The sequence below is a fragment of the Toxorhynchites rutilus genome, chromosome 3 (assembly GCF_029784135.1).
Source record: "Toxorhynchites rutilus septentrionalis strain SRP chromosome 3, ASM2978413v1, whole genome shotgun sequence".
Classification (NCBI taxonomy): domain Eukaryota; kingdom Metazoa; phylum Arthropoda; class Insecta; order Diptera; family Culicidae; genus Toxorhynchites; species Toxorhynchites rutilus.
The window spans coordinates 182919309-182991397 of record NC_073746.1 but is presented as its reverse complement, the minus strand read 5'-3'; the positions used below and the strand labels follow the sequence as shown (position 1 = coordinate 182991397).

Here is a 72089-nt window from a genome sequence, read left to right as displayed (position 1 = left end):
CCTGCTAACTGCTTCTTCAAAGTAAATGACCGTCCAGTTGATTGGTCAAAGGAAGTGTCCTACCTGGGTGTCACCATCGACGACAAGCAGCTATATAGGTCCCACACAGACAAATTGGTAGTGAGATGCACAAGGCTTACTCAGGCGCTTTATCCGCTGATATCCCGACGTTCACGACTGTCTTCAAGGCAATTATTGCTCCAGTGATGAGCTACGCGATGCCTGTGTGAGGTGCGTGTGCTTCCACCCACAAGAAAAAGCTGCAGGTGAATCAGAATCGTCTCGTCAGAATGATCCTGGATGTCCCATACGACACCGGGATAAGAGAACTACATGAAGCTGCCAATGGTAAAACAATCGAGGAACCTCATTTGGAAAACTTGTCATAAGGTCTACCATCTCGAAATATTCGCTCATCCGAGCGTGCATAAATTAGGTTTAGTAAAATTTTATGTTAGGTTAAGTAGGATAACCTAAAATATCATTGATATAGAAATATCTAAATCAAAATAACATTGACAAAAAAGAATCAATTCCATGTTTGAAAAATGTGTAAATTTTGTAATGAAGGTTGAAAAATGAAATGTATCACTTAAAAATGTATATGTATCCCAAAACAAATTGACAAATATAATAAACTTAATTAATAATAAATCAATAATTAATAATTTAAAAAAATCATATGTTCAAAAAATGTGTTCCATACCGGTCCCGTCTGGTGTGTTGTAATCATTTCCGAAAATGGTGAGAACTTCCTTCTTCCCAATTGCCACTTGACTAATGTATGGCATAAGATTAGTGAACTGCTTTGTTGGATCCTCTCCGATTTTCCCAGATTTATGCGCCCCTACCGGGTTGAAGTATCGCAGCGCTATTATATTCCATTTGGGATCTGCTCGGACCGCATCTTTCAACATTTCTTCGATGAAGTACTTTGTTCTGCCGTAAACATTAGTAACATCTCCGGTAGGATTCTCCTCCGTTATGGGCAGTGTATCCGGTTCTCCATAGACCGTGCACGAGCTTGAAAAGACCATCTTATAGATACCGTAGCTATCCATCACCTCCAACAAGTTAATCATCCCTATCATATTGTTCTTGTAGTAGAGCAAAGGATTGGACATCGATTCCCCGACGGCTTTCAACGCAGCAAAATGTATCACTGATTCGATCTTGTGCGACTTGAAAATTGCCTCCAGTGCAGCCTTGTCGAGCAGATCACAGCGGAAGAATGTTATCTTCTTGCCGGTGATTTCCTCCACGCGTTTCAACGCTACGGATTCGTTTTTGACCGAGTTCACCGAATTGGTGAAGTTGTCGAGCGCCACAACCCCATAACCAGCCTCGAGAAGGGACACGACTGTGTGCGATCCAATGTAACCTGCTCCGCCGGTCACCAACACTGTGCCTTTGCTCTCGCCCGTCATTATCTTCTACAAGTAAAAAATAAAAACCAAACGTTTATTCCACAAACTATAGCGAGTATTTCATCTAAAGTAGGACAGAAGTTTAAAAATTGCAGAATGTGAGACTGTACGAAATCACTTCGTTTTGGGTTTATTTTGCGGAGCTGAAAAAAGGAATAAAAAGGAATAATACGGTAAACGAACTGTAGAAATACGTAGAATGTCTGATAGATAACAAATGTTAGTGGGTGGACAACAGGTCTTCTGAGTTCAAATGTTTCATGTTTCTTTGTTTTTAAGAGGCTTTAAACTTTGCAGTTCATTCGCCTCCAATAGAGTTCAAATGTTTAGAGACGTCTTGAAAAGATTAAATACTATCTGGGAGAGACTGTGCGATGAATATATTTGTTTATTTGTTTATTCATTACAATCAACAGGCCTGAACATGAGTTCCCTAATGATACCTATTAAATCAATAACTTAAAATACTTAATCTACTTAAAACTATGCCTAACTGGAAAGAGCGGTCAAGAAATCTTAAACTTGCGCGAGATAAGTGGAAGTCATAAGACAAGTAGAAAAGGTTAAATACACGAGACATACTCGATACGGGTTCGTTGTAGCCGTAGTTTGTGTGAGAGTGAGGGAGGCAGAGAAATGTATGTGAACGCAGGTTACGAAGGTGGTATATTAAAATCGATCGGCTGAAGAAGATCAGCACAATAGATTTTCGAGGAAATTAGATCGGATACAAAAGTAGCCTTCGCTACATCTCTACGTAGACTGAGCAAATCGAGTCCGATCAATTTACAACGATTCTCATAGCTGGGTAGATTCGAAGGGCAAGTTATGTAGGGAGAAACGGACGAATTTCCGTTAGATCGCCTCAATTCGCTAGACACTATTTTGATAGTAGGGAGACCATACTGTGCACGCATATTCAAGATGAGAGCGCACTAAAGCAATATTGTACAAACTATCAAGACAAAGTATACACGTTGGACGAGAGAAGTTTCAATAATTCCGGAAAGTATATGTTGAAATTAGATTCGCTTCGAAGTCGACCTGAACGGGGCGTGTCGAGGCTCAAAATGATTTTCTTGTTGAACAGGGATACGATCCGCAAGTCTTCAAAGGAAGTTGCTAAACCAAAGGAACCTTTGTTTTAACGGAGCATCAACGGAATCAAAAATACGCTACGAGCAGAAACCCAACAAACTGGTTTTGAAACATTACAACGCTTGAGTACGTGCTACAAAGCCATTTCAAACTTGGAGCCGCTTAAACGAGAATTCGTGCGTAACCCGCCGCATTCACTTGTTAGTGAAAGAGTTACACCTTCTTTCTCATGATAATGGCAAAAAATTGGTCGATTCGGCAATTGCTTCCAAATAGGTGTCGTTATTCAACGTTAGGTTGGTAAACGACTAGACTAAGGGTACCAACAGTACTTCGTGTATTTGCAGACATTAAATAGACCCCAAACGTGGGCCTTAGCTTCTTGTCCAGTAACTCCTATCCCTACTTCCTCACGGCACCGACTGTGGTAACGAGTAACCGTGGTGAAGATCGGGTAATCAAACCCGGTGGGATCTTGGACGTATGCTGACAAGGAAGGGAACCTATCCAAGCGTCTGTTCACAATGGAAGTGCAACTCAAAACAACGTCTGTTCGCCGTGACAGGGAAGGCTGATCGCTGTTCTCGTGCCATCGTGAGACTCTAAACAATGCTGTGCACGATGGTCATCCGGCGAGACAGCGGGTTGGTGCAGGCCCTGCAAACCATCCGTAAAAATGAAACGCACAGGAAAATTCACAAACAAATTCAAGACAGGACCACCCAAGGAAAACGGACTAGAAATTTGAAACTCGGAACATGGAACTGTAAGTCGACTTTCTTTCGATTACCCGAATTCTTTCGGAAATATTGAGAGCCGGCAATTCCAACATCGTAGCTCTGCGGGAGGGGTGCTGGAAATGTTCGATAGTGCGATCGTTTCAAGCTACCAGAGTTGCGGCAACACACACGAGCTGGGTACAGCTTTCATCGTAATGGGGGAGAAGCCGAAACGGGTGATTGGCTGGTGACCAACCAACGAAAGTATGTGCAGACTGAGAATGCGTGGCCACTTTTTCCACATTACAACCATCAACGTCCACACTCTCTTTCTAGCTAGCACCGATGACGATAAAGAATAATTCTATGCGCAGCCAGAGCGTGCATACGATTAGGGATTGTTAACCGGTAATACCGGGTCGTTTTCCATTACCGAATTACCGATAATTTTACAATCAATAACCGGTAATTTCGGTAATTTTTTCACGCCATAAATAATATTCGCTTTTACGCCGCTTTAAATATTACTCTAGAATCAAATAAGATCTATGACTTCCGACCTACAACCTTCGAACTTCAGTTCAAAAAATTGCTGCTCGATCTGAAAACGAAACACAAGATAAGCTTCAGCGACGAAGGAATTGGTTGATGCCTTTGAACCAGTTCTGGTCGCTGTTGAACTGATCGGAGCAACCATCGGAAATTTCGAAGCAGCTGCTTGAAGTCCTGATTGAAAGGATTGGAGAAAGACGTTTCGTATATGTAGATTCATTCCCGTATATAAATAATAATTCTGCTCGTGATCGTGGCACAATTAATTATGACGTTGGCGTCTTCTATCAAACGTTACGGACTGCATTGATCAAGCAGGCATTTCAAATTGTTCCTGACTTGATCAAATTTGACGATGATGATATTAATTCAGAAGGAGGAAAAAAAACACACACCGGACGAAGCGGAACCTGCAGTTGAGCATTAAGGAAAAATTGAAACGACGATTGCAACTATCAAAGGTATCAACGTCCAGCCCAAGCCCAACGTCTATGAACGAATTGATGAAAACCCTCGGACAAGTGTTTTCGTACAGAGGGCATCAATGGCAAATACATGACAAATGAAATTTTCATTACCGAATAACCGGTTATTGAAATTTTGGCACGGTAATGCAATCCCTATATACGATCGCTGCCCAAAACACGACATCAATATCGTCATCCGTTATAGGTCGACCAATAGGAGCAGTTCAAACCAGTAATTGGTAGGTCAGCACCCATCCGCGAACCAACGAAAACTGCCTGAGATTTATCGACTTCGCTGTCTCCAAGAACATGACCATACGTAGCACTTTCTTAAAGGACAGCCTCTGTGTGAATGGTGAACGTAAGCTCCCTTTTAGATCTAACCTGACCTTTTATACATACCGTGCCTATGCGACGCTGTCCTGTCACGTATAGTTCGCCCTCTTTGAGGTTTGCCCCAGCCCTGTATCATCCAACCCAATCGCGCAGCACCAGTTCTCGACCTCTTCGTATCTGGACTGTGGATAAGGAAATCGTAGTCTCTGCGACTTCTCCAAACATCTCCAAAATGGCTGGGGTCTGAGTGGCGGAAACCGCACAGCCTCCAATACCGTTACAGATCGCTGGAGATCACCTCAACATACGGAAACACAAATTGACCACTTTTTGATCGAAGGTCGGTATTCCTCAGATATCATCGACGTCAGAACTTGCTGATGAAGGTCTAAACTGTTTGTCGTCAATGAAATAAGACATATTTGTCTACCAGATGCTACAAGCATTTCAGTTCAGCCCATCGTCTTCAAACGTCCAATCATCTAGATCCGGCAAGAAAACGCAAGTCGACGTTTCAGTTGATACACCACATATAGCAAGTATTATAGTGCCTTCTATTCCAGCTGATGCTTCATTGAGTATCCCTGCCAGTTGCACAGTTTTGACTAAAGCAGAAATCAATCAATCAATCAATCAATCACAATGCAATCAACACAATCGAATGCTGCATCAACGAGCCCCACTGCACTTTGTCATACACCGTTACCACCGCCTACATCGCTTCCTTTTTTTCTGTATTATAGTGATTTTCAACACTTGGCTGGTTCGTCACTACATCGCTTCCTCTTCTACCACCACCACGTCAAACTGTATCAGTGCAACCACAAACGGTTGCAACAATCCAAGCACTACGAATACTATTGCACCTTTTAACACGTTCGTCGCCCAATGCACCGTTTTTGAGTTTCTCGCGAGGCTCAACTTGCGGATGAATTATGAAATGAAGATCAAACTTAGTTTGTAGACTAATTTTACATGATCTAGTGAAATTTTATTCTATTTGAAGTAGAATTGACAACAATAGCACATGCCAAAGTCATATTATACGATTTTCGCAAAAAAACTCCAGTACAAACCATCCGTACTATAAATTGATAAAAAGTATATATTAATATGGTTATGATTTTATTATTTTTCTACATATCCTGTAGTTACATTTAGGTGCTTATTCTGTCAAATTCCTTTTGAAAATCCTATTCAATTTGAACGAGGAAAGTGTCACCCATATCTGGGTGACGGGGCGTTGAAAGTATTAACGTTTGCATTTAAAAAATGGCCTTTTTTCTGATGGTGATAGAAAAAAACTAAGACAGATAATTGAATTTGATAATTTTCCCATGGAAGGTAATTTTATTAGCTTAATTGCAAAAAAAATCTACGCCCTTGCGAGCAGTCTTCCGGCAGTTAACCGGAACATTCGCCATGAAGGACGAAAACATGCGTGTAGGCATGTTTTTGAGTTCTCTCTTCGTTTTATTTATCAATTCCTCCTCGCTTTTGGCGACAAAATTGTTGGAGTAAATCTTACACTTCAGGTTTGCCCAGAAATTCTCGATGGGTCGCAGCTGTGGGACGTTGGGCAGGTTCGCCGACTTGTGTACCGCATCGATATTCAGCCGCTCCATCTCCTCTAACGATCGCTTCGAGTAGTGGGCCGATGCCAGATCCGGCCAGAACACCGCGTCTTCGCCCTTATGGTATTTCTTGATGAACGACGCAACTTCCGGCAGACACTACGTACTATAAATTTCCCCGTTAACGGCCAGTCCGGAGCTAAAGAAGAGCGGCTTTGCGTCCCCTTCTGGCTGATTTTCAGCCACAGCAGCACCTTCTTGGGGAACTTGATGTGTGAAATAAACTTCACTTCGGAGCTCACTTCCTTCGTGGGGCAAGTAAAATACGAAGTGCCCTGCTAGACGTTGCTATCCAGGGTGAGATAGGTCTTGTCGTCCATCATCACCGCCACGTCGCGATTCGCCGGGAAAATCGACTTGACCATCTTATTCAGCCGCTGTCGCTGCGTCATTGCCTGCAGCTCCGAGACCATTGGACGGGACTTCCGCTTTCTGACATATATGTCCATGTTCGCCGGGTGCTTTTTCACTGTTTGGCCGGTTGCACCGACCTCCATAAAATGCTCTGTGTTACCGTCACCTCGATATAACTCGCATCCGGTTAATAGACCAGTGGGTCCAACGACCGACGAGAACTCAAACGGAAGTGGCTCACGAGTTAATATCTCAACTACTATACCTAGATTAGCGATAGCACCAACACCATCCCCACCAATAACGGTTATTGACGATAGGAGAAACTGGTTCTATTTAACAAAATTTCAACCTCATGAAACTGAAGCCAACATTATCAATTACATTGATTACCATGCGCAATGTGAACCCAGTCAAATAACGTGCCATCGGCTTGCTCGCAATGCTAAAGATAGACCATTAACGTTTCAAACTTTTTCTTTCAAAGTTAATATGCCGTCTAATATCGTCAAAGTTTGCTGTCGGATGGATTTTGGTCGAATGGAATTTCTATTGTTCATTTTTAGATCGGAGATCCAGCAACTTCAAAACGATTCGGAAACAATCACGAATGAACCGTTTCAAACCCACTGTGCAGAATCAAATAACTTCTTCCTCAGAATTCCACAAAGCTGCCCGACTTTCTCAAACTACGTTTGCACTACCCAACAAGGATTCATGCCGAAGAGATCAACAAACACCCAGCTATACGTCTTTCATCATCAGAGCTCTGGATCCATACTCCATAATCAAATGCACGCAATCTACACGGATTTTTCAGCAGCATTCGACAAAATTATTTTTGAATTACTAATAGCAAAACTCGAACGTTTCGGTTTCTCTGGTACGCTACTAAGTTGGCTAAATTATTATCTTGTTGGTCGTTCAATGCCAGTTAAATATTATATCTGATATTATTATCTGAACCTTTCTTCGTTACATCCAGTGTTCCACAGGGTAGACACATTGGACTCTTCTTTTTTCTGCTATATTTGAACGACATCAACTTTACTCTGAAATGTTTCAAACATTCGTACGCAGATGACTTCAAGCTTTATCTTGTGATAATTTGTCAAGAAGACGCGCAATTCCTTCAGCGGGAACTCGATAGCTTTTCCGACTGGTGTGCAATAAACCACATGAGTTTGAATGCTGACAAATACTTCGTCATCTCCTTCGCTCGTAAACGTTCCGTATTCTCGTTCGACTACACTATTGCCGATATAATTCTTAATCTGAAGGATAAGGTTAAGGATTTGGGTGCGCCCTTTGATTCAAGGCTCAATTTTAAAGACCATATAGCTCACATTACTTCCAAACCTTCGAAGTGCTTGGGCTTCATTTCACGAAGTTCTCAGACATATACTGTCTAAAAGTTTTGTATTGTTCATTAGTCCGATCTATTTTGAAGAATGAAGTATGTTGTATGGGTTCCGTACTATCAAAACAACATACACAATATATAAGCAATACAAAGGAAGTTTGTCCGCTTTGCTCTGCGACGGTTGCCTAGGAACGATCCCTTCAACCTTCCCAGCTACAGAGATCGTTGTCGATTGATCGATCTAGAACTTCTCGAAAATAGACGGAACGTAGCGAAGGCTGCTTTCGTCTCAGATGTTGTTCAGTCTCAAATAGACTGCTCTGCTGTGCTAAATTAATTCAACATAAATGTTCCTCGTCGTACTCTGAGAACCCATGACTTCCTCCGAATTCGTACATTTCGTACGAATTATGGCTATAACGAGCCTATTAGTAGAATGTGTCGCGTGTTCAACCATTGTTTTCATGTTTTTGACTATCACTTGTCTCCTTACGTCAATAAGAGTAGGTTCCGTGGCGTGCTTGGACATACTAGCCTGATGTTAAACTAGAATAAGTCGTTTGTTAGGATTAAGATTGTGTCATTTGGACTGTATTTAATGTTGACGCAAGAGGTGAGCAGGTTTTATGCAAATTTTAGAAAAATCTTGAAGCATACTAAAGTGGGCTTTTCTCTGCTCCAAAATAAATCAATATAAATAACTGGTTTTTTTTATAAGTAGTCCAGGAACCAGTGTGCTCCCGTGGCCGAGTGGTTAGCGTCATAACTAACATGCCGGGTATTCGGGTTCGATTCCCGTTCTGGTCGGGGGAATTTTTCGTCAAAGAAATTTCCTCCGACTTGCACTGTGATCACGCGTATTCTAGAGCTTGCCACTCAGAATGCATTCAAGGCGTGTTATTTGGCATAGAAATCTCAACTAAGTACTAATAAAAAATGACGCAAGTAATACTACGTTGAGACGGCGAAGTTCCTCTAGGAACGTTAGTGCCATTGAAGAAGAAGAAGAAGAAGAAGGAACCAGTGAATCTGGGTGTGCCTCAAGGAAGTGTTCTGGGGCCATTGTTGTTCTTGCTGTATATCAATTATATGAAACAGGTGTTAAATTATAGTGACGTGAACTTGTTCGCTGATATTCGTTGTAGCAGATACCTTGCAACACTGTTACAGAAATATGAACCATGAACTACAACATCTAGATGACTGACTAGAATGGAAAAGACTGAAGCTGAACATAAACAAAACAAAAAACATGGTAGTATCGACACGTATTATAGACAGTAGCGGTTTTGATATAAATATAGATGGACAATCTGTGGAGAGGGCATCATCAATCAAATATCTTGGCGTTGTTTTGGACCAAACGCTGCACTTTGACGAACAAATAAACTACACCATAAAAAATGGAATGCTTTGTAGGATTAATCGATTTTTGACCTTTGAGAGTAGGCTGACGTTCTACAAAGCATTGATTGCTCCACATTTTGATTATTGTGCATCCGTGTTGTTCCTAGCAAACAAGAGACAATTGCAACGGATGCAAATTTTACAGAACAAAGTCATGCGCTTGATATTGAGATGCGATAGATTAACTCCACGAAGATTTATGTAAGGCATTCAATGGATGTCAGTCGGCCAGCGTATTAAATACTGCACGCTCACGTTAGGCAACAAGGCAAGCAAGGACACCTCAGAACTCTGAACTTCCGGATGTCCTGTACCCAAAATTTTAATTTTTACAAAGGTTATAAGCTTCACAACTCACTGCCAAATGAAGCAAAGACAGCAACAAGCCTTATAAAGTTCATCAAACTTAGAGTCTATGTCTGTAGCACAACCAGTTCGATTTATTTTTATTTTATCCATGTAGGGAAATGAGGTGGGACCATCATTATTATATAAGTCGGTAACTATTTTTCAATGAAATGTGAAACATTCCCTTCACTTGAATCAATCAGGCTTGATTATGGGTTTAAAAATTCATGGTGGGACAGTTATGCCTAGAAAATCAACATGAGACGATTGAACTAGTGTATGAGCACCCTTATGAAAGCATCGATGTTTGTCTTGACAATTGAATAGTGTAAAAAGAATACGACTTCTCCGTGGTATTTCTAATACTTAATTTTGAATCCCGGAACTTGCTGCGAGAACATGAACATAGATACGAATATGTTGAATGAACTGGAATCTGTCTTGGGATATGATTCAAATAAATGAAGATAAATGGATTTGTTGGAAGGAGCGTATCGCTTAAACGAATCCTGTTATGGAAGGTTCACAATGAATTTGGAATCATTGATATTCCATGTTTCGTTCGATCAATTCCGAAACCTTTTCGTCAGAATGTCTACCATAATAATGTGGAAGAACATATACGCAAACACATTGAGTATGATATCACACACGTGTAACAATGTGCCATATTCGATCACGCAGGTAATCTATTACTGTTAAGATGTGTTTCTATACCATCTTATCTGAATACCTAATGCAACGAAGTCTGTCTGTCTGTGTATTTAATTAAATGCCAATGCATGTTACGCCTGCCAGCATTTGAACAAAGAAACGTAAACAAATTCAATCGCTCGGTTGTGAATTCATAGGCTGGTAAGCAAGGACACAACAACTAAAATGTACATGTTCCATTGCCGACAACAACCCGAATTCTGTAAACACATAGTTTAAGCAGGCCTCTAAACGTAAATTGCGAAAAGTGCGAAGTTTCCATTTCACTTAAACTGTTCTACATAACGTCTACTAAACTCTCTCTTTGCGGTCAATATATCTCACATCCTCTTTCGAAAAAAGACAGTTAAAGAAACCGGTAATCGGCCATATTTCTGCCGTCACCGGATCAGAATTGTGCTAAACGCGTGACTTTGTTTCAGAGTCAAGGTCATTTCAGCCACGTCGCCACATGGCGGATCTCACCGCGAGTTGAATGCTCGTACAAGCTGGATAACTGTTTCGCTTTTATACATCTTCGTTCAGATACCGAGTTAGCAATACCATATCTGCAACCCCAAACAAATGTTGTGTATGTTTTTGTTCGCTTTCTCATCTCCTACGATTTAATGGAAAAAATGGATAGTTTTTAACACATCCGTTTCACATTTATCTTCGAGATGCGCAATCGTGACGAAACACCCGTTAGCAACCTAAATGTTCGTGATTGATTGTTTAAGACACGTTCAAGCATCGCAAACTTATCATACATCCGGTAAAGATAAAAGGCCACCGCGAAGATACCCTTCGATGATAATATTCTAACAATTGCACTGCAAAATCAACTAATTGATACACTTACTTCAAGTGAGAAGAATACGAGTTCAACGATGTTTTTCCAGATAAAAGTCCGCTATCAATATGACTCTTCTTTCGGTAGATGAAATTGCTATTTTTCCTTCACGTCACAAAACAACAAACTAAACCACCATCGAACAAACAATCATTTTCACCACATTCCTCCTCAAACTCGAATTATAACGGCACTGATTGATAAAAGGTGAAGCCTGAGTACGACGCGCAAGGGAAAAGCGTCCAAAGCACGTCAAACTCACGCATCCGCAGCGGTCCCGATCGTGTTGAGAAATGCAGACGACTTCGCGGGTTACCAGCGTGGAAGCACTTTGGAAATGATGTGATTTTTTCTCTCTCTTCCGCTCTCTTTCTCTCTTGCTTCTTCAATCTCATCAGGTGCTAAAATTAATGGCAAATGAAACTCCAACAGTGCCCCGAATGCTCAGGAAGTTACTCATATACGAAGAATTTTTTTTTTTTTATCCAAAATATATATTTTTATTAAGGCTCATATGGCGTCAACCTGACGGGGCCGGGAGTTCAATATTTCGACAATGTTTGTCTTATAACTATGTTAGTAATATGTAACCGATTACTCGCGGTTGGCTCGAGGTTAGTATTACAAGTGTTTTCGTAATTGTTATGTTGCTGTCTCCAATGCTCTGTACCTGTGCCCGACAAGGGATACTTCCTATTGGGATGCAGCTGACCATTAATCAGCAACGCCCCCCTAGTCTGTACCCCATATCTAGCATGGTGCGTCTTCTCGACTCGAGGAATCCATGATAGAATGGTCACTAGCCGGCGCAAACATCAGCTCGTGTAGAGTTGTCATGAGCGGTACAACCTTTGGCTCTTGTTGAATGATCAGTGGACTGCACAACCTTTGGCCCGTGTATCTGTAAAGAGTGTGTGTATGTATTGCCGCGACTAAGTAAAAGTTTATAGATCGGATAGGAGGGATATGAAACAGGGACACAACGAAGGAAACATCATTAAACGTTGACATCGGCGTTTCTGAGGAACAGGTATAGATGAAGCAGAAGATCAGGATCACGGCTACCTAAGATATCCCGGACGGGGATATCCGATTGTCTGCCTTTTGCTCTCAGTGCTCTAGAGAGCTGAGAGCGAGCAGCATGGAACCGGATACACGACCAGACAATATGCTCGATGTCGTGGTAGCCATCGCCACAATCACAAAGATTGTTTGCTGCGAGCCCAATGCGACAGAGATGCGCGTTTAGGTTGTAGTGATTGGACATAAGCCGAGATATCACGCGAATGAAATCACGACCTACATTCAATACCTTAAGGGGGTATTCTAGTGTAGAGACACGAATTTCGGACGTTTTTTCGAACTCCGTAAAAATAAAACAAAGAATATTTTTACTATCCATTATATCATTATTCGTTTATCTATCTTTCAACAATAAAACAAAAATAGGACGGAAAAAAAATATTGATAATTAGAATAGTTACATGCTGGTGAAGTGAGGGTGTTCAAAAAAAAGTTGTGCCATGGCGTACACGATTCCAGTCCTTCTGGTTATCTGAAACAAAAAAATCGAACAGATTCTGAATCAGTAAAGATGTCGCTATGGCATGAACCTCGGACAAGTCAAAAACATGGGTTTTAACAAAATGGCGGCCGTTTGAAAACAAAAATGCTGTTTAAAACGTTTTTTTTTGCGTTTACCGATTTTTTAAAAATAGTAAAATTAAAAAAATAATTTTTTATTGGTTCATGCGATAGAGAGATGTATGCAGATTATTTTCATATAAATTTGACATAAATCGGTTCAGTAGAACTTGAGATATCGTGTACGCCAGTTAGAAAAAAAACTAGTTCCAAGAGAAACGCGTTTGAAGTTCATTGTGATGGCCGTAACAGGTTAGATACCACATCACTAAGATGGCTCTAACTAGGTAAATAATAGGATTTTCGATAAGTCCTTTCTAGAGTATATTCTTGAATGCCTAAACTACAGAAATATGGTAAAAAAAAAAATTCGATTTTTTCAGATTTCTAGACTAGAATACCCCCTTAAACCAAGCTTTCGTCGAAACCTTAGGGATAATCGTGTGTAACCAACGACCGAACTCATCTTCACTCCACATGCGCTGCCAACTAACGAGTGTGTCCTGAGGAGGAATGTGAAAAAATTCGTTATAAGCAATTTGCCTTTCAAAAAGTGTGCCTTCTGAAGCGCCCACCTTAGCTAGCGAGTCCGCTTTCTCATTCCCCGGAATCGAGCAATGAGATGGAACCCATGCTAAGGTAATCTTGAATAATTTTTCGACCAAAACACTCAATAGATGTCTTATTCTTGTTAGGAAATAAGATGAGCGTTTATCAACTTTCATTGAGCGGATTGCCTCTATTGAGCTAAGACTGTCTGAAAAAATAAAATAATGGTCGATGGGCAGTGTTTCAATGATCCCTAGAGCATAGTATATCGCACCCATTTCAGCGACATACACGGAACAAGGATCTTTGAGTTTGAAAGAGGCACTGGAATTTTCATTGAAGATGCCGAAGCCAGTGGACCCGTTTATGCATGAACCGTCAGTAAAGAACATTTTATCAGATCTAACTTTCCCATATTCTGCCGAAAATATCGGCGGAATATAATCGGAGCGTGGATGATCTGGGATTCCATGGCGAAGAAATGTTCAGCTCAAATATGAATGCATTGCTGGATATCAGCATTCGAATTTTTTGGAAGATTCATCTTTGACGGGTTCATGTTCAGTTCAAATTCAATTCTAAATCTTTTCTTTTTTGACGTAGGACTACGTAAATCTCCGAGAATACCAAACTTGAAAACATATCACGTTTGCGTGAAATAGCTTCTACATTTTTTTTATTCCATTTGTTTATTCATTTAGGCTCATTAGCTTAGCTGTAGCTGTAACAGAGCCGGATTTAATCGTGTACATGTTACATGTTTACCGTATCTACCTTCTTCTTCTTTATTCACACTAACGTTCCTAGTGGAATTTCACCGTCCCAATATATTATTATTTGCGTCATTTTTATTGGTACTTAGTTGAGATTTCTATGCCAAATAATAGAGGCGAATGAACTGCAAAGTTTAAAGCTTCTTCAAAACAAATAACTGAACATGCCAAATAATACCGCTTGGAAGTGTTCCAAGTAGCAAGCTAAAGTATACGCGTGACCGCAGTGCAAGTCGGAAAAAAATTTTTTGAGGAAAAATACCCCAGCCAGAATGGGAATCGAACCCGAACCCACGGTGTGATATGTGTATGACGCTAATCACTCGACCACGGGAACACTTATCGTATCTATGCCTATGGTAGATTACACAGTAGCCAATTAGGCATAAGCAGTGGCGTAGTGTAGGGGGGGAGGGGGCGGAAGGGGGTGATCATGACAAGTATACAAGTAAACAAGTAAAAAAAATCATGATTTTAAATGAAGGTAGCCGGTTATTGCTTATAGTATTATCTAACAACACAAGTAACTATGCAAAAGTCCATATTATAGAATCTTTCTTATTTTTTTATGATCGTAATTTCATCATTGTACATCTTTCATTTCTGTACAGGTGTACAGGTGTAAATTCAAAGTCTCGAAAACGAGGGAGTTACGTTCGAAGTACAAGGTTTTGAGCGTTAATATCTCTCTACCGGATGAACGAAGTGGTATGAAATAACATTATTCGAAAGATATAAGATCTGCGAGAGATGTTTTTTACGTATTGGCCATAAAAACTTGTTCGAATAGTTTAAGACAGCTTCGGAAGCAAACTATTTAAATCATTATAAATAGTTCAAGTAAGCTGCTTTATTTATTTATTTTGTCTTCGAATTTTTTCGCACCACATCTTAACCTATATTCTTAAGTCTAAGTTTTAAAACAGCTTTATTTATATTGAATTCGAACACTGCGTTAACATTATTAAAATCTCTCAAACATGCATAAAAAGGATTGTAGTATCCATACGTCGTTCTACTCGTAGGGAGCGAAAGAAAAAACTGTTTATGTAGTCGACTTTGAGGTACAGTAATGTTGACATTTTGAAGAAGAGACGGGCAGTCTATGTTAGTTGTCAGCAGGTCAAACACGAACAGTCGTCGCAGTTTAGTTCGTCTGGATGCAAGTGTTTCAAGGTCGATTAGTTTACAACAATCGGTATACTCCGGAAGTCTGGAACCGTCCCTCCACGGTAGCTGGCGTAGAGCGTAGCGCAGGAAACATTTTTGGACTCTTTCAATGTTCATACACTGTACTGCATGGTACGGAGCCCACACCGGGACAGCATATTCGAGTATGCTTCGCACAAGCGAACAGTACAAGGCCTTTAGAACATAAACATCGGTGAAGAACTGCGTACTACGTTTTAAAAATCCAAGAACTGAAAACGCTTTGGCCGTGGTTCGTGCTATGTGCTCGTTGAACTGCAGCTTGCTATCAATTATCACACCAAGATCACGAATAGAGTTTACACGCTCAAGGGAGACCGAGTTTGTACTATAGTCGAAGCGAATGAACGACTGTCTAAGTGTTAAGGAGATTTTTTTCGTCTTCGCAATATTTATTTCCATACCATTATTAGAACACCAGCGCAGCAGTTCATTGTTATCGGCTTGGAGGGCGCAACAGTCGAGAGCTGAAGTGATGGTCCGGTATATCTTCAGATCATCCGCAAACAGCAGCAATTTTGATCGCAATCGTAGGCCATTCACAAACAGAACAAAGGGAAGAGGTCCCAATATACTTCCCTGTGGCACACCGGAGGAAATAGCAAAAGCTTCTTGAAATTTCATTTCAGTCTCGATTGATCTGCGGTTGAAGCATGATGCATGATGCGTCGTCTGGCCAATCTCTGTCTCTTTCTCTTTTGCTGCCGTGATGAACGAACATGCAAAATCGTTTGCTTGTGAATGCACCCAAGGGGTGAAATATGATTTCGCACACATTTGGGCAGTTTACTAGGTGTTCCCGTGATGATTTTTCATATCACGGAAGAGATATTTCGGATGTACGGAGGATTGAATAAGCTCATTTGGATGATTTGAGTGTCGAACGTCAAAAAGAGACCACAAGCGAAAGAATATTATTATGTATATATTTGAACAGATCTGAAGACAATTCCAAAAGAAAAAAGTTGGAGTGTATCCTTAGGGTTTATAAAAAACTATTTGGGCTCATGAGGGCAACATGATTTCGCTAAGAATCTACAGTGTGTTACATTTTTTGAACAGTTTAATCTGTTTACTCGTTTTTCGCAGTTTAACTGATCGTTGAGAAATGTTTCTGAGCCACACATGTGTATTGTTAAAAGATTTTCGCAAACTCGATGGAGTGCTCACTATGATGTTGTGAAACCAATTTATGGGCTGATCACAGTCACTGGAGTATTGAGTGGCGATCGAACAGCCGTCGGGTGCGGACGTTTTTTTTGTTTCGCTCCGTGTTTAATTCTTTTTTTTTTGTACGGTTTAATGAGGTAGAAAGAATGATAATTTCATGAGAAATAGTGCTGTTACTGTTATAGTAGTCGCATATAAATAGTTAGAATAAGTGAAGTTATTCGGTGAAGAAATTGTTATTCGCATGTTTAGTGCAGTTCATTTATTCGTACGGCATATACTTTCGTTTTCGTGTCGCGACATGTTATAATAAATTTTTCGTCGAATGTGTGTGTGCAAAAATCCGCTTGAGATGCCAAAGTGTTTGGATTTTGTTTTCGCAAACAGAATTTAAAAAGAATTTCAATTAATTTTTTTGCTCAGCATTGATGTCGTTTTGTATCGCATGTGTGATTTCGGGAAGCGTGTGTGATTTTTACGCAGCAGTGTTGCACGCATGGGTCTCGTATTGCCTTTTCGATTTCACATTGTGTGGTGTATTTCTGTTGATGTTATGGAGTGGTGTGGAGCATTGCATCTGGAAGAATGTGTAGAAACAGAAGCGTCGGTGGAGGTAGTGGTTGTGTCTTTCGGATAATTCGTGTGTACAAAGCGACTGTGCAGTGTTGGTGTGTGGGTATGCACAGAAACTCAATCCACGAGAGAGTCTAGACAGAGGAAGTGGACGAGAGCGTAAGAGAACCTATAAATGTTGCCGAGTGGAGGGCGTAGATAATCGGCGTGAATGAATCAACCAAAAAATTATAACATAGATGGGCCGAGCGTGCAGTGGCGATAGATATGTTTTATTTTTATTCATATTTCTCAAACACGCATTATTGACAGTCTATAATTGTTCAATTTTAAATTCTTGAATTCATAAATGTTTGATACTTTAATTCTTCAATTCTTTAGTTCTGTCTCTCGGAGTCTGTTTGGTTACCTTCTCAGGTAGCCAATTCATAACCGCCGGCGTCGTGATTTGACATTATAACTTGTGTACTTGACGTGAAAAGTTAAAGTATGTATGACCGATGCGATTTATTCTAGGAGTTCTTTCGGTTACCTTGTTAGGCAACTGAATAAAAATCTCCTGCGTCACGATCAAATATTGCAATAGAGTACTACATTTAAAGTCCGTGTTAACATAACCACATCACTTACCACAGTGAATCCTGATTCTTACCTTCCCCACTAACAACTATCCCTCCCATGATAAACGCTAGGGAACCACGCTATAGAGGCGACCCTTCTGGCCTTTGGGCGGTGAATATCATACTAACATTCCTTCCCTTCCCCTGGTGACTGTAAGGACGTGGCCGGCGTCGTTATTGACCATTTAAAGCTCGAATCACCGAAAATTGCACAACGAGAATGATTTGCTAGTCCCAAGCGTCATTCTGTGTGTTCTTTGTGCAATTTGGTTGGTTCAGGTCAATCACGGAGAGCAACTACGAATTGTACAGTCTACCCAAGCTCAAGCTCAAGCTGATCACAGTCACTGGAGTATTGTGAGTTTCAAATACTGGATCAAGTGCACGGTTCCTCCTTCTTGAATTTAATGATTTAATACTTCTGTGTTATCTGTACTCCTGATGTGTTGTACTACATGAAGTAGATCAGCGCAGAATATTTGCAAACCAAAGGACGAACTCTGAGTAACGTTGTGATCAAACTGCACTAGAATTTTTTCTGATTGTTTATACTTTATTTTGTGGTTTTTGTTGTGTTGTGTTTTGTGAGTGATAAGTACTGTGTGTGATTGAAATAATGGTTAACCATTAAGGACCGCAAAGAAATTTGTAAGACATACGCCTGGGACTGCACGTTTTGGGGCAAACTTGCACGCTTCATTCGTTCGGATTCCACGAATGAGATCGTTTCCTTCGGTGTGGATGAGACAAAGGCGAGCCATCGGCAGGCCTTGGAAAACCAAGGATTTAACACTTTAATTAATCAAGTGTAGAAAAAACGGTTTATTTTGTGATCCATCCGTAACAGACGGAACGTGAAACACGAGAAAACTCGTGAGTGGCTCTTTATGTGTTAATCCTTTTTTCTTTAGTTTGTTTATTCATTACTATCAACAGGCCTGAACATGAGTGCCCTAATGATACCTAATAAATTAATAACTTAAAATACTTAATCTACTTAAAACTATGCCTAACTGGAAAGAGTGGTCAAGAATGCCTTTCTTAAACTGGCGCGAGATAAGTGAAAGTCATAAGATAAGTAACAGCGGTTAAATACACGAGACATACTCGATACGGGTTCGTTGTAACCGTAGTTTGTGCGAGAGTGAGGAAGGCAGAGAAATGTATGTGAACGCAGGTAACGAGGGCGTATATTAAAATCGATCGACTGAAGAAGATCAGCACAATCGATTTTCGAGGAAATTAGATCGGATATAAAAGTTGCCTTCGCTACATCTCTACGTAAGCTCAACAAATCGAGTCCGATCAATTTACAACGATCCTCATAGCTGGGTAAGTTCGAAGGATCGCTACAGGGCAAGTTGCGTAGGGCGAAACGGACGAATTTCCGCTGGATCACCTCAATTCGCTGGACACTATTTTGGTAGTAGGGAGACCATACTATGGACGCAAGTTCAGGAAGTTCTTCAAGAAACTAAACGCCTCGCCCAAAGGTTTCGTGCCGCGCACAGTGGTCCCTCAAAAATTCTAGGTGTCATTAAATAGAAAATTTGGTGTACGGGGGTTTTCGAAGGTGCTGAATCTATTTTTGAGTCATTTTGGTTATGAACTCCAAAGCAAGAGCTGGGGGAGGGGGTAAAATTTGAAATTTTCGGGAAAAACACGTGTGAGGTGTCTGAATATATGTTTTCAAACTTCCTGAAAATGTTTTTAATATTCTTTTTACCCAAACACCCAAAAGGGGGTGCAGGGGGAGGGGATAATTTTTTTAAAAAATATAAAAACACGTGTGGGATATCAAAATATTTTTGGCATTTTTTCGCAAAGCGGTCGGTTGCGGGCAGAAGTCATAAAGGGAAAGTCTAGAGGGGACCCTGAGGAAGACATTTCGCTATAAAAATCTTTGGAGGTTTTTGGAGGATTTTTTGTAGGTTTACTTTTGTATAAATTCAATGTAGAAAATATACTTACCTTCAAACACTTATTTCACAGCTTCAAAATTTTTTTTAACTAAAAACGGAATACAAATTCTAAATCAGCATCAGCATTCTCTATCCATACAAAATTAACCAGAGATGGTCGAAATGCTGCAGATCATATTCAAAATTCGTAAAACAAAATTCTGACTGGTTGTCAAAACCAGTTAAGCTTCCGGCATATCAGAAAGGTAAAACTAAGGACGATTTGCAGTCTGTTCCTCAACATGGTAAAGGAAGACCTCGGAAATCGTTTAACGAATGTTCTAAAAAGACAAAAATGCGACGTGTTGAAGATCTTGTTAACAACAATGCACCTGAAGAGCTTGCATTCGCTGCCATTGTATCAAACTGTTCGAGTGGAAATCAGGAGAAAACACTGACGGCGGCACAAGCACTGGCTCTATATGTTGATTTAGATCTCTCTGAAAGAAAGTACAATGTGCTTCGAAGTACTTTGAATGAAATACATCCAAATTTGCTACCAAGTCTTTATGCATTGAAACAAGAAAAAGCAAAAATAACTCCTAAAGTGATCTCTGCGATCGATACGTCTGCTGAAGTAGATTTACAAGATCTTATGAATTGCACCTCCCCTTGCATCGTCAAAGAAATTTCGCTAATGACTTCAACTTCAGTCAATCTCGTCTGTAAATGGGGTTTTGACGGCAGTTCAGGGCATAGTGCATACAAGCAAAAGTTTACGGAAGCAGGAAGTTCAGACGAAAGTTTGTTAGTCGTTGCACTGGTTCCCTTAAAACTGATCGACTCCGCAAATAACACTATCATCTGGATAAATCCTCGGCCAAGTTCAACATCGTACTGTAGACCGCTCAAATTTATGTTCACGAAGGAAGACTCACATGCTATTCTTGGCATTCAGTCAGAAATGGAGAAGAAAATTAAAGCGTTACAGATTTTCATCATCAACAACGATAGCGCTCAGATCGTTGTAAGTTTTGAATTCCATCTTACTATGATAGATGGAAAGGTGGCAAATGTGCTTTCCGGAAGTAAAGCTTATGCAAAATGCTCAATTTGTGGATCTTTTCCGAAAGAGATGAATACATCGAAGGCTGTTGAGACAGTACCAAATACCGAAACTTACAAGCTAGGCCTGTCACCACTGCATTGCAAGATAAAATGTTTTGAATGCGTAATTCTCATCGGTTACAGGTTAGCATTATAGAATGTTGAATTGTGTATAAATAATAACTATCATTCATTTCAACAGATTGCCATTCAAAATCTGGCAAGTGCTGCTGAACATAAGCAAGAGTATGAAAGCAGGAAGCGAGAAATTCAAAAGGCGTTCAAGTCAAGGATGGGTCTAGTTGTCGACAAGCCGAAACCGGGGTATGGGTCAAGCAATGACGGCAACACTGCACGAAAATTTTTCTCGGATCCACAAACCAGCTAGAAAATAACAGGGGTAAGTGTGGAGCTGATAACGAATTTCGCTACAATTCTCCGTATAATATTGTCGTGGCGGAAAATTGAAATGTCCAAATACCAGAAACTTTCTTCTGACCCTTCCATAGCAGAGAAGAGAAAAACTATATATATAATCATCACACGGATGTCAATGATATTTCTCCTTTTTTTTGCTGATACAGTTGAATTTGATTCTGTTTGTCTTTTTAATGAAACTGAATAATTTACAAAATAATCGAAATATGTAAGAAAAGAAATAAGACATAAGCTTTTCATCACATTATTTAAAAGAGGTGTACTTATTCATAAACTAACAAATATTACAAAATAGAGAAAAAGATTATCTTTAAGAAAAATCCCAAAATAATAAATAAATAATGAATAGTGTAGAGTTTCTCCTGCTATACAATACATGTATGGAATGTAAAAATTAAATGTGACCCTAGAATAGAAAACATTTTAAAAATGAAAAATCAGTGAAATGTATTCAATTGTTAAAAATAAATCATTAGCAACTTAGACGAAAAAATGTATAAAAAAACAGGAAGTGGGTTATATCTATGGTATAACCGCAAGGGTGACGTAGGACTATCGTTGATTTAGAGATCATTTGTTTGAAGTTGAATCTGAATTCATTCTGAATGAATGAATATTTGGGGGACTTCGAAAACGAGAGCGTTACGTTGGAGGCACAAGGTTTTATGCATCCAATATTGGATACGGAAATATCCTACTGATGGGGAAGAATAATCTTCAGAAGCTATCCTGTTAATTGCGATTGCTTGAAAAATCACAAAATCAAATGTATTTGGTCACAGTGTTACATGGATAGAAAACATTAAAATAAACTCTTTCACATGAATGTAATTTTAAATTCCCAGAGGAACTGGCAGATTATTTTCAGTAACGATTAGATATTTCCACATTTTCCTCGATACTGGAAGCCCACCAGTGGTTAATGCTAACTCGATAACCATCTGTTAATAGCACTTGATTGGAACATATTTGGTCACAGTGTTACATGGATAGAAAACATTCAAATAAACTCTTTCACATGAATGTATTTTTAAATTCCCAGAGGAACTGGCAGATTATTTTCCGGATCTTTCTCGATGCTGAATGGCATCCAAACGGAAAGAATTCCGCGCGTGTATATGTGTGTGTGTGTATGTAGCGGCTGCTTCGAGATCTTCCCGGGGAACCGTTTGTGGCATCACTCTCCTCCTGATGGATTCCCTTCTGGCCTAAGGTGCACAAACAGGCTCTTGGTGACACCGTTCATCCGCGCTTTCATGATAAACGAAGAGCTTCACCAAAACAGCGACAACATGCTCCAATCGCTGTTCAATTAGAACTGAGTGAATTTCCGAGCGGCGCTCGCTTATATACCGATTGGTGACTCCAATAGCCTGTTTTGAAAGCAATTTTAAGACTATTGAAACAAGTTTTTGGATCAGAAAGTAACAAGTATAGAACGCGTAGACATTTTATCTTTGGAATGAAGTGTTTATCATACCATTTCGTTCAGTTGTTTAGGAGCTATTAACGCTCAAAATCTCGGTCTTCAGCGTAACGCTTTCGTTTTCGAAACTTTGATTTTACACCCCGGTATAGAAATGAAAGACGTAGTCCTACGTCAAAAAAATGAAAAATGACCACGGTGGCGTTCAGGTCACTGTGTCGTCGGTGAGATATAAAAGATTGTGTGTTATTAGCCTTTTATCTAAACAGGAGCAGCATTCCAGAGAACAATTCGATTTTATGTCACTATTAATATTCTATACACTATAAATTTGGCGCTTAAGACACTTTTGCGATTACGTATGATACATAAGTCTTTAATGCAAATAGTAGATTTCATCATAACTTACATTTTTCCATTATACCTATTCGAAAAAATTACTATAAAGGTAATATTATATTATCAGGCACGTAGCGTAACCGGCACGGCACGTTTCATGCAAGACCAATATTATTGCGTGTGTTTCAAATGTATATGCGTATATATAGCGGAACGGCTCCGAACATACACAGCACGTTTCAGACAAATGCATGAAGGATTTCTCGAAAAGAATATTTTGCCGGTGCCGGGCACGACTACACGGGCGAGTAGCACCATACATACAAATCAAACGTCGAAGTTCGTGGTATGGGTGCGTTCGTCGCTCTTCGGTACGACATCGGTTCAATCACCAGTAGCATTTCTCCGCTCCGTCTGCGCTGCCGGTCCGTACAGAGAAGTTGCTATGTCTGATGATATGAATACATCATGTATTTGTCTGCCGGTGTCGGTACGTGCCGTTCACGCTACGTGCTGGATAATATAAAACGGCCTTAAGGGTTATTTTTGATATTCTGTGCTGTGCGTCGTTCTCGCAACGGAAACCGTCTCGGACACTGTTGCCATATTTGATACTGGATGCTCTGAAGGTTCTAGAACAAAACTAGACCATTCATTTGGTCAGGCATTGTTGCTCATTTTCTATTTAATGCCACCTAGAATTTCTGAGGGACCACTGTGCCGCGGCAGAAGTGTTCAGGAACAAGGAAGGAGGCATCTTGGCGAACGACCGCGAGGTGATCGAAAGGGTGAGGCAACACTACGATGGACACCTGAACAGCGCGCAGACAGGAAGCCAAAACGTGCCTACAAAATTCTGTCTCAGATCCTCTTTCGCCGTCTATCGCCAATAGTAAGTAGATTTGTAGGAAGTTATCAGGCCGAATTCATGCCCGGTTGTTCGACAACGGACCAGATTTTTACACTACGGCAGATCCTCCAAAAGTGCCAAAAGTATCAGGTCCCTATGCAACACATCTTCGTGGATTTCAAGGCTGCATATGATACAATCGACCGACGACAGCTAAGGATCATGGACGGATACGCCTTTCCCCGAAAGCTGACAAGACTGATTCAGGCAACGATGAACAGTGTGTGGTGCACTGTGCGGATCTCAGGTGAGCTGTCGGAATGATTTGAGACTCACAGGAAACTTCGACAAGGTGATGGACTCTCCTGTCTGCTCTTTAACGTGGCGCTGGAAGGTGTTATGCGGAGAGCGGAGTACGAATTTCAACAAGTCTAGTCAGACGACGTGGACATAATCGGAAGAACACATGTGACGGTAGCGAACTTGTATACCCGACTGAAACACGAAGCGTGGTTGATTGGGTTTACGATCAATGCGTCTAAGACTAAATACATGCTAGCAGGAGGGACTGATCGCAACAGAATTCTTCTTGGTAGTAGTGTTGTGATCGACGGCGACGTGCTAGAGGAATTTGTCTACCTTGGTTCGTTGATAACAACCGACAACAACAACAGTCGTGAAATTTGAAGACGCATAGTGAGTGGAAGTCACGCTTATTATGGGCTCCGCAAATCCTTATGGTCCAACAAACTCTGAACCCGTACGAAGTGTACCATGTTCAAATCCCTAATTCGACCGGTTGTTCTTTATGGACACGAACAATGCTCAAAGAGGACTCACAAGCACTTGGTGTTTTCGAATGCCGAGTGTGCAGAACAATATACGGTGGTGTACAGGAAAGCGGAGTATGGAGAAGGAGAATGAACCACGAACTGGCGCAACTCTACGGCGAACCCAGCATCTAGAAAGTCGCCAAGGCTGAACGAGTGCGATGGGTAGGGCATGTTACGAGATTGCCGGACCGCAGCCCTGCAAAGATGGTGTTCAGATCCAACCCGGTAGTTGATGAGAAGTACGAGTGCGGCTGTAGAAAGTGGTCGTAGTGTAGCAGTAGTAATGATAAATTATTGCAAATGAAGAGTGAATGAAGAATGCGCTCTCGATGATCTATGTGTACCCGGTACCGCTATCAATGAATAAGAGGGTGATGATGTTGACTGGTTGCTCAGAATTGGACAAATTTTCGTGATATGATTCCGAAAGACGTAGACCTACGTCAAAACGTGTAGTAGAAATTCATATGTTTCGTTTGTTGCTATGATTCTTTCTTTGTCACTTTTATTTTTTCACAACTAGTTTCTTTTAAGAAAATATCACGAACATTTTGTCCAACATTACGTTTTATACGGGTGTTCTTGTGCGTGTTGCGCAAACACGCAACATGTGTTGTGTTACCTGGTATTTCTTTGTATTTGCCAACAGATGATTTCCATCCCAATGACATTAGTACTTAAACTAACAACACAAATTTTAAAATTGACAACACCGTAAACTAACAAAAAAATCGTCTAAATTCGCGCTTATTCGATTCTTGTGACACATTGAAATCAAACACAAAGTAACACTTATTGAAAACACGACACATACTCCGCACTGGTTCATGTAGGCCATAGTTCGATCTAGCATGAGGTATGATGAGAAATGAGTGTAATCGTAGTTGACGACGACGGGTATTAATGTGCAGCATACTGAGCAGTATAGGACAATCGATATTGCCCTGCAAGAGATTTGCAACGAAGCATGCTTTCGTTACCTTGCGTCTCGCGTCCAATAGTTCCAGGTTGATGAGCTTACATCGGCTTGTGTAGCTTGGCAAATTCAAAGGATCCCTCCAGCTGAGGTGACGAAGTGCAAACCTGATGAATTTCCTTTGAACAGATTCAATGCGTTGTGTTCCATTTTGGTAGTGCGGTGACCAAGCAATGGATGAGTATTCCAGGATAGGACGCACAATTGAACAATATAAGGCTTTTAGGCAGTAAACGTCCTTAAATTTTTTGGCAAAGCGAAAAAGAAACCCCAATTGCGAAGTGGCTTTAGATACAGCATATGTGACGAGATCTTTAAAACTCATTTTAGCGTCGATCAGAACCCCCAAGTCCTTGACTGTTGATTCGCGTTTGAGTTGTACGCCTGCCAATGTGTAGTCAAAGCAGAAGAGTGTGTGTTTACGCCCGAATGAAATAACGGAGCACTTCGACACGTTAAGCGACATACGGTTCGTTAGACATCATTCGGCAAAAGCTTCCAATTGTTGTTGCAGGAATAATGCGTCTCGCGGTTGCTGTATCACGTAGAGTAGAGCTTCAGGTCATCGACATACGAGAGTTTCAGACATTTCATAGTGAAGTTGACATCGTTCATGTACAGCAGGAACAAAAATGGTCCTAGGTGACAGCCCTGCGGAACACCAGACCAAACCGAAAACGGTGATGAAACATGATCTCCAATTTTGACTGCCATGCTACGACCAGTGAGATACGATCGGATCCAGATGACCATTTGGTTACTCATTCCAAGTTTGTCAAATTTAGCTACTGCTATTCGATGATTCATCTTATCAAACGCTGCGGATAAGTCGGTGTAGATAGCGTCTACTTGTAGTCCATTCTCAATTTGATGTATCACGAACGAGGTGAAGCACGTCAAGTTAGTGGTCGTGGAACGCTTAGGCATAAATCCGTGTTGTTCCAATGAGATATACTGTGAACACCTTTGCATTAACGCCTGAAGCACGATCAGCTCAAACAATTTCGAGGTGGCACATAATGCAGCAATACCTCGATAGTTCGAAACGCTCCGTTTGCATTCTTTCTTATATACTGGAAAAACATACGACTCTTTCCAGCATCTCGGGAATACACCGGAAGATAAGGACAGATTGAACAGTGTCGCTAGAGGTGACGCAAGTGTGTCTACACAACTTTTCAAGACGAGTGATGGAATGCCGTCCGGACCACATCCTGTGGAGGTTTTCATGTTCTTAGTTGCTGCAATTACCATATCGTCAGTGATAACAAAATCCAGCTCAGAAGCAAGAAGTCGAGGTACGCTTCTGGTAGAAGCAGCAACATCCTGCGGATCGATGTGTTCATTGACAAACACATTACTGAACTGAGAGCGAAACAGGTCAGCGATGTCGGTAGTCGTATCAGCTTCCAATAAACCGTTGGTCAACGTAGATAGTAGACCGGATTCCTTACGTTGGTCTTTAACGTAACGCCAAAATCCTTTAGGATTTACCTTAAGGCGTCTCTGCAGACGGTCTTGATAAGCACTGTAGAGACGATTATTGAGCTGTTTATACTCAGCATTCGTCTTTAGATATTTCGCTCTTGTTGAGTCCGTACGGTGCTTGCTGAACTGTCTTAAAGCAGACTGCTTCACTCTTTTAAGATACTTCAGGGCACCATTTGACCAGGCAGACTTGGTATCCTCACGTTTCGTCTTCAATGGAACAAACTGATCGATTGCATACAGCAGAATACTCGACATGATCGATGCAGCGAGGTTAGCGTCACAGCCTTGAAAAACATCTATCCACTCGATTTGTGCGAGGAAATTGTTCATCGCGGTAAAATCAGTTTTACTGAAATCGTACGAAACACTTTCAGAAGCATCGTGAAATTGTCGGAAAGGTTTCAAATTGAGATTCACCAGTATAGGAGGATGATGTCGCACTATTTTAACAAGTGGTGATGGTCCTTGCATGACTGTGCAGTGCTCACATAGCTCACAAGCACAGATCAAGTATGCGATCGTTTTCATTTTTGATTCCTATCATTTGCCTCAGTCCAGCGGTGCAATAGGAATCAAGCAGTTCTTGTGATGTCAAGCAGATCGAGGATTGAGAAGAAACCGGGTAGAGAAAACCATGCGAATTATGCTGCCAAGAGATTGAGCTCAAGTTGAAGTCGCCCAGGATCGTAATGTTGTCTCTCGGTTCTAGTTGTGAAACAACCCAATAGAGAGAGTCAAGATGTTGGCTGATCAAAGGTCCATCGTTTACCCTATCAGGAGACATGTAAACTACGCACAGGTAAAGTGTAGCGTCCAAAGTGGTAATAGCGATCCACAGATGCTCTACCGTCGAGCAACTCGGAGGATTGAGCGTACGGGATTTGATCCTTGAGTGAACAGCCAACAATACACCACCTTCCGTGCGTTTGTTACTATTCAGCGACGAACGATCCTGCCTGTAGACGGAGTAAGAGTTGAACTATTTCTGTGGGACTTTTGAAAAACAACATTTTGAATGTTATCATTGATATACGGCCTCCATTATTGCAAAAAGTGATCGAAAATTTAACATCATTCCGATGGGGTTTCATCCGAGCCAGCTGGAGTAACCATATTCCGGAAACAACATTCAGAAAGCAAATAATTATTTTTATTAGCCAGACTCATGGCAATAAACACATTGTTTTATTCCAATTTAAAGTTCTATGCCTCTGCTCTGGAAATCGTCCTTTCATTTGTGCATTATACTCGAAACCGTTATGTTACATCTTGGTTGTTGCTTTTGTTGTTGTTGTTCACACCAGAGATTTCGAGAACACAGTTGACCCCAAAAATCGGATGTTTAAATATCGACCTGTTTTCGAAAGTTGTTTGAACTCTTCCGATTTGGGAAGTGATGGGAACACGCAAAAAGAATAACCAATAATGACGGAGAAAAACTGGAAGGGAAAGGCAGAATCATGTATCCCTGTTCTCATTTTGAGCCAAAACCTTTCCCTAATGCGATGTTATGTGCACTGGACTTGCATGTTTCAATTCGTAATGTTGAAATATCTGGTGAAAATGAAATTGAAATGATTTAGTAGTGTAGGGCGAAAAGTGCAAAAGAATTACTTCGCTAAACTTTTATTCTAATACACTGCATTTCATTACTATAGAACCACTCATTTTTACTGAGTTTCTAGAGATATGTAAGAAGTCGTTTGAATTGAAATATATAGTGTAGGATATAATAATTATCTTCATTTATAAGACTGGCCATTTGAACTTTATTGTTGTGTTCAGACGCGAAACATTCAAAAAACTAAAATTCCAGTGTTTCACAAATATAGAACCAGATCGAAAAACTCTTACCCCTTTACAAAATTAACGTCAATTTCACATAAATTACAATAAGTTTATAATTCGTAGGTCATCTTTAGTTCTCAATCAGTTCAGTGGGCGTACCCCAAGGGAGTAACATAGGTCCGTTATTATTTCTTTTGTACGTTAACGACTTATATAGGCTCCAGTTGAAGGGAACTCCGCGTCTTTTTGCTGATGATACCGCACTTTTCATTCCCCAAACTAATGTTGGGCAAATAGCCTGCAGCATGAATGCAGTATGATTTGAAGATTCTTTCAGAATACTTCGCAGCCAACCTTCTTTCACTGAACGCCTCCAAGACTAAATGTATATTTTTCCATTCTTCTAGGAAATCTATCCCACAACACAGCAGTGTTATGCTAAACTCATGTGTAATCGAAGAAGTCAAAACATTCAAGTATTTGGGTCTGATTTATGACTCAACACTCTCTTGGTTTGGTCAGGTCGAATATGTTGAGAAGAAAGTTTCATCTCTTTGTGGGATAATTCGCAGGGTAAGCCATTTCGTATCACGCAGTTCGTATGTTTTCATACCCATTTCAAATAAATGACTTTAGCTGTCACACACATATTTTTTAAATTTTTAGTTCTCTTTTCTCAGCTCATTCTTATTAGTTTATTACCTTTTTTTTTGTTAAATATTGTTTTTTTTTGCTGCACAGTTCGAGCTGAGATAGTTGCGTCCACTACCAGGGGCTCATTCGAGCTCTTTGGTGTGGGGGATAGCGGAGGGTGAAAAAAAATAACCCATTTGGGGTGGTTTTGACCAAGTTGCGCCATGTTGTAGTGTGTATCTCGTTCTATGCAGAGAATACTGCTCGTTCAGGCTCTTCAAATCACTCATACTGCTTGTAAGCTGCATCTACCATTCGTACAATCACTCCTCATAAGTTCTTGATAGGGTTTTGATCTGGTAAACAAGCTGACCAGTCCAGAATCTGAAGCCCCTATTCATTAAACCATGCCATGACTTTCCAGAGTTTATGAATTGATGCCAAATTACCCAATTATCACGATGTTTTTGGTGAAAAATCAGAAATAAATGATGTTGAAGTACTTCATTGTACTTCTGACTGTGCATTCGTGTTGATGGTATGATATCTGATTATATTTAAAATAATTTAGGTTTTCACTATCTTTATGTTGCTTCTTCTGCATTTGCTTAATCAAATTTCAATGTCCATCAGCCCTATTCAGTATTCCGACGGAATTTCCATTTCGCTCGAGTTATGATTTCGCATCCCCTATTTCGAACGTTTCGCCCATATAATTTTCGAAGAGAAACAGATCGAACGAAACGTAAAAATAACTCGAACTGAATACAGAATGGAATTTTATCAAGTCGTTCGAAATATAATCAATCGAAATACAGAATAGGGGTGCATATAACATTGAATGAATAATTAAATACTTGTTTGAAGAGCCGTAGGTAGACCTAGGCTTCATTTTGTAATTTATGTAAAACAAGCATTTGAAAACATGTATTTTGAAAAATATACGTAACAAAAATAGAGATTTTTTTTAGTTTATCAGATGAATATCAGTTCGAACATTTTTATAACTTTCTCGTTTCTCTTTGTAACATAAAAGATCATAAAAAATCGAAATTCAAGATGGCCGCAGTCACAAAATGATAAATTACTTTTTTTCAACTCTAACTCCCGTACATTGGTATCAAATGAAAAAACATCATCATCTGAAAAAATGAAGCAAGAAATAAAAATATAATTGATAGTATTGCAGATGAAGCGCGGTCATCTGTGCGGGAGGAGTTCGATGCATTGGATGACAAACTTCAAGCCTTACATGATAGAGAAGCTGCTCTAGTAGTTAAGCTGGACACATATGCAGGGGAACCACATTTGCAAAGAACAAGCAACCTTTTGCTTTGGAGACTTTCTTTTCTCTGTCCATCCTCGGCTCTACGAAATCGTTCTGAAAAGACTATATTCCAGCGACTTCAGCGCCATTAGAGCGAATTTTCTCGAATGCAGAACATGTGTACAGTGGAAGAGGGAATAGACTTCTATCAGATAAAAAAAGGATAGGGATGGAAAAGGATAGTTGCTTCATTTAATTGTTGTTCCTCTTTCGCGCTGTCGATCGCGAACACTAACACAGACTTTAAAACCAAGAATCTGGATCTGGGTTAATTCGACCTTCTTCTGTAGAGAAATCGATGTAGAAAAGTAGTTCCGCTCAATTCAATTGTCAGCTCGGTGTTCGGATATTGAACTAAATTTTTGTAGCAGCCCGTGATTTGTGGCAGCTCAAACTGCAATAATTATATTTATTAGTTTACAAATTCAATAAATTCTATCACTTAACTTACAAGAAGTAGTCCACTTTACCCTCTTGCACGCTACAACCGTTTTATACCATCCACGAATTTATTTATTATTCGTCGGCTTTTCCTGCTCTACACCTGTTCAATATTACACAGGTAAGTATCATCCTAATTATCAATTGCATGATTATTTACTTACAATTTCGATCGTTAATTAATTCCCAATTTTATTTCTATTTCAGGTTATTCAATGGAGGAACGAACCTTTTGTCGCCAAAGAACCTTGAAACGTAATTAAAAGCACTGCTTTAATATGATTTTCAAATAAATATACACATAAATTACTTTTCATTCGAATTTTCCTTCAATATATACCCTTTTTCGATACTATCTCACTGATAAAATTAAATTTGTGTTCACAACGTATTCGCACTACTGGTTTTATCTGTTTTTTTTGTTTTTATTTACTTTCCCTTCATATCACTGACATACGGAGCAAGAGCGAACAGGTTAAGGTACGCCAATTACGGATATATTGTTGTGTTTGGTTTACTGCCCTGCGGTGTTAACATTCCCCTGCCCGTAGCATCCGGATATTCCGGATTTACCATCAGACCTCCAACACCGCTAAGTTTGCAACAGGTCGCCGATATACACCTCTAGCCGTTCGCACTAACGCCTGTCTTACTCTTCCGTCTGATCCCGGATGCAACTCTTCCACAATCCCTCGAATCCAGCTCTTCCGTGTTTTTCCGTCTACTATGAAGACCAAGTCATTCACTTGCAACGGTTTCTGTTCCTCGAACCACTTAGTGCGTCTATTAATCGTTGGTAAATATTCTTTGCTCCATCTCTCCCACATTCGGTTCGCTAGGTACTGTGAACGTTTGTAAGTGACTCGTAAGGCTTGCGCTGCGTTCAGTGGTTGAACGATCAAGTCTGCAGTAGTTACCAACCCACGAAGAAAATGGTGGCTCCCAGATACCGCCCATATGCGGCGCCGCCGGAGGATTGAAGTGCCACGCTGTGGTAGCGCTTGTAATACTGGTTGGACAGTCGCTATTTATCTTCTTTAGTACGTTGTTAGCACCCACGAAGCATGTCCCATTGTCTGAGAATATTTCCTGTGGTACTCCTCGCTTACAACAGAATCTTCGGATAGCCATCAAGCAGGATTGTGTTGAAAGACTAGGCACCACTTCCAGATGTACCGCTCGTACGGCCAAGCAGGTGAACACCGCAACCCATCTTTTTTCTCTTCTTCGCCCCACAGTAACTTCTATCGGACCTAGATAATCGATACCTACAGAGCTAAATGGTCGCAGATAGGGCGTAACGCGCTGCACCGGAAGAGGCGCCATTCTGGGGATACGTGGCTGACATCGATGTACCCTACACCACACACACACTTGTTAGTTGCTTGGCGAATGGCAGTCCGAGCGTTTGGGATCCAGAACCGTTGCCGAAGTTCGTTCATCACAGTTTCACGATTAGCATGTCCGTACTTTTCATGGTAGAACTGAATCAGCTTCTCCGTCATCGCGTGTTTTTGTGGCAGAACGATCGGAAACCTTTTATCAAACGGCATATCTTCCGACATTTCCATCCTTCCGTCCATGCGAAGCACGCCATCTTTGTCCACAATCGGGGTCAGCTTGTAGAGGCAGCTACTTTTCTTCACCACCTTTGGTGAAACTTCACCAGGTTGTTGGTCAAGATTCTGGGCGAACGTACTCATTTCATCCGGGAAGCCGTCGCATTGTGCTTGCTTCCACAGAACAATCTGTGCTCTTCGAAACTCGTCTCTCTCGAGTGGACGCTGTATCGACAGTACCGGTACCAGAATGTGGCGTTGTTGATTTTCCGTTGCTTTCAAGGTTAATACTGGTAGCCCTAAAACTTTTCGCTTGCAATTGTCGATGAACCTGCTATCACCCTTTGCAAAGTCGTCCATCGTGAGCATCGCTCTCCATCTACAATGTCGTGGAATAACACATTTCCTCTGGCTTCTTCGCTAGTCACTTCTATCGGCATATCGAGAGTCGGCCATTGGTCTTTGGATTTGTACAAGAACGGTGCACCAGTAAACCATACACCCCCGTTTTCCATATCGCTGTTTTGATACCATTTCGTCAAGATGTCCGCTATATTTTGCTTCGTTGGGATCCATCGCCAGTCCGTCGCTCGTGTAAGTTCTAGTATCTCTCCGATCCTAAACGCCACAAATTGTTTATATTTGTGTTGGTCAGATCGAATCCAACTCCACACGGTGCGTGAGTCTGTCCACAGTACACATCGCTCAATTTTCAGTGAATGTGAGTCTATAATTATTCGGCTCATCCGCGCCCCAAGAACAGCTGCCATCAACTCCAGTCGCGGTATAGATTGATGCTTCAACGGTGCCACTTTTGACCGAGACATGGCTAAAATACAGCGCACAACTCCATTTATGACACACAACCGTAGGCATGTTCACTGGCATCAGTAAAGATGTGGACTTCGACCGATTCCACTGACGAGGACAAGGAATCTCCGAGATAACAACGTTGTATACGGATATTATCCAATTGCGGTAATACTGCAATCCAGCGTTTCCACATCCCCCAACATTCGTCGTTAATCGCATCATCCCAGTCGCAACCACTACGCCATAAATGTTGCACTATAATTTTTCCGTGGACGGTAAATGGAGAGAGTAAGCCCAATGGATCAAAGAATCCCATGACGCAGCTTAATACGACACGTTTCGATGGGCGTTTGTCTCCGCGAAGATATGGAAGATGTTCTTGACGATGCTGAGTGGAGAAAGAAAATTCATCTAGTTCTGGATCCCAAATCAGACCCAGAACACGTTCATGCGATGTCGCCTTGTCTTCGGTTATATGGACAACGGAAACTTGTTTCTTTTCACCGAGGCTCTGGAGTACTTTTGTTGAAATGGAAATCCAGTTCCTGATCTCGAAACCTCCCTTCTGATGGATGAGTTTGACTTCCCTCGCGCGTTTAATTGCCTCTTCGACGGTGTCGACACTGTCGAAGTAATCATGATGACGAGTGATAATCGCCGCTGCTGCCTCGGGATACTGTCTGGCGAACTCTTGATCATTGAGGTTTTTAACGTATTGTGCAGAACACGGGGAACTTGTCGAACCAAAGGTGGCAACGTCCATAATATATTCGCGGGGAGGTTCGCTGGGGTCTTTTCGGAAGAGGAAGTGCTGAAATCTCCGATCTTGAGAAATTATCTTTATCTGGTGGTACATTTCACGTAGATCGCCGCCTATGGCGATTCGGTATTCCCGAAACCCACCGATTACATGAACCAAAGATACTAGCATATCAGGGCCTTTTAGTAATTGTGAATTTAGAGAGACACCTTGTACAGTAGCTGCTGCGTCCCACACGAGGCGTACCTTACCTGGTTTGTTGAGGTTTAGTACGACATTAAGTGGGAGATACCATACCTTATTGGAAACAATTGCGTCGAGTTCCTCCGGGGTAGCAATATGGGCGTACCCTTTGTCGTGGTACTCGTCGATTTGCTTGCAAACATTTGCATAGAGTTCAGGATTCTTCTCTAACTTCCTCTCTAGTTGCTTCATTCTGCGTAAAGCCATGGGATAACTATCCGGAAATTGTGGATCATCCGTCATCCAAATCAACCCAGTTTCAAAACGGTCACCGATTCGTTTCGTTGTTTTCTCGCTTGCACCGTACAGCTATCGGATCCACAACTGCTCCGATCTTTGCTTCAAGCGGGGCAAATGAGTGAATATTATTTAGCCCGATTAACATTTCCGGTCGTCCATTGTATGAAGCAATAGGCAGACCCCGCATATGCTTATACTGTCGCGCGAGGTTCCCTGCGTCTAACACTTGTGTAGGCAACAATAATTTTTGGACTGTGCGAACTGTCTTCAAGAGCAGTTTTTCGTCTGCACCAACCGCTGAAATCCAAAGATTCATTCGTTTCGAATCCTTCTCTTCTCTAGCGATGTCAGCCGTCCACTTTATGGTGAGCTTCTCGTGTACTCCAACAACTCCCAAACGATCTGCCAAGCTCTTTTCTATCAGGGTTTCCGAAGCACCTTCATCCAAGAACGCTAAGATGGTGATAGACCTTCCCTTACAATGGAGACAAACCGGGATCATTCGGAACAGAGTGATGTTGTTCGTCCAAATGTGCGCGCTAGTACCAACTGCACCGTCGATCGGATGGAGAAGGTAATTGTGTGGCTGTCTGCATTCTCCGACGTTGCACCGCAGTTTAAATTTACACTGCGCCGATCCGTGTTCGTTCAGACACACGTGGCACAGCTTCCAATGATCCACGACTTTCATCCAGTCTACGTATGCCATGGCTTTGAAATCTTGGCAATATCGCAACCGATGATCTGTACGCTGACACACTTTGCATGGGTTCATATTTCTCTGATGTCCACCAGCTTCACTGTGATTGAATACTGCTCCCTTTTCCTTCGATTTACCTTGGATTTTTCCTGTTCAACTATCGTGGAAAGGTTTTGAAGTAAGTTCCATATTGACATTCGCCTTGCAGGCTTCCGAGACTATTTCGGAAAGGAAATCGGTGAACGTCCTGAGCGTAACCTTTTTCTTTCCTCGCTTGAAGCGCACCCACTCACGCTTGTCGTTGTCCGGGAGCTTTTCGACCAGATCTTGAATAAGCAAAGGATTTACCAAATGTTGTTTGAGTTCCGCTGCCTCCAGGTGCTCGCACAGCTGCTCTACTGCCGTTCCGAAAGGGATGAATGTTGCTAGCTTGCCAGTTCCAATCCTTCTCCAGAACCTTCTCCAGATGACTCTGCAGCAATTGCTCCGGACGACCGTACAACTGGCGCAGCTTTTCTATAACTCTCGGGACTGATTTCGGTAGATGAAGCTGTCCGCGAACCATCTCAAGGGCTTGGCCTTTTAGACATTCTTGAAGCCTTACAAGATTCTCGATATCTGAATATCCACAGGCCTCAGTGGATGCCTGGTACATTCCGTAAAATAACGGCCAGTCTTCTGGCTTCCCTGAGAACATGGGTAACTTTTTACTCACTCCACTTCTCGCTGCCAACTGTGTTTTGGTGGGTGCGGCACGTACCTGCCCCTGCCCGTGTTGGCTTAACCGGTCGACGTTCTTCGTGATTTCACTCTTTTTCGTTTCTTTACTTTTCTCCGAACTGTTATCGGATGTATCCTCCGATTCGTCTTCTGATTCATCATCGGAATCATTTTCAATGTCACCATTTTTATCCACATTTCCATCTTGAGCAGCTTCCAATTTCAGCAAATCTTCATTCGTTAATTTCCCGAGCTTCGCGCTAGGTACTTTCTTCTGCTCCCCAGATGTTCCTTCACCTGCATCAACCTGTTTAGTTGTTGATACTTTAACCGTGAATTTTTGTAACCGAGCCATCGCTTCGTCCATAGCTTTCATCTCATGATCAAACGACTGCTGTCTCATTTCCATTCGTTTCAATTGCTTCTTCCGCTGTCGCAGAATATCCTCCTGCATCTTTCTATTTTGTTCTTCTTCCTCTTCGCGCAGCTGATTCTCCATCAGCATCCGCTTCCTTTCGATGGCTCGTTTGAATTCCATCTCTTTCTTTTTAATTTTCATCTCCATCTCCAGCTCTTGCTCCATCCGTTTTTGCTTCTCTTCCATCGCTTTCAGCTTATTTTCCAGAGTAAGCTCACAGTCGGATTTGACGCTGGAGTGATCCGATTCATCACCAGCTTTTTAGCGCGATTTGTCTTCCTCTTCAACCGTTGACATGATTCTCCTGCACAGTACCATGTGTCTTTTTCTTTCGCATCGGGCTCGACACAACGGACATGGTACCAACGTTGGCAACCATCGCAACCAATCATCTCCTCATTTTCGGTTGAAATTTCTCCACACGATGCACGCAGACTCCATGCGTTAGATCCAGAACGGGCGGTGTAGAATTGGCCATAGCGATTTGAAGATATCCAATTCTCTATACTTCTTTTTGAGAATGTTCGGATATTGAACTAAATTTTTGTAGCAGCCCGTGATTTGTGGCAGCTCAAACTGCAATAATTATATTTATTAGTTTACAAATTCAATAAATTCTATCACTTAACTTACAAGAAGTAGTCCACTTTACCCTCTTGCACGCTACAACCGTTTTATACCGTCCACGAATTTATTTATTATTCGTCGGCTTTTCCTGCTCTACACCTGTTCAATATTACACAGGTAAGTATCATCCTAATTATCAATTGCATGATTATTTACTTACAATTTCGATCGCTAATTGATTCCCAATTTTATTTCTATTTCAGGTTATTCAATGGAGGAATGAACCTTTTGTCGCCAAAGAACCTTGAAACGTAATTAAAAGCACTGCTTTAATATGATTTTCAAATAAATATAAACATAAATTACTTTTCATTTGAATTTTCCTTCAATATATAACCACTTTCGATATCAGTGAGATAAAATTAAATTTGTGTTCACAACGTATTCGCACTACTGGTTTTATCTGTTTTTTTTTTGTTTTTGTTTTTATTTACTTTCCCCTCATATCACTGACATACAGCAAGAGCGAACAGGGTAAGGTACGCCAATTACGGATATACTGTTGTGGTTGGTTTACTGCCCTGCGGTGTTAACAGCTCGGCAATTGGGTTAATAATGTTATGTTTACATTTTGTTTGCGGTTGCCAGTAATGACAATCATCAAAGTTATAGATACTGCGTAGTAAAGTGTACCAATCGTTGGTTCGAATGTGTGTTGCGTCATATATTTATTTTACCTACAGTTGATAATATTTACAGAAAATATGTCTTCAGTTCCTGAAGAGAAGAGAAATATTGCATCGCACATTCATCCCCTCCACCTTTTGTGATTCTCCTGTCAACTGGCATAGCGACCCAGCAGCGAGAAGAAGAGAGTATTTTTCAATCGGTGTAACAGTTTTTGTCTTTATTTATGAGACTTTCAGCCGTAGGCTGGTTCGTCTTGCATATCAAATTAAAACCAAAATAGAAGCAGAACAAGAAGCCTTGAAACGTGTTGGAACATGTTTTTTCCTCCACCATATTTGACTGCCAAGAGTTGAGATTTTTGTCAAACGTGAATAAAAAACCTCGTGTGTTTTTATACTTTATTCTTATCGCATCGTGCTTTTTCTTTGTGTAAACAATAACCGTCAATTAATGGTGTAACTACTTTTCTGCATCAGAAATCAAGTTTTCGTTTCACTTTATATGGACGTAAAAATAAGATTGTCTACGCGGGTAAGAGATTAGTGTCAAGGGAAATAGAAGTATGGATTGAAGTCAGTTGAATGAAGAAGCAGATTTGTATTCATTAGTCACGTCAGTTAAAATAAGTAATGACTAGAATAATTCATCATTCATCCTCGCTCTCAACGCTCGTCAATTCATTTTCTAGTCAATACACTTTCTGTTGACGGCCGAAGTAGTCCTAGTCGAAGCTACTGAGAGCAGAGTCGATCTTCATTTTTCACCTTCGAAGATTTCGGGTCCTGGTTGTGTTATTAATAGTAGGGAAAATGGGGGGAATTCGAACCCCCTAAGCAAATCGCCTGATATTTCCAAACCAATACAGTCTAAATAAAAAATGTCACATTGTATACTGAGCTACACTTGTTTTCTCTCAATCAATAATGTTTAATCATTACATCAGGCTTCAAATTACCAGATATATCATAAAAAAAAAGATGATTTTTGGACATTAAAATTTGATGTGAGGTGATTTGGTCCAGTGTGTGTTTCATCGAAAAAAAAAGCATATTTATGTTTATGTAAAGTAATTCAAGATAATATTACAATCAGTAACAGTGTTTTGGGATCAATACCAGGTGTCTTGGCCAGATTCCAGACCAGAAAAATTGCATTAAGACCATTTCGAATCCTGCATGGATTTTTTTCACTTTCAAGCATTTTCAAACACTTTTGATGCTTGGTCAAAAAAAATTGATGGCCTGCGTTGCTATTTCAAGCTCATCCTTTTCCCAATCTTGTCTGCCCATCCTTTTTTTTGTAATTCAGCGGCATCTGGAATCAATTAGACCAAAGAAAAGCCTTAAACCTGTAGGACCAATTCACCCCACAGAAACGTGTTCATGTGACGCCACACAACATGTAAAAATGATGATTGTTGCGTGGACGTAGTAGCTAGAATACCACACAAAGATGGTCAGTTGAGGGTCCTGAGTTATGATCTCATGATCGTTCGCTTAATAGCGGACACGCTACGAAGACCCTCAAGAACCAGGCTTATGCGAGCCATTGACGGCAAGTGCCTGAGTGAACGTGTAAAATAATCACGATGTAAAAACAGGTCGGTTTAGGGCCACCTTTTTGGAGATCGAAATGAAGAGAGCAAGAAAAAAGTTACCATGTTATCAAATTGTCAGTGTTGTGACACCCTTCATTTAACACTACTAAAAACTCGATAGGAATAACCGTTCCTGAGATACAAAGGGAGGTAGACCAAAGATCAGGTTAGGACCACCTTTCCCTATAGTTGGACCTTTGGAAGGGGAGCGGGAGCCCCCACCCTTCTACCTCACCTAGAAGTAATGTTCGTAATGTTCGTCGTTACGTTCTACGCACTACGTTCAACCGGCAAAGAGATATTGACACTCAAATACTTGCACCCTTTTAGCGCTCTCGTTTTCGAAATTTTGAACCTACACCCCAGTACAAAAGCATGAATGATGTGGTGCAAAATTACAGAAAAAATTGCACCACTGTTTGCGATATCTTGCTTCCGTTTTTCTTTTGTATCGAGCAAAACATCTGTGTCTGGCGAGAAAGACTGCTGTCTGCTAATCGGAGCAAAACAATGACTTGAATAATGATGATTATGGTTTGAGTTATATAGACTTTAAAATCTCTCAGTTCATTCACCTCTAGCCTTGCAGAAGGCCAATTTGGAAACTAAACTAAACGCTCGGCCTTGAGAAACACCATGTAGAAAACCATGCTGCCGTCCTTCCGCTATCTGGATGACTGAAGAATCGTAAATGCTATGAAGTTGCTAATAGCTCGTTTATACTCAATAAATTGAAAACGAGTGGAGCTTAAATTGCAATATAAGAGAAAACACCTTGTCCGTACAACGAACGATGCATTTGCTATTTCTATTTCAAGGAAATGTGCCCTGTTTTCTGATCTGACACCATCACCATTGTCCTATGGGTTGTGTCCTATTAACCCGAATGTAACACATACACGAATAACATTCACCCGAATGCAACATATACCCGAATGCGACAAATACCCGAATAGACATTCACCCGAATGCAACGTTTACCCGAATGAGCTTGAGCTCTAGCTTGGGTAGACTGTACAATTCGTAGTTGCTCTTCGTGATTGACCTGAACCAACCAAATTGAACACAGAACACTCAGAATGACGCTTGGGACTAGCAAATTATTCTCGTTGTGCAATTTTCGGTGATTCGAGCTATAAATGGTCAATAACGACGCCGGCCACGTCCTTACAGTCACCAGGGGAAGGGAAGGAATGTTAGTATGATATTCCCCGCCCGAAGGCAAGAAGGGTCGCCTCTATAGCGTGGTTCCCTAGCGTTTATCATGGGAGGGATAGTTGTAAGTGGGGAGAGGTAAAAATCAGGATTCACTGAGGTAAGTGATGTGATTATATAAACGTGAACTCTTAACTATTCGAGGAAATGCGAGGAAAAAAAAACAAGAACAAACACATATGCGAAATTTCGAAAATAATATTCATTCTGATCTGAGAAGGTCACTGAGAAAGTTCATTCAAAAACTCTCGAACTATGTATTTTAATTCGTCACTCGTATTGCATTTCACTTTTTCTCAACTGTTTTGACCGAGGATATTTTAGGCAACCTGAGAAGGTCGCCGAGAAACTCCTTTCATATTCCTCGAGTAGACGATATATGTTCAAACTTGATAAGGTCACGGAGAGAGTTTCTGACTTAGGGGTTTAAACATTTCTTTCTCTGCATGATAACCATTGATCACAGGTGTGCCAAAAATTATTAGAGGCTTTGGACCCTCTGCTCTGATTCCCAATAATTCCAGTTCTAATTAAGAATAGATCAACAGCAGCAAAAAAAAAGCCAAGAACATAAGAGCAAACCCAATCGCGTAGTCCGTCATGATACGATTAAAAGGCTGAAAGAAACCAGCCCTCCAACTCCATGCCGCGTCCGTACAAAGAGCTAGAAAGCTGGTCTCCCCCAACCCTCCACCCACACCACAACAAACTGCACAACCACGACCGCCCCATGCTGCCAGCTCCTTCCCAATGCTATCGATTTATTCCCAATATGAAAAAAATGTTTGTGTTGAGAATAAAAAGGGGAACTCAGCTCAGCTCAACTCAGCTGATTTTGCTGCGCTCAACGATGATTTTTTTTTGCTGTGATACATTCACTACCAAGTAATACTTCGCACTCGATATAAGAAAGACAAGAACAAACACATATGCGTCACTATCTATCTATCAAGCTAATGCAAGCTAATCATTCACCACACTAGTTGGAAAGGGAGACGCAATAAAACCAAACCGAACACGCGAATAATCGAGAGTGCAAAGAAAACTTTAAGTTTTCACTACCACATGCGAAGTATAAAAATAGCTTCGTTCAGTATTTCATTTCACAAAAATATAAACATTTTGACGCTAGAAAACTTTATACACTCCATAATCACTAAAGCTGGGAGCACACTTTTTCGTGCATTCCAAACACGTTTAAAGACACCGCGCACAAACGAATACCAAACGAATACATTTCTTCGGTACGTTGCTCAAGTCCCTTTTTCAACACAGTGATTGGGAAGAAATTTCGAATTCGCGAATTTAAGCACTTTTCACGACTATATTTAAAATCTGCATTTAAAACAATGAGAGCAAAACGAAAACATATTTGTTCCTATCACGCGTAAACAAGTAATTTCAAACGTAAGTATGCGCGGAGCAACAACAAAAAAATACGTCCGCGCCCGACGACTGCCCGATCCGAACTCCGAATGCAACGTTTTCCCGAATGTGACAAATACCCGAATGCGACATTTACACGAATGGAATGTTTACCCGAAGACTTCGCTGTGTCATTTTTAGAAATTAGTGTAGGCACAATTGACATGCCGTCTTCTTTCCTTTCCGTATTGCTCTTGAAGGTCAAGAGATCATTCAGAAATGAGTATGGGTTATGGAATATTCCGAAAATTAACCTGGTAACTTGAACATACATTTTTTTAATCAAAATGTGAAAAGAATAGAACCTGTGTTCCACCAATTGCCCGGTTCGTTTGAAACATAGGAGACGATTCTTTAGTCAGCTCCGGCCGAGCGTCGGACGGTATACGTTTATCTGGTGCATTACTTTTGCCCGATTAATTGTCCGTGTCATGTATTTTGATTGGGAAAAAAATAAATTCATAATCAAAATTGCGCTTCAGTGCCATAATATGTGTGTACCAAAATTGTCAGTTTTATTTTAAGTAAACGGGCTGCATCATTCTTATGAATGGATACACTTCATAATACGTTATAGAGCCGCATTCTTTCATATCTCATCATTATTTTTGATTTCTTTCATTATTTTAAAAAGGATTTTATTCAACGCCATTATTCTGAAATTGCACTACCCACGAGCATACTTTTTAAATGGAAATGTACACTGATCAGAAATAGATATACAAATACTTCCTAATAATAATATTTGTGCATTATTCGAATACATCCTTCTTTCGGGTAGATGATACATTCGGGTAATTGTTATATTCGGGTAACTGTCACATTCGGGTAAATGTTACATTCGGGTAATTGTTGCATTCGAGTGAATTTCGCATTCGGGTTAGTGTCAGTTCGGGTAGATGTTACATTCGGGTAAGTGAAATGCGGGTAAATGTCTTTCGGGTGAGTGGATTTCGAGTAAATGTGACACAATCGTCCTATGTCCTATGATTTCATAAGTTTTCGTTACTGTTGCACATACAAAATAGTTTGAAATAACATAACATCAGGCAAATAACATGTCAAACCAGAAAAGCCTGCCGGGCCGCAGATTGAGTATAGATGTATTAGATACATACTTCACTTACCACACTCTGTATCCTATACAGACCAACGAAAATCTTAATTTAAGTGCATAATGTAGAGTTGAACACATTTAAACAATATTTCATGACTCGAAGTCTTCTACTCCGATGGCACGAAAACCCTCTAGAATTTTATGGAGGTGATACGTGCTACACAAATTAGAAGAAATCAGCCCATTTGATTTTGGATTTGCTATGTACTGACGATATATTTTACAAATCTTTTCTTCTCTTTCCACTTGGTAATAATAAATTTATATTTCGTTTTTCGTGTATATAAAAATAAAAAACCAATCCGTCTTCCGCATTTTGATATTACCGTTTTTTCTGTTGGTACCTTAGCCTAGCTTAGTCTTTAAAAAATACAGTTTCTGTTTTATTTCTTCTCCAATTTGCTTCTCTCCGATCCGATCGAGTTCGTCGCAACAGATGAGAATAGTGATTCATTCGTCAGTGGGCTTAGTTCCAAATCAGTTTACCATATGTTTACCGTTTGTCGTTTTGAAGCCTTTCGTAGCTGGATTAAGTTAAATCGCATGGACCTGATTTTGGCTTTACTATTAAACGTAGCAACGGATGTGTAAATATGTATAGATATAGACACACAAATATCACAAGGTTTACTTTCAGTTTTCAACAAGAAATAAATCATAGCTAATCTATTGCCTTGCATTATTACCTTTCTTCGATTCAACAATGGAAAATGTTTTTTTTCTTTCAGACTATGATACTACCAGTTTATCGACCAGATAATAAGTGTTGAAAGGAATTGAAAATAGCTTACACTTTATTATACATTGATCACACTTGTTCGTTGCTGGACGTTTTGCTTTCTGCTGGGTGATGTCGCCGATGAAGTGAGAATGATGGCCGTATCGCCGCCCCTGGTTGTTGAGGCCGAGAAACAATGGTTCGACGCCTGCAGCAGCGAAGATGGTGTGGCACTGTTTGATGTTTTAAAGTTTAAAATTTCTTCATCGCCTGATAAAAGAGTATCAGATTCTGAGTCATTAGGTTTGGATTTTTGTATCATTTTGTATTTTACCTGAAAAAGGGTGAATCTCAATTCAGTTTAAATTGGTCTATCAATAAAGTTGCATTTTGATTGTTTGAGATTTGTTTTTTGGAATTGTCTTGAAAACTTAGGCTTTTTTTCTTATGGAAAAAACAAAATATACATACTGCAAGCTTTCTACTAAAATAACAAAAACAGTAGATATTGTCATGTACAACGCAAGAGAGACGAACAATTTCTAGAGAACTGGACAGTTGGTTCATTCGTTAGTTTTTTGTTGAAAATGTCCTCTTACTTTTTGCAACAGACTATGCTCCCTTCCCTGCTGGTGCGATGTGGCATTATTGCGTTTCTTACGCGTATGCCTCATCAGGAAGTTATCGGTGACCCAAAAGATCAAAATCTGGAATAGCAAAAGTATATAAGAAAAAAACCTGAAACAACGTGGGTTATCACAATCGGTACTCACATTAACGAAGAATGGAATCACCAACATCACAACCGCGAGTTCGATGCGCGGATCTTTGAACGGAGATAGAACAAAGTTTTTCACGTTGTCCCAAACATCGAGTTGAATGAAGAGGGTCGTTATTAGTTTCACAATTGCCATCAGTCCCACGTATATCCATGTTTGGTAGAGCCATGATTTCGGTGCACCTGTGAACAGTTTATCGTGTGACGTTTGGCGATCAGAATTATTGCATTACAAAACTTATGCCCTTTTCGTATTGTAATTCCGGATTTCTTCAAAAAATTTCTTTAAACACCACAATGAAAAACAGGATGAGACTGGTTATGTAAATATTCATGGTTAGCTTTCACTCAGCCATAAACATGTTAGTTGATGTTAGTCTATAAGAGTCATGCTACTCAGTTGGTTCAACCGAAATTTGTTAACCGTATGTATCATTGATGAGAGTAATTGCAATCAATTTTTACACAGAAATCTATCATATAATTTAGAATTTTTGTACAACTACAGAGAAACGTGTAGCTTATTGTTATTGGAATAACAGATTTACTCTTGATTCTTTGAAAAGTTAATCTAGAAAAATGTTGATCAGTATATTCTGTTACACCACACACCTTCGTGCACGTGATTCAAGCCAAGCATAGGCCAAAACACATTCAATACATTCCCCTTCCTTCTAACAAGACGATAATGAGCAACGATACAGTGCAAATGAAAAGATATACCACATCCGATCATAATTAGCCCCCGAGTCAATAATAGAGATAACCTTCAAAAGACTTACCATACTCGCCGAAGTTTATCGCATCCCATTTCTTCTTTCGCGCCAAATACTGACAGGTTTTGATTCCTATATATATGATGAATAAACCGATGGTGGAATCCAGTAAAAAGTTGATTATATACCTTAAAAATATATTGATGTTAGGCTAGAAAATTATACAATTCAAAATCATTTTACCAGGTACAGGGGTCTCCTTGGAATAGTGGGGCTAAATATACGTTGGTCATGTGGATCACTAAGGCTCCAATCCCTTGTTTCGATGTGTCGTACCACCACGTTTCCCACGATCGTCTGTTGTATAGAGGTTCACAGAATCGCTTTCCTGTTGAATTAATGAATGTGGAACTGTTTACACAAGTAATTAAGGGTCGAATGATCAAAATTAGATCATCTAAGGGGTAGCCGTAATCACAACGAAACAAAACTCCGTTTTTATTCCTAAACCAGCTGACCCGGCAAACTTCGTCCCGCCTAAAATTTGTTTTTTGCTATCAATACCTTCAAACATTCACGTTTTCTTACTATGAGCAAGTTCATGGGTCCAATCGCAGAACTGTTCATTGATAGATATTCTAATCGACCCCGTTGAATTTACCTATTACTATAAAATTCCTAGTATTTCTAACAAAACTCATCATTATAATATCAGATTATTTTCAGACACAATTTTCGTACAAGATTTTTCAACTACTTGCAAATAACATGTTTCTCCGTTACATGGAATAAATGTTTGATACAGAAAATATGATAGAATAAAGACAGCCCTAAATCGGATAATTCTTTCCTCGAGTTTTGCTCTTATCAACACATCCGGCGATCTTTTTTTTGGTATAGATAGAAGAAGGTATAGGAGTGCGTTTCATCACATTGAAATCCATTTCCAGTTTCGAACAAAGATCAGTTTCGCTAGGGCAAACATCAAATGGACTAACAGCACTTGTCACCATGTAATTGTAGAACATATGGGAATTTAATTTTCCGAATTTTCCGAAAATTTTCAATTGTCATGTTTGGAAGGGTGTCATACCATCATCGAAACATTTCTCATACCCAAAAACCCTTACATCCCAAATTGTGCTTGATTAGTTCTCGAGTTATACAGAAGTTTTTGTTTCGTTTGTATGGCAGCCCCACTTAGAGAGGGGGGAGGTGTGTATTCACCATAGAAACGTTTCGCGCCCACATACCAAATTTGGCACCATTTGCTTGATGAGTTTTCGAGTTATGCAGAAATTTGTGTTTCATTTGTATGACAGCCCACCCTTAGAGAGCGGGAGAAGTGTCTAACCACCATAGAAACATTTATTGCATCCTAAAACCTCTACATGCCAAATTTGGTTTCGTTTGCTTGATTAATTCTCGAGTAATTCAGAAATTTCATTTGTATCCCATCGTCACCCATCGGAGCAAAAGTTTAATTTATCGTAATCCCTTTGCAAAAAATATGACATGGGAAGCATCCTGATGTATTCAGGTAAAAAGCATAGCATATATCCTGTGGTTCTTCCATCTTCTAGAAAATTCTTCGAGCTAATTTGATTTTCCTGATCACACCGTCTTTTAACAGGGCTACGCTTACTGAACTTACTGAATGAACGAGTTTTGTTCCGTTACTGAAAAACCATAAAACCCAGAATTAATTTAGATTTTCGCTCACGTCCTACACTTTGTCCAACTTCTATAAGACCAGGTGATGATCTTGCTGCTTTGTGTCATTGTAAACAAACAATGCTTCAATTTATATTCTAGTGTGTAGATATTGGTAACTACCAAACACTGCATATTTTCATATGTGTATGTTCAAGCGCTGAGCGTAAACGAATGTTTTTGTATTTTTCAAGTGTCAAGTTTCTATGCGACCAGTTGCATTTTCCGTTGTTTTGATTAACGAAGAGAGAAGAAAGACAACTTGATGCATTTCACCAAGAAAATATCAGTATCAGAGAAATTGCTCGTCGGACGTGGACGATCCCATCAAGTTGTGCTCAATTATTTGGCGAATCCTCAAGGATACGGTAAGAAGGAGAGAGCTCCACGTAAATCGAAGCTCTCTGACCAGGATAAGCGGGAAATAGCAAGAACAGCTTCGAATACTTCAAAATCGCTTATGTAAATAAGGCAATATTTCAATTTAAATGTTACTCGGGTGACAATTCGTCAAGTTTTGGTAAAGAATCCTCACATAAAGAGGGCTTGAAGGGTTAAAGCTCCTCATCTTACACCATTTCACATCGGAAGACGTCTGAGTTTTGCCAAAGCTCACTTGAACCTAGAGTGGGACATGGTATGTTGTGACAAAGAATGATTCAAAAATAATACATTTTGCTAAATACCATAACGAAAAGTTCTTCAATGTGATGTATGTTTACATTGTCGAAAAAAAGTTCAATTTGGATGGTCCTGCTGGTTTCAACGGGTACTGGCGTGATTTACGGAAGAAGGAACAGTATTTTTCAATCTGGAATTTCGGTGGAGGCTTGTGCATGGTTTGGGCGGGATTCTATGCAACCGGAAAGCTCAAGATAGCTTTCACATCATTCAAAGATTGCATACATGTTCTGGAATCATTTCTCCTGCCGTTTTTGCGTGGATATCGTCACAAAAAAATTATATTCCAGCAAAACCATGCTACTATTCATACCAGCAAGGAAACTAAACAATGGATTAAGGACCAAAAACTTAATTTTTTGAACTGACCGGCTCGCTCTCCGGACTTGAATCATGTTGAAAATCTTAGGGGGATCCTTGTGCACAGAATCTACTTTGAGGGAAAACGATACACCACCATTGAAGAGCTCAAGGTCGCAAGTCCGGAAACATGGAAAAATATCGAGAAATTCGTTCAACAGAATTTGGTAAATAGTATTCCAGCACGAATTTGTAGATTAGCCAATTGTTTTGAATTTTTTATTGATAATACTTAAGAATTTTGAAGTGGTCTTATAGAAACTGGAAAGCTGAAATTATCATATTTAGGCACAATAAATAAACACAACTCCTTTGAACAAAAATGACGTTGAATATACTTTATTCTAAGTATTGAGCAATGTATGAATGTATCTTGTTGAAATTCTGACTGTTTGTGTTGCAACGAAATAGAATGAGGGTGGTCTTACAGAAGTTGGACAGAGTGTATTTTGTCGTAAAAAATTGCTTTGCATTATAGAAATTTTCTTCCAAATTCGTTTCCTTCCTGCAATCTTTGGGACTGTCAACAATCGGAGAAAAACTTAGTATTGATCGTTATCAGATGAGTGAGTTGAGAACAGCAACATACTAGTCTACGTCAAGATTGTGAATAAACGTTCAACACATTATTCGCATAAACTGATGTAATGCGTTTTTCAATTGAATTAAAATAACAAAAGCTCATAAAACCTCTCCGGCCCACTTTTGACAGTTAATATTTATTGAATGGACAGATCATTTTATATAAATTGTTCACCGTCATGATTATTCAACTAAAAACAAGAAAAACGTGTTTTTCCAATACTGAGGGTACAACAACATAATCTGATTTCGTCAATCATGCATTTTTGGGCAGAGCGGTCCAACGTACGTTGCACTTCATTCAAGATTCATTTTTAGTCCTTTATTGCGTTATCCCCGATTTTCGTTATTCACGGTGAGCTAGCCAGACTATTCCGTGGATAATCGGGGTTCTACTGTATATTGAACCAGCCAACTCTCAAATCGATGAAGGATAAAGTGCGATTCATATACAACATCCACGTCACGTTCACGTTCCTTCCCGTCACGTTGCGTCATTTATTCTTCCAAGCAGTACTTATGCAAACATACACATACACCGGCAACGGGAATTTCGACTTGCCCTTGCTGGTGTATGTGAATGCTTCAATAGGAATTCCATGGAAGAATAATTGACGCAACGTGACGTGACGTGGATGTTGTATGTGAATCGCACTTAATAAGTAATGATAGGAACTGCTGCATTGAACCAATGAGTAGTTATGTTTGTTTAAATCAACATCAATTTATACCAGCTTCTCGGATACAGAATAACAATTTGCAGTAGATGAGGATGATATTAGTACATTTCCAATAATTTCGATCTAAGAACATTTGACTCCAACCTGGACAGATGTCCGATTTTTCCACGTTGAAACTTCCAATAATTTATTATGAAAAGTTTTCAAAACGACTTTAACTTTGTGCACAGATTATGTTGGTGTTACGTAACTTAAGGGGGAGGGGAGTTTGTCCTGCGTTACTTAGTGTACGATAGGGTGAGGAGGTCTAAAATTTGCGTTTTTAGCGTGACGTAACGCCTTATTGGGTGTGCAACTTAATTCCGTTCCGTTTGCATGAATAATGAAAAGAATTAACACATTATTCAAAGTATTGGCCATCGCGAATCACTATTTTTTCCCATCTTTCCGGCAATTTACGGATTCTGTCGCGAAGAAACGTTCATGTTTTGAATCCAAGAATGTATCCAGCTAATAACTGATACTATGTTTTTAAGTGAAGCGTATTCCATTCAAATCGTTCCGCATCGTTCAAAACAAACGGTATTCGGAAGGGGTAATGTTTGAGCTATAAGGCTAACTCAAACAGCAACATGAGCCGAGCGTTGTGATGATGGAATATTATCGACCAGGGTTACCATATCTACAGAGTAATCTGTATTTATACAGTTTTGTAACCAAGAATCTGTAGATACAGATTACAGATTTTTTTGGTGCTTATACAGATTTACAGATTTTTAAAAATAACGATCCAATATTAGTTATGGCTTTATCTCAATAATATTTTTTTCATATAAAGGCCGTTATCCAGCACGTAGCGTAAACGGCACGTACCGACACCGGCAGACAAATACATGATGTATTCATATCATCAGGCATAGCAACTTCTCTGTACGGACCGGCAGCGCAGACGGAGCGGAGAAATGCTACTGGTGATTGAACCGATGTCGTACCGAAGAGCGACGAACGCACCCACACCACGAACTTCGACGTTGGGTTTGTATGTATGGTGCTACTCGCCGGCACCGGCAAAATATTTTTTTCGAGAATTCCTTCATGCATTTGTCTGAAGCGTGCTGTGTATGCCCGGATCCGTTCCACTGTATATACGCATACACATTTGAAACACACGAAATAATATTTGTCTTGCATGCAACGTGCCGTGCCGATTACGCTACGTTCCTGATAATATAATATTACCTTAACATTCGGATCAGTCTGAATGAGAGTAATTTTAGCATTCATATGTAACGTGTAATACTGTTTTATTATGTACAATCTAAGGCGAAAAGATACAAAAGTTTGCGCCATCGGTTAGGTTTACAATAAATAAATAACACTGTATATCTTTTTCTTACTAAGGCACAGTGAATGCCAATTTTTACGATACCATCAACATCGCCAAATTCATAATAACTATGATACAAAAGCTAAAGCTTACATAGATACTAGATTTGAGTCATCTATAAATCGTTGTGTCTGTCTCCACCCAAATTAGAATGATAGAATACTTTGAATAATATTAAAAAAAAAAGGAAAATTCGAAAAAATGGGCTACGCATTTGTTCTACAATTATGAATTTATTTGTAAATTTTGACGTAGGACTACGTCTTTCATTTCTATACCGGGGTGTAAAATCAAAGTTTCGAAAACGAAAGCGTTACGCCGGAGACCGAGATTTTGAGTATTAATAGCTCCTAAGCAACTGAACGAAATGGTATGATAAACACTTCATTCGAAAGATAAAATGTCTACGCGTTCTATACTTGTTACTTTCTGATCCAAAAACTTGTTTCAATAGTCTTAAATTTGCTTTCAAAATAGGCTATTGAAATCACCAATCGGTATATAAGCGAGCGCCGCTCGGAAATCCACTCAGTTCTAATTGAACAGCGATTGGAGCATGTTGTTGCTGTTGTGGTGAGGCTCTTCATTTATCATGAAAGCGCGGATGAACGGTGTCACCAAGAGCCTGTTTGTGCACCCTAAGGCCAGAAGGGAATCCATCAGGAGGAGAGTGATGCCACAAACGGTTCCCCGGGAAGATCTCGAAGCAGCCGCTACACACACACATACACGCGCGGAATTCTTTCCGTTTGGATTCCATTCAACATCGAGAAAGATCCGGGAAATAATCTGCCACTTTCTCTGGGAATTTGAAAATACATTCATGTGAAAGAGTTTATTTGAATGTTTTCTATCCATGTAACACTGTGACCAAATATTTTTCAATCAAGTGCTATTAACAGATGGTTCTCGAGTTAGCATAAACCACTGGTGGGCTTCCAGTATCGGATAAAATGTGGAAATATCTAATCGTTACTGAAAATAATCTGCCAGTTCCTCTGGGAATTTAAAATTACATTCATGTGAAAGAGTTTATTTTAATGTTTTCTATCCATGTAACACTGTGACCAAATACATTTGGTTTTGTGATTTTTCAGTCAATCGCAATTAACAGGATAGCTTCTGAAGATTATTCTTCCCCATCAGTAGGATATTTCCGTATCCAATATTGGATGCATAAAACCTTGTACCTCCAACGTAACGCTCTCGTTTTCGAAGTTCTCCAAATATTCATTCATTCAGAATTAATTCAGATTCAACTTCAAACAAATGATCTCTAAATCAACGATAGTCCTACGTCACCCTTGCGGTTATACCATAGATATAACCCACTTCCTGTTTTTGATAAATATTTATCAAACAATGTTTTCAGGTTTATGTTTATACTTGCTATAATTCTTCTTCGTGTGATATCTTTTGCATGTATCACAAAAATAATTAGTTTTGTGTTTTTCGCCTTTTTTCTTCCTGTTCAAATCTATAGAACCATTAATTCAATAATCCTTTCCTCGAGCACGGATGACAACTTTTGTTTATACTGGGTACCGTTATCTATTATTCAAAGTGGCAACGTTTTGGTTCGTGAATAAATTCACAAGCCATTAGAATTCGTTTAGAAAAAGGGTGAACTGATTTATTGTTGTAAATTATAATATTAGTATACTTCTTTTCTGTGGTGGCTGAGAGCAGACAAACGACCGCAAAGGGTTATACAGATTTCCGAAAAACAACTCAGATAAAAAAAAATTTTGAGACTAAAAACACAGATTTTATTATGGCAACTCTGTTATCGACTCGTGTCTGGTCGCATAATCTGGACGTTGTTCGGCAACAGCTCGCTTTAACCCTTTCATTACGGCAGTGTGCTCCACCCGAAGTGCTACCCCTGTACGGAGCACTGCGCCGAAAAGTATGCACATCACGCTGGTGTGATCGAAGAGCAGTATGAATTTCATGTCGTCTAAAGACGACGCTCGTACACACAGCTCGTCGCGCGGATGTCGTCTATAGACGACACTCGTACACACACGACGTCGCGCGGATGTCGTCTATAGACGACGCTCGTAACGAAAGGGTTAAACGGATCAACTATTGCCTGTAGAAGTCTTCATTCGTTCTAACGCGAGGTGATGGAAAAGTGGAGGCAGCACTACGATGAACACCTGAACAGTGCGCAGACAGGAGACCAAGATAGCGTTGAAGAGGATTATACTGCTACAGTGAACAACGACGATGCACCACCTTCTACGATGGGTGGAGTTAAAGAGGCTCTTAATCAGCTGAACGACCACAATGCAGTGGGTAAGGGTGGCTTCGCAACGGAGCTCTTCTTCTAGCTCAACTTATAGAGTGTACACACCGTTTGATAGCCGGGATCTGGGACATAGAACAGCTACCGGAGGAGTGGGATGAAAAAACAGATTTCACCTTTCAAACCTTTCATCTGAACCTGTCGTCATCCAAATATTTTTCCGTATTTTCAAGTGCGACAGGGTAATCACAGTCAACTACGTATGAAACGATCACTACTACTAATACTCCGCCTTGCGTAGAAATGACGTTTAAGGTTCAATGTTTTCTGCCGAACGAAACCGTGTTTGTTCGTGGTTGTCATCGTTCCCCTTTCTGTTTCTCTTTCTGCTCCTGACGTCATTGAAGTTTGAGAGAGACCACGATACCGCGAGAGTACGCAGCACCAAACATCCCGAGCGAGCGTGATGCAAATAAACGAACAAATTTATTCATTATTTCTGTGGATGTGGTAGTGTTCTTTCGTTGATGTGTGGTTTTAATTCAAGCGTGTCTATTGATTTTGTTCATCCGACATCTTGAACCTGGTATAGTACACGTTTGTCTGTTTACTTTTCAAAACCGCCGCTGCATCGTCCGGACATGTGGATGAAATAGTTGCGTACTTTGGTTTTAAGGCTGACAAAATTATGGCTCAGAGTTATGATGGCGCTATTGTAATGTCCGGAGATAAATCAGGTGTTCAAACGTTGGTAACGGTTTCCAAAAGCTGGATATATTCACTGTCGCGCACACGTTTTGAACATGGTCTTGCTTCACCCGTGCACAAACAACAAGAAAACGTCATGGTTTTCCAATATGATCTCATCTCTCGCGGCATTTTTCTCGCAGTCACCAAAATGCAGGGTAGAGACCCAAATACCAAATGTTTGCAAAACCAAATGGTCTTATAATTCTCGAATGATCAAAATAGTTTATCTGAATTATGCACCTATCAATGAATGTTTGGGCGAGATTTATCTTGGCATCTTGGTCTTTGATGCTGAAACTTTTACTACATCCACAGGTCCTCACGCATTCATGCTTGAGTTCAACACTGTATCCTTGCTCAAATTTTTTGCGAATATTTTGCACACATGGATGCAAATCAAGTTTTGCTAAGCCTCTTCGCGTACAACATCGAGTCTCACTCGTGGGGTACTATCATAACATAGAGTGCTAAAACGCTCAGCAGAGTAGTGAAATCACTTGATGTGTGACGTATTAAATATTTAGGGTTAAGACGTTAAAAAGGAATTATACGTATAGCGAATTCGTTTTTAAAACTGAGTCAGTGCCAAATTGACTCTGCAATAAACAAACGTTTTCAGTTTCACGAATGCGGTGGTTTGTTGGTGTGCGTTATATAGTCTAATTTGTTTATATTTGCGACGACAAATGTACAGTATCGACGTCTGGTGGCGATATTAATGCTTGGGAGGTAAATTATTCTCTATCAGATCAGAAGGGCCAAGTGCAGTGTAAAAATATAAAAGTTTGAATGAAATTTTTTACTTCATATTGTTTGATTACCTAACACATGTAGTTCTGAAACTCACTTAACCATTTGTCGATGCATTTCCTGTTTGTTCCAAAAATAATTACTTTTATAATATAAAATCATCATTAGACACAGTTTTCGTTCAATATGTTTCTGCGATATCGGAAAAAAACCTTCTATTTCATCACATAAAATAAATATTCGATACGTGAAAGTAAATTTGCATTGATTTTGAAAGCGTGTTTATTCCACCTGAATATTCATCATTATTTTCGCCTCCCAATGAAAGCACACGTAGCTTAATGCCGTACACGCGAATTTACTCTTCAAAATCAGAATCCGAATTGGATTACGATTCCAATAATACAAAAACAAAAGCAGCAGGTTTTCCATCTTCATAGTCTTTATTTTTTAGATTTTCCAAAACAATACTCTGAACTTGACAGTTCAGTATAGTTGTATTGGTGAACCCGAGTGCCAACCCGTGAAACATCTCAGTGCGAAACTAACTGCTTTCGGGGCGAACTAGGGCGACACTGAGTGCGAAACTGAGTGAATAAAAAAACGTTTTGACAGCAGTTAGTGCGGCACTGGGGTTGAAACTGAACAAAAACGAATTCGCTAGTAGTAGAATGCGTGCGTAACGTTAAGGCTTGCCTTGCTTCTATAGAGGAGTTCAAAGCAGATCATCATTTCGACAGTACACTCAAAGATGCAATTGTGTCGCCTAATTGCTAGTTGTGATGAAGCGAAACTTTGTAATAAGTTGACGTTTCTTTTTGAATTATAGACATAATTCCGATTATCGTAGGACAAAACCTGCATCAAACCTTCTCCGAAAAGACTGGCCAGAATGATACTGACATTGCCTAATACAACGTAATCCGTTGAAAGAACTTTTTGTGTTGTTCGACAGATCAAGAATTACAGTAATCGTTCGCTAACTGGTCTGCTTTTTAACTGGGCGAACGTTAACTGGTCATTATGTATTATGACCAGTCCTTGGACCAGTAAAAAAGCAGAATTTCGTAAACAATCGACGCCACATCCAAATGAAGAATTTGCTATGAGGGGCATTCGAATGTTATTTTGAATTGGTTTGAAAATTGACATTATTTTCGCATGACAAAAACATTGATTAAATTACGGAAAATAATTTCCTCAAATGATATTTCATACCTGTTATCGCACCTAATGCGAAACTTCCATTAGAAACCTTTTGTTTATTCAATTACATGATTAACGCTAATCAAACAATTCATTGAAGTTCCCCTCGATTTTATTTGACGGTTTACATGCCAGACCAGTTAAAACGCGAATGTCGATAACTGGTCTTCCCTTCTCGCCCAGTTTGCGAATGTTTACTGTATTTGCGGTCGAGATCTGACCAGAAGCGGTTTTTCGGAATTATGATGATGGCTGTGGAAAAAGATTTCCTTTGTGGGATAATGTAGATGCCTTTATTTTATGAGAAAATCTTTGATAAGTTTTCACTCATAGTTGACCGTAGGATTCTTTTGTTATACAGGCAAACCTGTTTTTGTGCGGGTGATGAACAAATCGCATAAAAAATAATACGAAACTTCACCAGTAGCTAGTGTTCGCTACACAATTTAAAAAAAATGCAGTGGATAGGGACCGCACAAAAAAAGTTTCCTTAAGAAAATAACCCAAATCCTAATGATTCCATTCGGGATCATCATTCGTTTTTTTTCACATTAATAAGCGGCCTACTCACTTGCGCAGATCTTTAAACCAACTCTTTGCTTCTTTCAAAAAGCTCCTACAGACACCTTAAAACAAATAGAACGAAACATTGGAATGGGAATTAACCAAAACAGTCCCTATGTAGAGCGATGAAATACGATGATAGAAAAAACTCGATTTTTTCAAATACCGCACAAAAAAAGTCGTACAAAGAAAGTTCGCACAAAAAAAAAAGGTTTTACTGTATAGATAGATGTTTAGAAATAAAAATGGTAAAATCTGTCATCGCAATACTGTTGTTTTAATATTGCAAATGTAGATTGAACAGGTAGCTCATTTGGTCACGCGTAGCCCCTGCAGCAGAGGCTCAATAATTATACTCTAGCGAATATTCCCTTTCGTTGCTCGTTATTGACGGCACGGATGAGTAAGCTCACAAATGAGCAGAGCAAACGCATGAGAAAATGAAAATGCCTCTAGTTTTCGTCATTTTAAATCATTTACACGCCAGTATATTGTAATGTATAAACTACCAAACAAACCTTAGGGAATTTTCGATCAGTTTGATATGTAAATCGCCAAAATCCTTTCGCAGCAAAAATACACTGCGTGTAGTGTAGGATATAATAACTATCTTCATTTAAAAGACTGACCATTTGAACTTTATTGTTGTGTTCAGGCGCGATACATTCAAAAAATTAAAATTCCAGTGTTTCATGACCAGATGGAAAAATCCTCACTCCTTTACAAAATTAACATCAATTTCATATGAATTACAATAATTTTTTAATTCGTAGATCGTCTTTAGTTCTCAATCAGATCAAATAACCCATTCGGGGTCGCCAAGTTGCGCCATGTTGTAGTGTGTATCTCGTTCTACGCAGAGGATACTGCTCTTCAAATTACTCATACTGCTTTAAGCTGCATCTACTATTCGTACGATCACTCCCCATAAGTTCTTGATATGGTTTTGATCTGGTAAACAAGCTGACCAGTCTAGAATCTGAAGTCCCTATTCACATAACCTTCCGGATTTTATGAATTGATGCCAAATTACCTATTATCACGGTATTTTTGATGGAACAACAGAAGTAAATGATTCTTAAGTACTTCATTGCACTTCGGACTGTGCATTCGTGTTAATGAAAAGCTATCTGAACAAGCTGTTTTGAAAATATTTTCCTCAAACCATCAGCCTGCAAAGTTACGAGTTGAAAAATTACATGACACGTTCCGTAAGTCCTTACAATATAAATAAATATTATTCAAGTTGGATTTCTTTTCATTATAGAAGTTCTCCTAAAATAGTGAAACCCATGGCATTAGCTTCCACATCATTTTTTGGACCCGCAGCTTTGGAGATGGAATTTTTATGGTTGGGGAGAATTATCTCAAAAAGGCCCGGTTTAGGTAGCTTACCATCAACACGAATGAACAGTCAGAAGTGTAACGAAGAATCAAAACAATGTGATAATTGGGTAATTAGGCATCAATTCATAAAATCCGAAAAGTCATCGAATGGTTTGATGAAAAAGGGCTTCAGATTCTGGACTGGTCAGCTTGTTTACCAGATCAAAACCCTATCAAGAACTAATGAGGAGTGATCGTACGAATAATAGAAGCAGCTTACAAGCAGTATGAGTGATTTGAAAAGCTTAAACAAGCATATCCTCTGCGTAGAACAAGATACACACTACAACATGGCGCAACTTGGTCAAAACCACCCCGAATGGGTTATTTGATCTGATTGAGAACTAAAGATCACCCACAAATTAGAAACATATTGTAATTCATGTGAAATTGACGTTAATTTTGTGAGTGAGGGAGTGAGAGGAAGGAAGGTATTGAATTAGAGAGACTTTAAACTCTGAGAGTTCATTCGTCTCTTGGGGAGTGAGAGTTTTTCCATCTGTTTCTATAGTTATGAAACACTGGAATTTTAGTGAATGTTTCGCGCCTGAAAACCACAATAAAGTTTAAATCCCACACTATATACTTCAATTCAACCGACTTCTTACATATCTCTTGAAACTGAAACTGAAAAAATGAGTGGTTCTATAGTTGTGAAACGCAGTGTAGTTATTAACGTTAACTTCATTTCATAAAAACGTGACCTGTTCTCTGATTTGGCATCCTTAATGAAAGATGTAGTCCTACGTTAAAAAATGAAATGAACATAGACATAGATAAGAATAGAGAATGGTTTTATCTAGTTCTAGAAAAAGTACAGAAGAAGACGAAACGTCCCGACTACGTTCCATTCACCAATAGTGCTATCTTCGTCATAGATTTCGTTCCTCAGCTATGAATCATCCATTTGAAGTGAATCAACAAATATTCAGACCCAATTAATCTACACGAGTTTGCTACGAATTTGCAATGAAACTAAATTAACAATGAAATTACACAAAAGATTCGTTGAAAACCTGATAAATTGCATCGAATATGACGATGAATTGAGGTATATACCAATAAAATAGAATGCAATTCTCCACAAACTTACCTATCAGACAGGTAAAGGCTAACGTGGCTAATATGCCCTGTAGGAACCATCCGAAGAAGTTAGTCAGTTCATCCTTACTGCAGTGCAATGTCGACCATTCTGTGCTATCCTCGCCAGAAGCAATAAACGTCGAAGAAGTATTCATTGGTGTTACGTTCGAACAGTTTTGCTTGTGTGAACTTATGAATTACTTATTATGTATGCGCTGTGTAGTTAGATAATATTTCGTCCGCACTCTTTGGATACACTATTTTCATTCCTCTTTCGCTCCGATACGTCAATAGTGATAGTGATAGTGATGAATGTTGGATTCCGGAAAGCTCTGGCCAAAATAATCACTTGGCGCGATTGTACAAGCAATTCAGTAGGAACCAATTGGTCGATAATCAGTAGTTGTTTACGGAAAATGCTGACAGATATTTTGTTTGCTGTTGGCGATCATTCGCTGTTTCTTGTTTATTTGACCGTGGTATCTTTTGGATTCGACTCGGATACAAAAGACTGACGAAATCAAGACGTCACATCGGTTTCTTAGTAGCCACTTTTGCACTTTCGTTGCCTTGATACCGTTCTGGGGATACCAATCTCAAGAATCTCATCTTCTTCTCAGAAACGATATCCTTACCTAGAAGGAATATGCACTAACGATTCATCCCTTTACCCACTACTCAATTATCACGTCTAGAACAGAAAATATCAAAAATCGAAAAACTTTACTTGCTTCACTCAGTCTGTAGACCTTCTTCGTGTTCAGTCAGTGCAAGTTGAGTTTTGGCGTTTACGACGTTTCAGATTCAAGAAACGTCAAAATAGGTATCGAACTGTTGATGATAGAAATTTGTGCTGCATGGGATCGTCACATACGAGAACGCAATGCGAAATCGTTATAGCAACCACAAACGACTTGGAAACGATTTTAAAGACTTTGTTTCACTAAAACGCCTTACGGAGATCTCGTTTGCAGGAATAATGAACTTTTTCTATCCGGAAATTAATATTGAAAACGAAGTCCAGAAACTGGCAAGTGGCAACTATTGGTACTCAATTTCGAATAATCTCATGAGTTCAACGTTTTCAGATGAAATATGCTGATCGAGTTTATGAACGGCAAATGGAAGAAAGCCGGAAGAGGTGATGCGATTAACAGCTAATGATCCAATGGTTTGAATTTTTATATGCTTGATTTTCTCAGGTTAGAAGACTCACGACTTGCTGAAGAACAGCAACAACAGAGAGAACTACAAGAAAAATTAGAGAAAGAAGAGGAGGAACGATTGAGAATGAAAGAACACAAATTACTCGCTATTAAGCAGGCAAAGGAACGTGAGAGGGAAGAGTTCATCAAGAAACAGATGCTTCAGCTCAAAATGTAAGTTACAGTTTTTGGGGTTATTGCTTACGTCATATTTTTTTTAAATATCACATTGTAGTGGTGCCATCTTTTGATAGCTGCTGGAGTTAGAACCGGCGAACTTCGTCCCGTTCAAAATTGATTTTTTGATATGAATTCATTCGAACATTCACGTTTTCTCACTAAGCGAAAGTTCGTGGATTTACCTCTATTCTAGAGGTGGGAGGGTTCTCAAACCATCATAGAAACATTTCTTGTATTCTCAAATCCTCACATCAAAACTATGATTCTATTTGCTCTACTCATTCTCAAATTCCGCAGAAATTTGTGTTTTGTTTGTATGATAGTCCTTCCCTTTCAGAGAAGGGAGGTAAGTCAAACCATCATAGAAACATTTCGTACCCAAAAACCTCACCTAGAAAATTTGGCTCCATTTGTTATGCAGGATTATGTGTTTCATTCGTATGGGAACCCTCCTTTTCAGTCAGTGGGGGAGGGGTCTCGAACCATTATAAGAACCTTCCTCGGCCCTAAAAACCTAAGTTCCAACAGACAAACAGGCCGAAAAGCAATTGATTTGGTGAAAAAAGCATTTAGCAGCCCACTTAGAGAGGAAGAAGGAATGTCAAACCATCATAGAAACATTTCTCGTACCCAAAGACCTCACCTAGAAAATTTGGCTCCATTTGTTATGCAGGATTATGTGTTTCATTCGTATGGGAACCCTCCTTTTCAGTCAGTGGGGGAGGGGTCTCGAACCATTATAAGAACCTTCCTCGGCCCTAAAAACCTAAGTTCCAACAGACAAACAGGCCGAAAAGCAATTGATTTGGTGAAAAAAGCATTTAGCAGCCCACTTAGAGAGGAAGAAGGAATGTCAAACCATCATAGAAACATTTCTCGTACCCAAAGACCTCACATAACAAATTTGGCTCCATTTGTTATGCAGGATTATGTGTTTCATTTGTATGGGAACCCTCCTTTTCAGTCAGTGGGGGAGGGGTCTCGAACCATTATAAGAACCTTCCTCGGCCCTAAAAACCTAAGATCCAATAGACAAACAGGCCGAAAAGCAATTGATTTGGTGAAAAAAGCTTTTAGCGCACATTTTTATTTGTTGTGGAAATAATTTTATCTTCAAACATAGCTTTGGTTTTTGGGAGTCGTGTGTGATTCCTGGACACGCAAGGGCGGGAAAGCTCGTTCCCCGTTCCACCACACAGGATTCCAGCCGTCGTACAACTGCATTGTCGAGACCTTGCCTTTCATCAACGCCGTCGCCGAAGAATCAACCACCAATTTCGGTAGCCCTAGAAACGCCGAACTGATTTTTCCCACCGTAGGGTAAAGCGGGCGGCTTTCGGTCGGGACCATTCAACCCGACCGCTCTTCACTGTCTTCTCTGTCCATTCTTCTCTTGTTCGGCATCTAAGAGCGTTCCGTCCGGTTCCGTCTATGTCCGTCGGGGCACGATTCAATACTGCCATCTTTGGAGCATTGAGATAAATATTGAGAGACCCACTATCAGCTTCTTCGGTCCCCTGACAACTATGCCATGTTCACTTCTACCGGGCGCCAGGTCCTTCCAGCCCACCATTGTCGGCGGTGCTCCATTATGTCTTGTTACAGCCAATAGCCTGATTCCACCGACCAACTACCGCGTCATCAATCTCCAGCGAGGCCCTACAGACACCAGATCAACAAACTTGGCCCTGCAGTGGAATGTCAGTGGGCTGCAAATAAACCTTGGACAGCTGGAGATCCTTGGTTCAGCTTCCGGTGTGTCCTTCAATCATCGGTCTCAAGCAATAAACCAAGTGACTCCAATTATCGTTCAGGAAATCCTCGGTGATAAAATTCCACCGGTACACAAAGCTGGGCTCCGTACGTCAACACTTCCTGGTTTTGGCTGTAAAGAGGAGCATCTCCCATAAGCGCAAGCAAATCATCACTACCTATGATAAGCGCAAGCTGTGTTTAGATACTTGAAGGATCTAAAACCGTTCTGGCGCAAGAAATCTCACCACCATAACTAGTGGGTGCGATCAACGGAAGTTAGGAGGAACATCATCGCAGAATTTTTCGAATCATTGGAGCTCTCGATCCTGATTGACGGTACCGACACTTTTGTCAAAGTCGTTACAGTTCAGCCATTGGTATTTCCGCAACCAGCATCGACTTGGAAGGTAAACTGGGGTGAAACACAGTAGACTACCTAGATGGACGTTTTTTTTTTTGGCAAGGAGGTGGAGATCTTCAATAGATCATGTTGACTGGGTAGTTTGAGATTTCTACTCACTAAAACCACCTCCTTGTACTTCATACCAGACCTTCCCCGGAACCACCAATTGGTATTACTTCGGGGAGGAGGCTGTGCTCTTCTGTGCTCTTCTCTCCATCTTCGTTGAAGTTCTACCATAATTTTACATATTGCGCGGTTCACTGCATTCCACGTGTTCTCTTCTTTACACATTGCCTGTATTATATTTTCAGCATTCACATCGGGACCGCTCGCTAAGATCATTTCTTGTCTCTCTGTGAAGAATCGAGGACAGTCAAAAACCACATGCTCCGGTGTTTCTTTTATTTGATCGCACAAAAGACAGAACGGTGTACTTGCGTGTCCGAATCTGTGCAAGTACCGTCGGAAACATCCGTGGCCTGACAGATATTGCGTCAGGTGGAAATTCACTTCGCCATGTTTGCGATCAATCCAATTTGCGATGTTCGGTATCAATCGATGGGTCCATCGACCGTTGGATGTGTTGTTCCATTCCTGCTGCCACTTCTGAATCGAGTCTAATTTTGCTCTTTTCCGCACTTCTCTGTTTCTTTGCACATTCGTCGTTTTTTGTTTGTAGCATACACTGTCTTCGACTAGAATGATGTCGATGGGAATCATTCCCGCTATGACGTATACTGATTCCGCAGATATCGTCCGATATGCGCTCGCTACTCTCATCGCCATTACTCTAAGTGTTCTGTTTAGCAGAGTACGATTTTGTTTCACTCCGAGAGCTGCCACCCAGACCGGGCCGCCGTAACGGAGTATCGACGTGGATACACTGGCAAGAAGGCGCCTCTTACTGCTACATGGTCCTGCATTATTCGGCATAATTCTTGCCATCCCTACCACGACCCTTGCTGCTTTCTCACATGCGTATTTTACATGACTCTTGAATTTAAGTCGGTCATCGATGATAACACCCAAATATTTCAGCTCTCGTTTGGACGTAATTTTGTGATCCCCAACAATAATTTCTGCTTGATCCACCACTCTGTAATTGCTGATCAGCACCATTTCTGTTTTCTGGTGTGCTATGTGTAATTTTGCATTGTTCATCCATTCTTCAACAATTTGAATTGACTCTGTAGCCAACATTTCAACTTCCTCTCTTGTCTCGCCAATCACTGACAGCGAAATATCATCTGCGAAGCCAGTTATCTTCACGCCCTGCGGAAGCTTCAGCGTTAACACTTCGTCGTACATCCCGTTCCACTGCGTTGGACCTAGGATGGATCCTTGTGGGATACCCGCTGTGATATTGTACGTTTTTCGTCCTGTCTCTGTGTCGTAGATAAGAACCCGGTTTTGGAAATAACTTTTCATGATCTTGCACACATAGTCGGGAACTAACAATCTATGCAACGCCTCGGCGATGGCTTCCCAGCTGGCACTGTTGAATGCATTCTTTACATCGATCGTTATCACTGCACAGTAGCGATCTCCACACCTTTTCTTCATCAGTGCTTTTCTGGCTGTCTCAGTGACTGACAGGATAGCATCCACTGTGGATCTATCTTTCCGAAACCCGAACTGCATCTTCGAGAGACCGTGCTCACTCTCTGTGCACCTTGTTATTCTATTGAGAATGATCCTCTCCAACAGTTTCCCTAGAGTGTCCAGAAGGCAAATGGGCCTATAAGAGGATGGCTCACCAGGTGGCTTTCCTGGTTTTGGCAGTAGAACCAATTTCTACCTCTTCCAGATATCTGGAAAGTTTCCTTCATTCAGGCATTTTTGCAGCGTTTCCCTAAACATTTCGGGGTATGCTTGCACCGCTGTTTTGAGTGCCACGTTGGGAATTCCATCTGGACCTGGGGCTTTGTTCACCTTCAGCTTCTTTGCTGCCGTTATCAGCTCGTCTATTGACACCCTCTCTACGTTTTCTTCATCATGATTGTACGGCGTAGGTGGCCAATTCACCGAATCGTGTTGCGGAAAGAGCACTGCTATGATACGCTTCAATTTATTTGGGCACCCTTCTCTGGGTATCGATGGACCTTTGAGTTTTGACAACACCACTCTATAAGCATTACCCCAGGGGTTCGCTTCTGCGTCCCGGCACAGCTCTTTGAAACAGTTCCGTCTACTGCGACTGATTTCATGCTTAAGTAAGGTTCTTGCCTCTCTGAACGCTACCCTGCACTCTGCTCTGTCAGTTACAGTCTTAGCCCTTTGCATTCTTCTCCTGGCTCGGAGGCAGCTCGTCCGGAGAGAGTTAATTGTTTCATTCCACCAATAGACCGATCGTCGTTCGTTTTTTGGCGTTATTTTTCGTGGCATTGCGATGTCACATGCTCGGACAACACTCTCTGTCAATTCGCTTGCATTTAAATTGGTGACAGGTGACGTACCTAGATGAACGTGATATGAAGTGAAGTGACTACACTCTTCGATTTCGATCATCCTTAACGCATTGCCGCCTCAATCCACCCGAAGACCAAAGTGGATCTTTGACAAAACTGACTGGTATTTGTACAGGGTTTCCTCTAGCTTCCTGATTGCCAGAGGCAATCCGACCATCATGCAGAAGTTTAAAGAAATCTTCACCGAGATGGCTGTATCGACCATCTCCAAAACAAAGTGTTCTGAGGACATCAAAAAGAAGATCAAGAAACGGAGGAAGTTCCTGCGTGTGATCAAATGAATTTGGTACGATGGCTCGGATGGAGAAACGGCAAGGCGACTACCAAACCAATTCGTGGTTCTAAACGAGCTTGTGGAAAATCGTTCAACAAACATTTTTCCATCGAAGAACTCCCCGTCTCGCTACGCGGGGTCCGCTGGTTCCGATTGAATCGGTTAAAAGTTATAAAACCACTATTTCCGTTAGGTTAAACTACTCTCCTCGACATATTTAATGACCTCTGGTTGAAGCACGACTTTCCAGCGTAATAGAAACATAGTATTGTGATCCCCATCCCCAAAGTCAGTCAGAACAGCTGCTCTGTGAAAGGGTATCGGCTATTATCCTTGACCTCCAGAATGTACAGTCGAAGCTGAATTACAGAATGGCAACTATTCTGAAAAACTTCGCGACAGACCAGATCTTCGAGGTAAAAGTTGAGAACACCAGCTCCAGGTGCCTCCACGATGAATTTGGTGTTCATAATAGCGACGAACAGCCTGTTAAGGGTAATACCGGCCTGAACCAAAGCTTTGTCGAACATCTCATAGGGAAATATCGCAATTACGAGATTCGACGATTGTGAAGGGACGCAAGGAGTTGCTTTCGGGGTAAGCGCTCACAATAACAACAATAACTCCCAGCGAAAAAAACTTGCCGAAATCTGCCAAGTGTTCTCGACCGAAGCAGCACTATCCCCTCAACCAAACCGATTCTAATAATTACCGACTCGGCTAGCGCGATCGATGTCGACGGCTCGACTGAATCTGGGCATCTGTGGATACGAGCCATTAGAAGGTTTCTGCTGTCGGATACACTCTTATGTGGGTCCCCTAACATACGGGCAAAGCCGACAATGATGCTGCCGACCGTTTTGCCGGAATCGGTCACTTTGGGCAATTCCTAACGCGCGGAGAACTTTTTGGGCTGAAAAATGGTCCGCTGAAACGAGATTGTTCCTCCGGAAAATGAAAGACTCCAAGTTCGAAGACGTGAGGCGATGAGGGAGTAGCGAATCTTGTCCAGACTAAGAACCGGCCACTGGAATATATTACACAACTTCAACGGGGAATCCTTTCAACCTTGCGATCTGTGCGAGGTCCACAATTCGGTCGAATGCATCGTTTGTGTTTGTCCGAGATAATAGAACTTCCGGAACTTCCACGGGATCAGTGGAAACATTCCTGACGTCCATGGCCCCTACAGATTGTGATCCTCATCGATGATCCCTGTTAATCTTGTTAACAAACATCGCGGCATTGTTTAGGTCGATTCTGTTGAAACGAACCAGCCCAGGAGGATGAAAGTCTCAAAAATATAAAACAATTTTTTTTCCATTTAATTTATTTGTAAAGCCCAGTCGCTTCGCGGAGCCTCTAACTCAAGATTTGTTTATACAAAATTTCAACTCAATTCTATGTTAGGAAGATTCGACCGATTACTCTCGGTTTACTCGAGGTTAGAGGAGCAACATTTTTTGTGGGACTGGTCAGGTTAGAGATATGGATATGAGGTATCGTTGTTTCAAACGAGGGTTGCCGTACGCACTGTAGCATTGTGCATGATGACCAGGGATAGCATCTGGTGTTCGACTGGATGTTAAGCGTGGGCAATGATGAGATGAGGGGCCAAGACAAACAAACTAATTACTAAAAAGAAGGATACAAAAGCATTAAATTCATATAAGATAAATGTTGTTTAGGGTATTTTCACGCAACTAGTAAATGCAAATCGATTTTTCTTCATGAAAATCAAGTCTCTTCCAAATTCCAAATTTTTTACGTTTTTTAACGATTTTCTTCAAAGAGAAATTATGGTCATGGTTTGTCCACCTCTGATCATGGTTTGTCCGGTTATAGAAATCACCATTTTTGAATGAAAAAATTCGAATTTTTAGGAAAGATGTTGCATTTATCGTTGCTTGAGTTTACTGTCATCATATTGATCCATTCATAATTTAGGGTTTCTTCAGAATATTGCCTTATCTTGGGCACTTTAAAGATGAACACTCAACACAGAGAAACTATATTGTTGTTTATATTCTTGTTTGGATAAAAAAAACTCATCTGACATAGTCTTAATGAATTTAAACTTAAAACTAAAACATTAAAACACACCATTGAACGCATCGGATTTCACAATTCTGTTTTTGAAGCGTAGTGATGGTTCTCCAAAAACAAAAAACTGCTCTACTGACGAGAACGTACGGATCATTCCCGAGATCGGCTCATGTTGTCCAAACGATGATCGATGTGGAAGCGGTTGCAGCAAATACGAGGATCGTAGAATTCTGCTGGGAGCATGAAAGTTCACCATCTCGAGTAGGTGAGGCGCATCAATTTCACCACAAAGAAGCTTGACAATGAAAGTAGCTTGTTGAATACGCCTTCGTCTCTCAAGTGTATCCAGATTCAGCAAGCGACATCTGGCTATATATGGCGGTAGGTTCCGGGGATCACGCCAAGGCAAATGCCTGAGCGCTCTTCGAATAAAACATTTTTGTATCCGCTCAATCCTGATACTCCACATATGCTGGTAAGGGATCCATACTACCGATGCAGTCTCGAGAATCGGCCGAACAAGAGAACAGTACAGCGATTTTAGGCAATAGGGATCAGTGAAGTCCCTAGAGATTCTCGATATGAATCCAAGCTGACGATTAGCCTTAGTGATCAATGCAGATCGGTGTGCGTCGAAAGTTAGCTTATGATCGAGAACAACGCCCAAGTCGTTAACCTGACTGACTCTCTCTAAAATCAAATCGTCGATCGTGTAGATGGATATAATTGGCTGTTTTTTTTCGGTGAAAGCTCATGATCACACACTTGGCGATGCTTATGGTTAGTTTATTCAATTGGCACCAACTGACGAACTGGTCAAGCAAGCTCTGTAGTCGACGGCAATCCTCAAGGGTTCTGATAGCCAAATAAATCTTCAAGTCGTCTGCATAGATCGATAAACAGCCGGATGCTAAAATAAGGGACACATCATTGAAGAATATCGCGAACAGCAGTGGCCCTAGATTACTGCCTTGTGGAACTCCCGAACAAACAGCAAACGGAGACGAAATGTGATATTGGAGCTTAACACGGAGCGTTCTTCCAGAAAGATATGACCTCATCCAGTTGATGAATCCATCAGAAGCACCAAGACGGGATAGCTTTCTCAGCAGGATGCGGTGGTCAATTTGGTCGAAAGCGGCTTTTATGTCGGTATAAATAGCATCAACCTGAGCACGTTCTTCTAGGCGGTTGACACAGAATGATGAGAACTCGAGAAGATTGGTGCTTACCGAGCGTCCTGGCATAAAACCATGTTGTACTGGTGAGATATAGCTCTTAACTTCTGCGAAACACATCATAAACAAACACAAACAAACTGTAGCGCGCCAAGCGGTTGCTATAGTAATCATGTTGACAAACCAATATCAGTGATTCGGACAAACCATGATCAGAATTAAGGTCATCGAGATGCATTAATCACTTGATTTAGATATATAAATCTGATACAAATGGAGCGCAAGCATGATTACAATATTTGTAAGTGTTTTAATCCAGAAAAGGTCTGAATACGTACCAAATTATCTGGTGATTGATTAAAAGCTAGCTCAATTTAGGGGCACATTGACACCAATAGAAACCAATAGAAACTACTGCAAATCATAAAAAAGACAATTTTATTTATATGTCTGGAAACATTTGAATACCTGACTTGACACAGGTGTGCTGAACTAGAGCATTCAAAAAAGTGGACGAATTAATTTCATATTTTCGACTGAACAAACCAAAATCATTTACCCTACTTGACCGTTTCACAAACACATACGAGGGCAGTCCGATGAGTACTTAACCCAGCAATGCTCCAACTTCCTTAATCCATCTGAAAAATACGTTTTATCGAGGTCTGCAAAGTAGTCCTCTGTGGCGGCGATGACCTCCTCATTCGACTCAAATTTCTTCCCGGCGAGTGACTTTTTCAAGTTTGGAAACGAAAAAAAGTCGCACGGAGCCGAATCTAGAGAATACGGTGGATGGGGCAGCAGTTCGTAGTTCAATTCGACCAATTTGGTCGTGGCGACGGCGGTGGTGTGAGCCGGTGCGTTGTCATGGTGGAAGAGCATTTTTTTCTTCGCCAAATGGGCCGGTTTTTCTGTAATTCGGCGTCGAATCGAATCGATGTAGATCACACCTTGTGAATCCCAGAAAATGGTGGCCGCCACCTTTCCGACAGTCTTCGCCTTCTACGGAGCACGTTCGGAGCATGTTTCGTCTACGGTCACGAAACGACGCGGAAACTCCTTCGGATTGCGCTTAAACAGCGTCAAACACTGCTCTGAAGTGGTCTCACGGATGCGCTTGTTGCCCGGAGTGAACAAACGCGGCACCCATCGCGTCTACAGCTTCCTCATGCCCAAAATTTCATGTAGGATATGACCCACGCAGTCTTTTGAGATGCCTACTGTTTCAGCTATCTCGTGCACCTTCAATCGTCGGTCTGCCAATACGAGATCGTGGATTTCTATTACGTTATCCTCCGTGGTAGCAGTTTTCGGGGCACCTGGGCATGGCTCATCAAAAACCGACGTGTGACCACGTTGAAACTCGTTAAATCAATGTTTGACGGTCGTCATCGAAGGAGAAGAGTCACCGTATACAGCATCCAAGCGCTCTCAGATTTCGCTGCGCGGTTTCCCTTCCAAAAACAAGAATCGCATCACCGACCGATATTGCTCGTTCCCACACACGGTCATAACAAAACTACGAGTCCGATTCGGCTGAAATTTTGACAGAAGCCGTTTACGAGAATATACTACACGATAGTAATTTCTCTTGCGATACTGACACCATCGGACAATGAGGCTAAGTACTTTTCGGACCGCCCTCGTAGATCGACTGCAAATCTCACGAGTTCCCAACACGTCTCTGATATGAACATAGGGTTGTCTTCCTAGAGCCTCAAGGGCATTCAAAAGGTACTCTCTGGCTGCATAATTATCCGTACATTAGCAAACTGCATGATCGATGTCATCGTTTCCACACCGACAGACATTGCTTTGAACGCGATTTATTCTGTGGAGATGCACAATTAGGGAGTAATGGTTGCAGTGGTAATAGTAATGATATGATATGCAGTGTCAATAATAGTACTATTGGGCAAATTTGATATTTTTATCAGCATGAAATAGGCATGAATTACTGTAACGAACAGTGTGTGAACAACAAAAAGGGTCTCGATAGTATATGGAATATGAACGGTCTATAAGCCCGATGACCATACTATTTAGCTCTCTATGCGTAAAACTTGGGATAGTATTCTAGGATTTAAACTCTTTGTATTTAGATAGCTCAAGAAAATATGAGCTTTAAGTGATCATTTATTGCAGCAATAATTGTGACGAGATACGTACCCATATCCAGAAGAAATATCACATCGAAGCCAAACGGTGTCAACTGGCTCAAATCGAAGACAAACGCAAACTTAGAAAGGCACAATTAGACGAGGAGTGTATATGGAATGAAATCCACCGGAAGAACTATCAACTGCTGGTATGTTAATTCAAGGCATGTTATAAAATGCCGAATGGGACGTTTTATTTATTTCATTGCAGCTTGATCGAGAGCTCAACGAAAAACGTAAGCGTAAATTGATGGAAGAGCAGATACTGCTCGACATTAAGACACAAATGAAGGAAAGGTCGTTGAAGGCTGAACAAGAGAAAATTAATCTGCAAGAAACGCGGTGTACTTCACTTCCGTTTCCGGAACACGATAAAAAATTGGTACAAATAAAAAGGAGTGAGCTAGCAGAGAAATTGAAAGAACAGATGGATACTACCAGGAAACTTCAAACGCAACGTGATGAACAGGAACGAGAAGTTGCCAAAGCACTAAACGACGCCATGCAGCGTGAGCTCGAGCGCGAGAAGGCAGCGCGTGCTGCCGAAAAAGACATTCTGAAGAAGCAAATTGATCAGTATTATGAGTATTCGAAACATATAGGAAAGCAACGTCTAACCGAAGAAGCCAAAATGGACAAGGTAAGTTTTCAGGTGTATTGAAGTATATATTTAAAACAAATAGTTTAACTTCGACTTTACTAGCTTATCGACGACTTTCGGCAGGAATACGATAAAATATTAGTTGAAAATCGCCAAAAGGATCTGCAAAAACGATTAGATCTAGCAAATGTAAGTTTTAACAAGCTAATAGAACATTTCATAATTATCTTTGTTCACTCAGAGAGTATATGAGGGCCAACGGCAACAAATGGCAGAGGTCGAAGAACGGCGTCGAATTGAGCGAGAACGCGAACTACAGGGTGGAATGGATGAACGTGAAGTTTACGAGAAACATCATCTGGAAAATATTGACGCAAAAAATAGAAATCAAAATTCTGTGAAAAAGTATCGTGAAGCTCTCAAAGATCAAATCAAATCTGCCACACTCGAAAAGGAACGTTTAAGAAGTCAAAATCAAATGCAAACTAACAAACTCATCGAGGCCAACGTACAGGAGCTCAACTTTGTGCAAAACTATGTGAAAGGATCATTCGAGGGCCACTTCAAAAAACATCCGAATTTCGCATTGATGAAAAATAAGGTTTAATAAAGATTCATATGCGTCCTTGTATGAATGAAGAGTGTTTGTTTCATGTGAAAGTTTTCCAACGAAAACTCAAGGGATGTCCCAGAAGTTATTCCATCTCATTCAATTACTCACAGATAATCGAACAGACGACATGAAATTCAGTTCAACACAGTTCAACGTGTATTGTTTACAATTCGTAAATTTTGGTAGATCACATAGCTTA

At 40.5% G+C, this 72089-nt stretch overlaps 4 protein-coding genes across 5 annotated transcripts in view; 1 reads left to right on the top strand and 3 right to left on the bottom strand.

Annotated features, from left to right (window-relative positions):
* LOC129774860 (UDP-glucose 4-epimerase-like) overlaps nucleotides 1-11557 on the bottom strand; it is a 21100-nt gene extending 9543 nt beyond the window's left edge. The window contains exons 1-2 of the mRNA XM_055778889.1: nucleotides 11261-11557; nucleotides 707-1433 (exon numbers count right to left, since the gene is read on the bottom strand). Of these exons, the coding sequence (XP_055634864.1) occupies nucleotides 707-1427 (721 nt within the window). The 5' untranslated portion in view covers nucleotides 1428-1433; nucleotides 11261-11557. The remainder of the gene's footprint in view (nucleotides 1-706; nucleotides 1434-11260) is intronic.
* A 19317-nt stretch (nucleotides 11558-30874) lies between these two features.
* LOC129779763 (moesin-like) lies at nucleotides 30875-37830 on the bottom strand. Of its 2 annotated transcripts, none has more exons than XM_055787435.1 (7): nucleotides 37726-37830; nucleotides 37580-37662; nucleotides 37426-37518; nucleotides 31650-37368; nucleotides 31504-31586; nucleotides 31350-31442; nucleotides 30875-31292 (listed from the first exon to the last, which is right to left on the bottom strand). In XM_055787435.1, the coding sequence occupies exon 4, from the start codon at nucleotides 34955-34957 to the stop codon at nucleotides 33752-33754; it is 1206 nt and encodes a 401-aa protein (XP_055643410.1). In that variant the 5' UTR covers nucleotides 34958-37368; nucleotides 37426-37518; nucleotides 37580-37662; nucleotides 37726-37830; the 3' UTR covers nucleotides 30875-31292; nucleotides 31350-31442; nucleotides 31504-31586; nucleotides 31650-33751. Both variants share the same exon structure in this region, with proteins under 2 accessions (XP_055643410.1, XP_055643411.1).
* A 5757-nt stretch (nucleotides 37831-43587) lies between these two features.
* LOC129778209 (store-operated calcium entry regulator STIMATE-like) lies at nucleotides 43588-59800 on the bottom strand. Its single transcript, XM_055784952.1, has 6 exons — nucleotides 59019-59800; nucleotides 45859-46003; nucleotides 45682-45803; nucleotides 44895-45082; nucleotides 44721-44828; nucleotides 43588-44455 (listed from the first exon to the last, which is right to left on the bottom strand). Exons 1-6 carry the CDS (start codon nucleotides 59161-59163, stop codon nucleotides 44201-44203), a joined length of 963 nt encoding a protein of 320 aa, XP_055640927.1. The 5' UTR covers nucleotides 59164-59800; the 3' UTR covers nucleotides 43588-44200.
* A 15-nt stretch (nucleotides 59801-59815) lies between these two features.
* On the top strand, nucleotides 59816-71884 carry LOC129773711 (trichohyalin-like). Its single transcript, XM_055777355.1, has 8 exons — nucleotides 59816-59831; nucleotides 59909-60038; nucleotides 60097-60149; nucleotides 60211-60387; nucleotides 70663-70825; nucleotides 70888-71316; nucleotides 71380-71466; nucleotides 71519-71884. The coding sequence occupies exons 2-8, from the start codon at nucleotides 59988-59990 to the stop codon at nucleotides 71882-71884; spliced, it is 1326 nt and encodes a 441-aa protein (XP_055633330.1). The 5' UTR covers nucleotides 59816-59831; nucleotides 59909-59987.
* Nucleotides 71885-72089: the final 205 nt, after the last annotated feature.

Bases quoted from the DNA above. Each gene is read 5' to 3' on its own strand.
- LOC129779763 (XM_055787435.1), bottom strand. From the start codon at position 34,957: ATGACGGATGATCCACAATTTCCGGATAGTTATCCCATGGCTTTACGC.
- LOC129778209 (XM_055784952.1), bottom strand. From the start codon at position 59,163: ATGAATACTTCTTCGACGTTTATTGCTTCTGGCGAGGATAGCACAGAA. The intron at 45,804-45,858 runs GTAAAATGATTT...TATATTTTTAAG, and splicing joins CAAGGAGACCCCTGTACCTG to GTATATAATCAACTTTTTAC. The intron at 45,083-45,681 runs GTAAGTCTTTTG...AACTGTTCACAG, and splicing joins GATAAACTTCGGCGAGTATG to GTGCACCGAAATCATGGCTC.
- LOC129773711 (XM_055777355.1), top strand. From the start codon at position 59,988: ATGAACTTTTTCTATCCGGAAATTAATATTGAAAACGAAGTCCAGAAA. The intron at 60,150-60,210 runs GTGATGCGATTA...TGATTTTCTCAG, and splicing joins ATGGAAGAAAGCCGGAAGAG to GTTAGAAGACTCACGACTTG. The intron at 60,388-70,662 runs GTAAGTTACAGT...CATTTATTGCAG, and splicing joins CAGATGCTTCAGCTCAAAAT to CAATAATTGTGACGAGATAC.